At 38.7% G+C, this 72,089-nt stretch overlaps 1 protein-coding gene across 1 annotated transcript; it reads left to right on the top strand.

Annotated features, from left to right (window-relative positions):
- The first annotated feature begins 63,223 nt into the window (after positions 1–63,223).
- LOC149257943 (putative germin-like protein 2-1) lies at positions 63,224–64,299 on the top strand. Its single transcript, XM_089370428.1, has 2 exons — positions 63,224–63,430; positions 63,529–64,299. Exons 1-2 carry the CDS (start codon positions 63,301–63,303, stop codon positions 64,071–64,073), a joined length of 675 nt encoding a protein of 224 aa, XP_089226554.1. The 5' UTR covers positions 63,224–63,300; the 3' UTR covers positions 64,074–64,299.
- Positions 64,300–72,089: the final 7,790 nt, after the last annotated feature.

Genomic DNA, 72,089 nt, shown 5'->3' with positions numbered 1-72,089 from the left:
TCCAAACGGAAAAGGAGCTGTACTAAGGTTCGGACCGGGTGGTTATCCCCCAATGTTGTTGCAGCGATTTTCGAGGCATCAACACTACCTCAGATCCATTCATTCAGAACCTGAACTCCCAGCTGATAGTACATTTTTAAGTTACTTCAGTCTTGGTAAAACCCACCATTCCAAATCCTCTTGCTTCATAAGTCCAAGTAACCCATCTGGTTCAACTGATGGTCGCGATTCATGTCTCTATTAGTTATTCAATCCCTCCACTAAGTGGATAGGTTGTGCCACTGCTTGGGGGGAATGTATGAATGTTTCTATGATGTTTGGTACAGCCAATGTGAGTGGCTCATAAGCTCATATGGTTGGAATGAACCAGCCCTCTTTGGGTGCCATTCTAAACCCTGTTGGTCCTGCTGGATTGAGTAATGTCCAGTACCAACAGCTGAACCCTATTGGTCCGTCTGGGTCAAGTAACATTCAATACCAGCAACATAATATGGCTCAGGTTTAGTACCAACCTCCTCATGTTCCATATGATTAACAAGTGATGGTTAATCCACCCTACATCCCTCAACCTGGACCATATGTCCAGCCTGGTCCATCTATTGTGCCTGGTGGGTATGGCCAGATATAGTTAGGGAACTTTCAAGGTGTCATTCCGAGAACTGTTCAAGTACCTTTGCAGCAGCAAGGACAACTTCTGCAGCAGCAAGGACAACTTCTACAGCAGCAAGGGAAACCTTTTTTGCAGCAAGGGCCATCCATGCAGCAATAAGTGCAGCTGATTTTGTAGCAAGGACAACTGCAACAACCGCAGGGGCAACCCTCGTAACCATTGCAGAAAACCATGCAGCCGCAAGTGCAGTATGTGCCACAATCCTCCCAGCCTATGCCTTTGCAAGGTCAACCTCTGTAGCTGCAAGGACAACCTTCACAACCGCAAGGTCAGCCCTTGCAGCAACAAGGTCAACTCGGGCATCAACAACCCTTATACTCATATCAACAGGGTCAATCTTTGCAAGGGAAATGTTAGGGTCAAGTCCTGCAACAGTAGGCGCAAAATCCTTATGTCCAAGGGCAACAGGTTCAACCTCCTTTTATCCAAGGAAAGCAGGTCCAAAATCCTTATGCCAAGGGCAACAGGTTCAACCTCCTTTTATCCAAGGAAAGCAGGTCCAAAATCCTTATGCCCAAGGGAAACAGGTTCAACACCATTATGCTTAGGTACATCAGGTGCAAAATATGTATGTCCAAGGCTAGTAGGCTCAACAGTCTTTTAACCTGTATGTTGCTTATCAGCAGCCTATGGCTTAACAATTTCAAGGCTTTTAAGGTCAAAATCCTCCCTACGGGCAAGGTAACTTACATTGGGGGAAAAATCAAATGCCATATGGAAAACATCCTCCACTATGGGGACAAAATCCTTACCAGCAGGGATGGGCCCCACTAGTTGGGCCCCCTTATTGACCTCAAATGCCTTTCAATACCCAATTGTCATTCTTGGCTGCACTGGAATTGCAAGATGTGTCTAAACTCACGAATGACCCGATTCTTCATTCGCCATACTGGCTTCTAGTTCCATCCAAGATCCCAAGTGATTGTCCGAAGTTTGAAGGAAAAGTGAAAGAGGATCCACAAGCCCACGTGATGACATATCACCTTTGGTGCTCCTTGAATTCTTACATTGATGATTCCATTCATGTTCCACTTTTCCAATGAACGCTTACAGGTGTTGCAGCCAAATGGTATATCGAGTTGCCTTGAAATACCTATCATGACTTTAATACTCTCACCATGGCCTTTCTCACACATTTCTAGTTGTCGGTTCACTATGAAACTGACACCCATTTTCTAACATCGGTAAAGCAAGACACTGCGACCCACATCTCCGATCACATCCATGAATGGAGACGTAGACGTCGCCTGATTGAGTTTGAGATTGTTGATCAGTTTTTGACCAAGTGGTTCACCAAATCATTTGTCAGCAAAATTACTAAAGACATTGCTATGGGTGGATGCGTCACTGAGGAACAATCACAATCTGGCACGTTATATTATGTGTTACCTGATGCACTGAGACCATCATCTGATATGACGACATCTAAGTCTCCGACTACACCTCATGTTGATGGAGTAATTGGTTCAGTGACTCAGACCCCTTCAAAATCTTCTTCCAAACAAAAATCAGCCTCCAACACTACTCCCAATGATTCCTCTCGCAATTCATCAGGCTCTAGTAAAACTTCAGAGGTTTACATTGTCTCATCTACTGTGGCGAACAAATCCTCTAAAGGTAAGAAGAAAGGAAAAGGAAAGGGTAAACCCGATGCCCCAAAACAGGGCCCTCCTAAGTCAGCTATTGGTGATGCTTCCCAACAGAAGCCCAAATATCCATGCCTCATCTGTGAGGTGGATCACTATACTAAGGATGTTCCTAGACAATCTGAAGTTAATAGTTTGCTCAAAGGGACCCTAGCTATCTTGAAAGAGCCCTTTCCGTCCCAGCAGACCCAAATGGTATACCAGACTCAATCATTCACTTCCACAGGTTCACAAGTGTTCATGATGAGTACACCGATTAACGTGGCTACCAGGTCAAAATATTATCAGACTCCTACCCCAACATCAGTGAATGAGAAAGAAGGTACCCGTTCTTCTTCTTCCCCATTAAGTTCTGTTACTCTCCATATAGAGTGACCTAATCCTGATTCTGCCATTCGACCGCCTTCTCGAGGTGTGCTATGAAAGTCCTCGTACAATCCCAACGCTCGAGCCACTCAACACTATAACATTGTTGAAGATTTGGCCTAAGCACCATCAGCTATGTATGCTCTCAAGGTCCTTCAAAGTTGTCCTTCTCAGCAGAAATCACTACTGTCGGCTATTGGGGGTATTGATCCAGCTGACTCTAATCTCATTTGTTTTGACCTCAGAAATAACATTCCGCATTTACCTCATTAGATTTCCTTTCTCATTCAGGTGATCATAAACGAGAAAACCATTCATAGGACCATCATCGATGAAGGTGCTTCCACTTGCATCATGTCAGTCACTTGTTGGAAGGCGATTGGTTCTCCTACTCTAAACCAGTCCCCTAACACTTTGGAAGCTTTTGACGAATGCGATTCGCGACCATTCGGTGTCCTTCCCAACCTTGCCATTACTTTGGAGGGCAAGATAGTACACGTCGAAGTAGAGATTGTTGACGCTAATATTAACTACAATATTCTACTCGGACGAAGCTGGACCCATGCCATGCATGTTGTAGCCTCCTCCCTTTTCCGTGTGATTTGTTTTCTCCATTAAGGGAAGATAGTCATAGTTGACCAATAATCCTTCTTTGCCTCTTCCTCCTCGAATGGAAATGTTCCTTATGCCAAGCACACAAGTGCTCCTTATGGGAGTGTGGGGGTGGGACTCTTTAAAGATCCTGCCTTGATGGGTATTTTTCCGCTCCCACCTCCTCATGTTGCCTCTATCAACATAATTTAGGTCAAGTTTGATCCTCGGGCCATTCCCTCCCTGTATCTTGTTGATAAATGGGGCGAGGTTATGCCATTAAGTCCTGCCGAAATTAATTATGTGGGAATTGTTTTGGCTTCGCCTTCGGTATCCTCTGATCATCCTATTTCGAGAACATCTCTCGATGTGTATTCTAAATCCCCGTGGCTTGGTTCTTCAGAATCTCCCGATTCCTTAGCTGAGACTTTTCTTTCTGACGAGAGTATCATGGAAGTAATGTCTCTAGAGAAAGTACCTTGGAATGACACTCATCATCATTCCTCGTACTTACCTGGCTCGGCAGTCATGTCTACTTGTCTCGAGAAGTTCTCTTCTCAGTTCTCGACCCTACCACTTCAGACGCCGATCATGACTCATGAATTTTGGTCAGAAGGTAACATGGGTAACATTACCCAAATGATGCCAATTGATATTTCTGTCAAGCCTGGTGTCGTTGAAAATGCCCATATCGGGGTAACTTGTTCTCCATAAGAGATTAATCTCTATACTCGTCTGTTCGAAGAGTTCCAGGATGTTTTTGTGTGGTCATATGAAGAAATTCCTGGCATTGACCCAAGTGTAGGCATGCACAAGTTTCCAATGTATCGTCATGCGAAGTCTGTTTGCCAACGGCTTCATCCAGTGCACACTAGGAAAGCGGCCACCATCAAAGGATGAAGTTGAAAAAATTCGGAAAGCTGGATTTATTTATCCAATCCCTCTTACTAATTGGGCGTCGAATATTGTACCGGTGATAAAGAAACAAGGCACTATTCACATTTGCATCAATTACTGTGATCTCAATCATGCCTATCCTAAGGATAATTACCCCACCCCCTTCATTGACCAGATCATTGATGAATGTGCTGGGAGTGAATTACTTTCCTTTATGGATGGTTTTTATGGTTACAACCAAATAAACATTGCACCTGCTGATCAAGATAAGAGATCCTTTATTTGTCCATGGGGGACCTTCGCGTATAAAAAGCTCCCTTTTTGCCTTAAGAATGTTGGGGCCACATTTCAGAGAGTGACGTCTTATGCATTCCATGACATTCGAAACATCGTTCAACCTTACTTGGATGATCTCCCAGCTCATTCTTGTAAATGCCATGATCACCCTCATCATATCTGGCAAATTTTTCTTCACTATAGACACTACAACATTTGGCCGAATCCGCATAAATGTGTCTTCTACATTGAATCCAGATGACTCCTTGGCTTTATCATTTTGGAAGAAGGAATTCGCCTTGATCCTCTTCAAGTCGAGGCCATAGTTAATTTACCCCATCCATCTTCATTGCATCAACTACAGAGTCTACAGGGAAAAGAAAATTTCCTCTGTCGTTTCGCACTGAACTATGCTGAGCTACCTTCAAGGTTCACCCGATTTCTCAAGCAAGGAACCCAGTTTGTTTGTGATAAGGCTGCCCAAAAGTCTTTCGATAGCCTAAAGGTTGTCCTCATCAATGCTCCTTTGCCGCACCTTGTTGGGTTGTGTTATATTCTTTCCATGACTAGCCCACGTAGTTAACTGAGGGGTTAAAATGGGGCGGAGCCCCCCCTTCATTGCACCAATTGCATAGCGGGGGGAGTCACAGGGGGTTTGAGGGGTGCAAGTAACCCCCCTCTATAAAATTTTGGTTTTCTACCCTATATTAGGTTGGGCAGACCTACCTATGGTTTTGTGCATGATTTTCGCACATGGTTTTGAACGCGATGGTTTTCGGTCCATGGTATTGGATGCTTCGGCATGTATAAATATGTATTGTAACATTGAAAGGAACATAATGAAAAATCAAGCTGGTAGTCCCAGTTTTGGGATCCAGGTGAAAATCTTTGTGTATATGTGTTTTATGTGTTATGCTCTCGCATTGTTTATTTTCTATGTTCTAGAATCGTATGCAGGTATTTTATGTATGGGGTTAAAACCTACATTTGGTATCAGAGCTATTTTGGCTTCAAGGGGACACCTTTGTTGCTGAGAGGTTTTGCTTGGGCCTGTGGTAGACCCTATTCAATGGGAGATATACGAGATCGATTCTGCTGGTGAAAGAAGATGACGAACAGTGGAAAGATAGAGATCGAGAAATTTAATGGTTGGAGTTTTGAGTTATGGAAACTCAATATGGAGGATATGTTGGTGGATAAAGATCAGTGGATCGCGGTAGATCCAAGTACTAAACTAACAGGAGTGTCCGATGAAGAATGGAAGAAGTTAGATCAAAAGGAAAAGAGCACAATACAATTGTGTGTCTCAGATTCAGTATTGTTGAATGTATTAGACGAAGCTACGGCAAAGGCTTTGTGGGACAAGTTAGGGACTTTGTACCAATCTATGTCTCTGGTGAATAAACTATTCGTGCAGAAAAAGTTGTATGACCTAAGGATGAAAGATGGAGACTCGGTGACAAAGAATCTGAATGCATTTAATAATATGGTAAGTCAGTTATTATATGTTGATATTAAAATTTCATATGAAGATAAGTGCATTAGTTTGTTGTGTTCTCTACCAAATTCGTGGGATAGTCTGGTTATTGCAATAGGTAGCAATACAACTACCTTGTAGTTTGATGAAATAGTCTCATCCTTGCTGATGGAAGAGAAGAGACGAAAAAATATGGAGAGCCAGAATGGTGATGCCTTTTCTATACGAGGATGGTCCCAGAACATAAACAAAAATAAGTGATCGAGTGGGAGATATAAATCTAGAGGGAGATCTAAATCTCCAGGAAAACCTATAAGGGTGGTGTGCTAGAAATGCGGAAAGGAAGGGAACTACAAAAGGGACTGTAAATCTAAAGCTCCTGATAAAGCAAAGGGACCTGATGATGCTCCTTCTACAGAGGCGAAAACCACCTCAGATGATGGTGGGGATGTGTACTTGGCTTCTTCAAGTACACATGTAGCTCAGAGGCATGGTTGATAGAATCAAGTGCATCCTTTCACTTCACTCCCCATAGAGAGTGGTTCTGCAAGTATGAGAAATATGATGGTGGTGATTTCTTCTTGGGGGATGACAGGAAGGCTAGAATCATTGGTCACGGAAAGGTAAAGTTGAAGTTGCAAGGTGGAAGGGTTAGAACACTTCTGAGTGTTCTGCATATTGCTGCATTAGCCAGAAATCTGATTTTTGTAAGCAAGCTGGATGATGTAGGTGTAAAAATAGTGTTCAAGAAGGATACCTGCAAGATGGTTTAGAGGGAACTAGTATTGATGCAGGGAATTCGGATTGGAACTCTATACAAGCTGCAAGGTAGCACTGTTTTTAATGGGTGCAACAACTCTATGGTTCCTGAAAGTGGGGAAAAAAATCTAGTGGTCTCTAGAGAGAAGACCATGCTGTGGCATCAAAGGTTTGGACATATTGGAGAGAAGGGCCTTCGAATACTTCATGGTAAAGGTATGGTAGAAGGTATGAATAATAGCTCTCTGGATTTTGATTTCTGTGAAAATTGTGTATATGGGAAGCAGAATCGGGTGAGCTTCCCCTCTGGTGGTAAGAGGGCGAAACATACATTAGATCTTGTGCACAGTGATGTGTTTGGACCTGTGAAGGTTCCATCACTAGGTAAGTTTGTGTACTATGCATCATTTATAGATGACTTCTCAAGGAATACATGGATATATTTCCTTAAGAAGAAATTTGAAGTCTTTAACAAGTTTAAAGAATTTAAGGCTTTGGTGGAAAACCAGACAGAGAAGAAGATAAAGGTGCTAAGGACAGATAATGGTGGAGAGTTTTGCAGTAAGGAATTTGAAGAATTCTATAAGAAGTGTGGTATAGCACGGAAGAAGACTACTCCATATACACCTCAACAAAATGGAGTTGCAGAAAGAATGAACAAGACATTGATGGAAAGGGCAAGAAGCATGCTTAGTGGTGCTAGGTTAGGATAGGAATTCTGGGCAGAGGCGGTGGAGACAGCATGTTACCTAGTCAATAGATCGCCTTCATCAGCGTTGGAGGATAAGACTACACAAGATGTATGGACTGGTAAGAAACCCTCTCTTTCACATCTGAGGGTATTTGGATGTGATGCATATGTACATGTTCCAAAGGCGAAACGAACCAAGTCTGATAGAAAATCTGAAAAGTGAATCTTTATTGGGTATAAATATGGTTTAAACGGTTATAAGATTTGGAACCTAGTAACAAGAAGGTTGTGTACAGCTAAGATGTGGTGTTTAGAGAGGTGAAAGATGTTATTAAACATGAAGTCCAACCAAAGGAACTTGAGAAGATAGAGTTTGATCTTAAGGAGGAAGAATCAGACTCTACAACAGAGGAGGAATCAGAAGATGAAGAGCCACAAACTCTGGGTGTGAGAAGATCAGTTCAAGAAAGAAGGCAGCTGGAAAGGTACAGTTCATCTACTTTTTGTTCAAATTTTTCTTTATCCGTTATTGATGATGTTGCCAAAACTGTGAAGGAAACAGTAGATTCAAAGGATGGAAAACTCTGGAAAGAGGCCATTGTTGATGAAATGGCATATTTGGACAAAAATGAGGCTTGGGATCTGGTGGAGTTGCCAACTGGAAGGAAACCCATTGGGAGCAAATGCATGTTCAAGAAGAAGACAAATGCAAAAGGAAAGGTGGAGAAATACAAAGCTCGGTTCGTTCATCAGACACACCCGTTGGTTTAGTACCTAGATCTACTATGATCCGCTGATCTTTATCCACCAACAGATCCTCCATCTTGAGTTTCCACAACTCAAAACTCTGATCATTAAATTTCCCTATCTCTATCTTTCCACTGCTCGCCATATTCTTTCACCACCAAAATCGATCCCGCAGATCTCCCACTGAATAGGGTCTACCACAGGCCCGAGTGAAACCCCTCAGCAGCAAAGGTGTCCCCTTGAAGCCAAAATAGCTCTGATACCAAATGTGGGTTTTAACCTCGTACATAAATTACTTGCATGCGAATTCTAAAATACAGAAAATAAAAATGTGAGAACATAAAACATAAAACACATATACATAGAGATTTTCCCTTGGATCCCAAAACTGGGACTACTAGCATGATTTTTCATTATGTTCCTTTCAATGTTACAATACATATTTATACATGACGAAGCATCCAATACCATGGACCGAAAACCATCGCGTCCAAAACCATGTGCGAAAAACATGCACAAAACCATAGGTAGGTTCGCCCAACCTAATATAGGGTCCAAAACCAAAATTTTCCAGGGCGCTGCCCCCCATAGAGTGGGGTTACCTGCACCCTTCAAACCCCCTATGGCTCCCCCCGCTACACAATCAGCGCAACGAAGGGGGGGCTCCACCCCCCTTCTAACCCCGTGGTTAACTATGTGGGTTAGTCGTGGAACGAATATAACACAACCCAACAATTTGAAAAGTGCATCTTTATTGGGTATAAAGATGGTTTAAAGGGTTATAAGATTTGGAACCCAATAACAAGGAAGGTTGTGTACAACCAAGATGTGGTGTTCAGAGAGGTGAAAGATGTTATTAAACATGAAGTCTAACCAAAGGAACCTAAGAAGATAGAGTTTGAGCTTAAGGAGGAAAAATCAGACTCTACAACAGATGAGGAATCAGAAGATGAAGAGCCACAAACTCCGGGTGTGAGAAGATCGGTTTGAGAAAGAAGGTAGCCGAAAAGGTACAGTCCATCTAATTTCTGTTCAAATTTTTCTTTATCTGTTACTAATGATGATCCCAGAACTGTGAAGGAAGCAGTAGATTCAGAGGATGGCAAACTCTGGAAAGAGGCCATGGTTGTGAAATGGCATCTTTGCACAAAAATGAGGCTTGGGATCTGGTGGAGTTGCCTGCTGGAAGGAAACCCATTGGCACCAAATGGGTGTTCAAGAAGAAGACAAATGCAGAAGGAAAGGTGGAGAAATGCAAAGCTCGGTTGGTAGCAAAAGGTTATTCCCAGGTGCCAGGAATTGATTTTGGTGATATTGTTTCTCCTATTTCCAAGGTAGCTTCTATTAGATTACTTTTATCTGTTGCTGCTACTTTTGATTTTGAGGTAGAACACATGGATGTGAAGACAAATTTCTTCATGGGGATATAGAAGAGTAGATCTACATGAAGCAGCCTGAAGGCTTTGCGGTGAAGGGTAAGAAAGAACTGTTATGCAAGTTAAAGAAGTCTCTGTATGGGTTAAAATAGTCACCACGGATGTGGTATCAGAAATTTGATACATTTATATGGGGACTTGGCTTCACCAGAAGCAAATCAGATCACTGTGTGTATTTTAAATTAATTGGTGACCATGTTATTTATCTGGTCTTGTATGTGGATGATATGTTGCTAGTTGGAAGTGACAAAGAAATTATCCAAGATTTTAAGACCCATTTGTCCTCCAAATTCGAAATGAAAGATATTGGTGCTACAAACTACATTTTGGGCATGGAAATTAAAAGAGAAAGGACAAAGAGGAAGCTCCGGTTAAACCATAGGAAGTATGTTGAGACAATATTGCAGAGGTTTAATATGTAGGATAGTAAACCAGTGAAGGTTCATATTCCTGTAGGTGTAAAGTTATCTACTAATGAGTGTCCCAAGACACAAGAAGAGGAAGAGGACATGTCCCGTGTTCCGTATGCAAGTGCAGTCAGTAGCCTGATGTATGTGATGGTCTGTACTAAACCAGACATTGCACATGTAGTGGCAGTATTGAGAAGGTTTATGTCAAAACCACGGAAGGAGCATTGGACATCAGTGAAGCGGGTTTTCAGGTATTTGCATGGCACCAGTGCTTATGTTTTGTGCTACCAATGAAGAGGATCATTTGCCTTGATCCTCTTAAAGTCGAGGCAATAGTTAATTTACCCCATCCATCTTTGTTGCATCAACTACAGAGTCTATAGGGAAAAGAAAATTTCCTCCGTCATTTCGCACCAAACTATGCTGAGCTAGCTTCAAGGTTCACCTGGTTGCTCAAGAAAGGAACCTGGTTTGTTTGCGATGAGGCTACCCAAAAGTCTTTCGATAACCTAAAGGCTATCCTCATCAATGATCCTTTGCCGCACCCCCTGAACTATCATCGTGATTACTTCCTTTATCTAGCTGCAGCCTCGTACCATCACTATGGTGTTGGTACAGAATGATGACAAGGCAATGAACATGTTATTTATTACCTCATTCGCAACTTCCTTGACACTGAAATGCATTATGCCCATGTCGAGAAGTTGGCTTTGGCTGCCGTACAGGATGCTCAGTGTTTTTGGCATTACATTCTCCTTCACACTACCATTGTGATTTCTAAATGCAACCCCATGACCTACATCCTGACTCGTCAGTTGCTGGGGGGCAAGTATTCGAAGTGGATTGTCATCCTCCAAGAATTTGATTTGGTTTTCACTACTGCCAAATCTAAGAAATCATTGGTCTTCCCTGAGTTGATTTTCTCCCTTCCCTCCGCTTCTCTACCTGCTAGCGTCGATGAGCAGCTCCCGAATGAGACTCTTTTCTTGATTAGCACTCTCAATCCCTGGTACGGTGATATCATCGTGTATCTACAGACATCCACTTTCCAGTCTGCATTGACCAAGGATGATCACGGATGCATTTGGCATCAGTCTCAACCTTACCCTATCATTGGAGATACTTTATACTGCATCGGTGTCAATTCAAATCTTCGCCACTGTCTCCCTCTCGAGGAGGTTGAGAGAGTCTTGAATGACTGCCATTCTGGTGCATGTGGCGATCACCTGTCTGGATATGGTACTGCTCAAAAAATCCTTCATGCTGGTTATTTTTGGCCCTCTCTCTTTAAGGATTGCATCCTTGTTGTTCTTAAGTGTCATGAGTGCCAAATTTATTAGCAAAAAATGTACGCCCACCCGCTCGCCTACACCCCGTTATTACCGTTGGTCCTGTTAGCGCTTGAAATTTCACCTCAGGCCAAGAAAGGTAAACCTCAAGGCAACATCAAACCATTTAGCCTCGTAGCTAGCCCTACGGGGAAGGAGAAGGCTCTCTCTGGTATATCTCGGTAAAATCTTCAATAGATGAGATGACCAACAAGGTAACACTGATATTAGGCTAGTAAATTGATCAAAAGGGTTGATTTGGGGTTTTTTGGGTTTTTGGTGGCAAATTGAGGAGAGGGCAATTTTGGGTGTGGGGATTGGACACAGTTTCTGCAGGGGTTTCCTTGGGGCGAGGTAGGAGACAGTGTTGATGCCTTTAACTGAGGTGGATGGTCAGGAATGAAAGATGAAGAGCTAAAGAGAGCAAACAATAACTTTGAATTCTCTTTAGACAGAAGAAAACATTGAAATTAAACAAACTTAAAAGCAGAGCATGGCAGGGATGAATTCTTACTTTATCACTTCATTTGTTTAATGTGCAGAAGTAAAAGAAAGGAAATGAATCACATAAAAATCTTACAAGTACATTGAGAAACACACCATCAACACATGAGTCCACAAGAATCCCAAAGAGGACTGCAAAACCCTGGTGTTCCTTAGCCAAAAATTGCAGAGATACAGTCAATAATACAATGATAGCTTCTCCCTCAAGAGTCCAACCATGAAAATGAGCAAGAAAGTACATAATATAGATGATCTAACCTCTTTCCCTGCATCCATGGGTCGAGCTCACTATCCTAGGAGCTGTTTCAACCACTTCTAAACTAAGCACTACAAACTAGGCAGTCAAAACAACTTGCCTCTATAAGCTACGAAACCAATTCATTCATTTAATATTTACCCTTTTCATGAATGAATCTTATAGAAATGTTACATAAGAGTAAAATTGTCTAAAAAGTACAATAATTACATCAAAGAGGATCACAATCCATCCCAAAAAGTCAAATTGAGTCAAATCTGCGTTTTCTGAGCTGTACAGTGCATTTTTGAAAAAACTGCCTGACGGGTCGCGCGCCTTTGGCACCATCTTTGGGGCACTTTCAGGTGGCCAAATTTGGCAAGCGTAGGCTTGTTGGAAAGGTCTATGAGTCTACTTTCCAACCCAACTGGAATGTTTGAATTTGGAGTTCATTTTCCCTGTCAAAAATCAAATCTCCCAAGACTGCTTTCTGCAGTTCAAAAAAGTGGCAGAAAGTCAATTTTTGCAAGTTTTTTGACTTTATGGAGGCCCAAAACTTCACCAAATCTCAAGTCCATCCATGAGCATGTGTAAATTTGCATGAAAAATCTGGAAATGCTGAGTTTTTGTCAAAAGGAGTTGCCATGATGAAGGGTCGCGTGGGGGGTGAGACCCGTTAATGGAGAAAACCTGTAAATGGCACAAAACATTCACAATTGACAAAATTTTCTCCAAATTTCTTGAAATTTGGGCTGAGAGTCCCCAATAAAGTACCATGCTCAATCAAAGAGGCTTTTTCCAAAATTTGGAGTGGATCGGGCCTTTTCCGTCGTTTTAGTGCCTTGGCCAACCTCTTTGGATCCGGCGATTGTAATTTTGGCATTTCTCTAAAACCATGACACCTGTGCAAAAAGTGAAGGAGGTTTTTCTTCTTTGGCATATTGTGGACAAAAATGTCTCTCAGTTTTCCAAAATTCATCTTTGATTGCTCTAGAACATCATTTGAGTGCGACTTGTCCTGATGTGTGAAACAAGGAATTTTGTCGAAATGGAGCGAAATGAAGGGGCTAAGAGGCTTCTAAATTCTTGGGGAAATTTTTGGGAGTGGGGAGGGATGTTAGGAAGCGGGGGAAAGTGGAATCGCGGAGATCGAGTGAGGGGAAGGGGTCCAAAAGGGAAAAACACAGGCCAAACCTAGAAAATTGTCAGGTTGTAGCTAGAAACTAGGGTTTGAGCAAAAATGAGGAATTTGGCGGATCTAAGGGATGGGAAGTGTTTGATAAGGTACTTTAAGGATAGGGGAAGGTGTATGAACATCTGGAAACAAGTTTTTCCGATGATTTGACCGTCCAAGAGAAATTGCCTTCAAAACCCTAGGAGAGGGAAATGACCTTGCCTGGGCGCAACCGAAGCATGAACAAGGTGTCAAATAACTCATTAGACACTGACATGATAATGACAACCCTATGAATGATGATAGACTTAGCTGAATGATGACATGGACTGACATTTGGACAACTTTAGAAGGAGTGAAAGCAAACCCTAGACCTAATGACTAGTGACCAAATTTTGCTTGAAGACTCACTGAAATGACAAAATTTGACCTTGACACTTCAAAATCACTTTGTAAGAGCATATTTGATCACTGGAGGAAGGCTAGAAAGACTGACACTAATAGGTCCTTTTTCCAAATGGGGCATCGACTATATGACCTGTAACCGTCATTCAGCCTGGGGGCATGGGTATATTATTGTTGTTGTGAATCATTTCACCAAATGGGCTGCAACGATGCCTGCATACTCTGCGAACGGTAAAATGACAACTCAATTTCTATTCAATCACGTTATTTCCAGGTTTGGAATGCCTCAAGCCATTGTCACCAACCATGGCTCCCATTTTTGAGATTACATGATGGCTGAGTTGACTTCTATGTTGGGTTTGCACCATGATGACTCAACCCCTTATTACCCTCAGGCCAATGGCGAAGTTAAAGCTGTGAACAACGTCTTGGTTACAATGCTTCAGCACACCATTGGGATGCACAAATCAAATTGGCATCTCATGCTCTTTTCAGCTCTGTAGGCTTACTGAACCTTGACCTAGGATGCAAATGGATTCACGCCATTCCAGCTAGTCTACTATATGGAAGCAACTTTACCGATTGAGTGCAAAATTCCATCCCTCAAGCTAGCTGTCGAACTTCTCCCCGAGACCTCACCTCAGGAAGAGCGCCTCTTGTATTTAGAACGACTGGATGAGACTCGCCGTCTTGCTTCTTTGGTCATCGAAGCATAGAAAAAGCGGGTCAAGTCCCATTTTGATCAGTCTATCTCTCCTCGAGCTTTTTCTGAGGGTGATTTGGTTCTTCTGTATGATCAGGCTAATGATAAGCTGGGGGCAGGCAAGTTCGAACCCATGTGGCATGGGCCCTACATTGTTAAATGTGTGTTATAGAAAGGGGCCTATGAGCTTATTGACTATGAGGGCAATCCCTTAGACAAGCCTCGTAATGGGATTTATCTCAAAAAGTACTATGCTTAGGTCATCTTGCATGGCTACTTTTGTACAATAGTGTGTTATTCATTTTTGTGCAGTGTGGTTTGGTGTGTTGTTTTGCAAGCAACTTTCCTGCTTATTATGTTTCTTCCTGCTTTGTAGATGTTGGTGTATCCTCACATCAATTTTGCTGATGGTGCCTGCCGTAGTACCCAGAATATATCATCCGCGACATGGGCCATTTATGACCCCCATGGTGAGTTGATTAATCTTCAAGGTATTTGTCTAGGTCGAACAACTAATAACATTGTTGAGTATAGTGCAGTTATCGAATTGTTGTCAGAAGCTATCGCCCTTGACATACGGGAATTGGTTTTCAACCTTGATTCACAACTTGTTGTTCTCCAATTCAATGGGAAATATTCCATTAGAAACCCTCAAATATTGAGAATGTATCTACGTATTCGTCTATTGGAGAGAAATTTTGATTACATTACATATCATCATATTCCTATGAACATGAATACATTAACAGATGCATTAGCTAATTATGTGTTGGATAGACATTTGAGAAACATGTGAAAATAAAAAAATAAAAAACATTTTTACCATATTAAGCAAGGAAATATATATATATATATATATATATATATATATATATATATATATGTCAATAATGTTTGTCATACATCAAAACCCCAAAAAAATAATATGTGTGTTCAAATACATCCGTGGCTCACAAGCCTTATACATTTGTGGCTCCCAAGCCTAAAAAATGTGGAATTATAGACCTATGAACTAATCAGCATGATGGTCATGGTAGAATGTAACTTCTCGTACTACACGATTTAGTAGTCGATGGATCCGATCTGATACCCTCACTGTGTGCCTCTGATACTGGTGTGGGATGTCACCCAGCCTGACATACTTTGGGATACCGTTGGTCAATGCCTTGAGGTTCTGTGTGATCTCCTCCTCATTATCGCTTCCTTCCTGATAAGGAGTGACATCAAACTACCAAGCAATGTGCCTAACAATCGGGGACATCCCGGCAGGATGTTTTGGTCCAAGATCTGCATTTATAAAATTGAAATGTCATGAATGCATATATGTCAAAAACAATAAAAAATCAAAAATTAAAATTGTTTTTTTTACCTCCATTATCATAATCCTCCCCCTCTGGGAGCGGAATATCTGGATCACTGTGGAAGTTGGTACCGCTATAGGTCCAATACTATACTGCGATCAGTTGTCGTCATAGCCATGAGAAGAAGGTGGGCTTATAGGACATCTGTTGGCCCTCGGTAATCCTAGGCATCAATGCACTCCAACGGACCATCCATGGGTCTCGTGGCAATGGTGGTTCCACCTCAGCAAGCTGGTAATGAAATAGCAGGACCCGCTCCAGAAATAAGGTCACTAGAATGGACCCATATCATAACTGCTTCAGGTTTCCCGCCTTGGCTTTAGATAGCTGGTGCTTCATGTTTACCTTCATGGATTCTACCCAGTTGAATATAGTCAATGTCATATAGTCGATAGCATACTGAAACTTGGATTTTTTGTTTTCATGCTATGCTTGAGCCCCAACCACTCTATTTATGGTCAACAACAGCACTCTCAACACAAGATCCTGAATAGTCATGATCTCTGTCTTACCGCTATTTGATTTTAGTGCTTCTAGGCAGTGTTCTGCAAGTAACATGGTCAAACTTGCCCTAGTAGGCCTTGACCCATACAGTTCAACTGGTTCCCCTCTTCAGGACAATCCTGTGATGAAATAAATGTAGGAAGTTTCCAACTCCAGTTCTTGGTCCAGGATCATAAAAACTTCCCTATTGACATCCCAGAGACTGATCAGATATCGTAGCAATTCGGGGTCAGCCCGCAAACCTGGCGTGAGGAAGAATTTGAGGACCCCACAAGTTCCTCAAAGCATTCAAGCAATTTGGGTTTGCCATTGCTTGTGTGTCAATGTCCTCATGATAGCATTCCTTCCAATCAACCATTTTCTTCCCTACAAAAACCATACAATCAAGTCAATACACATCCTTGGCTAGAAAAATTTGGATCCAATCAGCAAAATTAGGAAAAAACTTGGAAATTCAATGTTCATGGCACTGGCCAACTATTTTAAAAATAGTAGCATCGACGGCGCGTTTGACAGTGTTCATAACCCCCGATCGACATGATTCCATGCCTAAAAATCGCACTGACTGAGGGCAATTTTTTTTGCTAAAACCCTCTCAAGAAATCCGAAAAATGGTTAAAAACAGGTAAAACAAGCATGAAAATGGAGTTAAAGGTCTTGGCTCTTTCTTGTAACTGAGGGATCGTCGAATGACCTCCCGTATCTATCGCAATCTACTCATCAAAATCTAGGGCGCAAATGGGTGAAAAATGCTCCACACAAGGTAAAATGGTAAAATGGTAAAAAATAATTACTTTTTCCTCCTTTTATTCATTTTTCATGAAATCTTAGGGTTTTTGAAGTATTTTTGACCTATTTTTACCTTAGAAACTAGATAATGCATTTACCTTTTGTGTAGTGATAGGTAACAGATTGCTGATGGTGGTACTAGAGTCACGGTTAAGCTCTTTTCTTGACTCGTAAAACTCAAATGAAAATATCGCCGAGTAATTTTCCCTTTTTGACTCGTAAAAGAGAATAAAAATGGGGGTTTGCTTTCAAGCTCTTTTCCGAATATTTAAACACAAAAATATTGTCGAGCTCTTGTTATTTTGAACTCGTTAAAGGTTGCAAAATGTTGTTTTCCCAGTATATGTTTACCCCTTTTTCTGGCTAGGATAAACTATTTATGAAAAAGGTACTCCTTGACTGAAATGGTCAAGCAGTTCTCTCAAGTCTCATTTTCTACCTTTTCGGACTTGAGAGACACAAATGTATGAAAAGGGACCATGTGGAGTTTTATTTTTTGTGTCTTTTTAAAACTCTCTAAACATGAAAAAGATATCGAGTTACACCTTTATTGGACTCGTTAAATCATTAAACGACATTGGATTCATCACCATGATGAACATGAGCTTCTCCTTCCTATGGCTAATTAAACTTACTAGGTCAGATTCATTCAAAGGATGAACTTACAGTGCAAGAACATGCTATCCCCTTCAAGCTTGTGATAAAAAATAATTGGGGTACCTGCCAGAAATGGTGGGGGAAAATTGGAAATTCTATCAGTGGTGGTGGAAGCTCACTCTTGAACATGCCACTTTCTGCTTCGTGTCGGATCGAGATATCCTCCTTTTCATCATTGACCTTCCTAGGTTGGGCCATTCATTTTTTCCTTCCATTTGATCTCTGCCACTTCATCATGCCCACTGATCCTGTGGATCCAGAAGCTGCCAAACTCAAGAGTTAGTCCATCTTCAGTTACACTTACTCTTGATTCTCTGTATCATCTGAAATCATTCGCATCCCTTTGTCTCATGTCGATGATGTGGGACACATCATGGCCCTCCTTCGACACGGTCGCTTCGTATTGACTTCAGTTCATTATTCAGAAAGATGGCTGAGAGACTCCCTTCTAGTACCTTAGAGATTGCATGCCCTAATGGCAGGTTCTTAGCACTCGATGACAAGTTCACATCATTGGCTTTCGATCAGGTGATTTCATAGGTGTTTGACGTTAGTTCCTTTATTCACATTCTGTGAATTGTGCTGCTAGTACCTTGAGATCCTTTGTCATTATTGGTGGTTTCTCTCGTGCTTGTTAACGGTTCACATCATTGACCAGTAATCAAGTGACTTTCTAGCATGTTCAAATTCAACAAATTCATTCACATGTTAGGATTTGTACTTTGATCAGGCCGTTTGGAGCACAAGACCCTAGGCTTAGATTACACCAGTCCAGGTTACGAGGCAATGTGACATGATCATGTTGACATACATGTCTCTTTTAGATGGATGGTTGTGACCATACCATGAGTTGTTATATGTGATCCTTCTCATTTTTGGATGGCTACGACCATACCTTGGTTTCGATTGATCCTCTCTATTGGATGGCTACGCCCATGCCTTCAATCCATTGATATGATCATTCTCTGGATGGTTGCATCCATACCACGATTCATGTATCATTTGTCAGAGTTTTCATTGATGTATATGTATCTATGCTTGCTTATAGGTTTTCTGATGATGAACTGTGGTTCTCTGCATCCATTTGTAAAACATTTGACCCCTCACTCTAGTTTAGCCTTCATGCTTTAGGGGGCATCTATTACACAACGTTTTGTCACTGTCCCTGTACTCCCCATCCACAATCCTGGAGGACCTCTAGTGAACCCTACATTCTTTCCCATCATGAAGAAACTCTAAGTATGTCCCTCTTCATGAGCAGAATAATTCCCTTTTGCGTCATTTCCCAAGAATCTTCCTTTTACCTGAGTTTACAAGATTGGCACTACTAACCAGTTTCCTCCTCGCACCACTTTGCAGAGATTAAAACTAGCACTAGCACTGTACGACCGATTGAGCCCTTTTTCAGTCACGTCGATCCTCTTTTGGTAAGTTTTTAAATATGGAGTCAAAGCTTCCAGGTCTAGAAGCTTCGTAATGGAATTTTGGTAGATGATTGGGCTGGATGGAGCCGAGGAAGTTAGTTTGGGCTCCTTTCCCCTATTAGGATGGAACAAAACCAAGAGATAAGGCCTTCTCCCATGATGAGAGGAACCATATCCCCTCCATCCAAGCTATATAAACCTCTCTTTTCCCAAGCTAAACTAGTTTTAGAGTGAGTTTGAATGATCAACAAGACATCTATAGCATGTAGATTTCTAGTGTATGTTTGAGGGAGAATACTGTGTTTTTTTTGGTTTGAGACTAAAGGGAAGAGGCCTTAAAAATTCCATTGTTGGGGCTATCCATGAGATGCTAGCAAAAGTATGGGAACCTAGATATGTCGTAGGAGACTAGCAACATCAAAGCATTGGTTGTAATCTCTTTCTGAATTTATATGAATACAACTATTGATTGATTTCCTACATGCAGTGTTATCTTACATCTTTATGGCTTAATGTTCCTTGACCTGTTAAGTAGGTTGAATACAATATCGTATGTTATCACGTTTGTTGTTGTTATTTGTTTGCTTGTTTAAGGTATTTGAAGGAAATAAATGAAAGATAGCTAGAGTAAGGAACAATGATCATCACCAAGCAGAATATCATTCTAAGAGGTAGGCCCTCTTATTTGATTCTAGCTTAAGGAGATTTTCCATAGATTGTTTGTTTGTGGCTAGACCCGCTCTCTCGCGCTAGAGGAATTTTTTGTATCCGCACTAAGAATTTACTTGCACCACAGGGGGCAAGTAATCCAAGTTTATTTTCATCCTCCAGGAGTTCAATTTGGAGTTCATCAAATCTAAGTCGAAGAAATCCTTATTTTTTACTGAACTAATTTATGACCTTCCCATTGCTGAAACTGAAACAACGTGTATTTATTCTATTACATATGATTCATTGTTCCTGATCACGTCATTTGACCTGTGGTATGGAGACATTATCATATATCTCCAAACCCAGACTTTCTGGTCTTATACTGCTCGTTCTGACTAGTGAAGTATCCAATATCAAGCTAAAAACTATATTATAATCGGCGACACCCTCTATCATCATGGTATCGATACAATTTTTTGAAGGTTCCTCACACATGAGGAGACTGAGAAAGTATTGAATGAATTCCATTATGGGGCATGTGATGGTCATATGTTTAGTCATGCCACCAGACAGAATATTTTACATTATGGCTACTTTTCCCCTACTATGTTTCGAGAATGCATTTTCGTGGTTCAAAAGTGTCATGCCTACTAGATATATGATCATAAAACCCATGTTCCAACTACTCCTTTACACCTTGTTAGTGTTGTTGGACCATTTTCTAAATGGGGCATTGATTTCATGACATATAACCCTCACTTGGCTGGGGGGCATGGCTATAGAATTGTAGTGGTCGACTATTTTACTAAGTGGTCTGAGGCGATGCCTACATACAATAACAATGATGAAACAACTGCTCTATTTTTCTTCAATCATGTCATTATAAGATTTGGTGTACCATAGTATATAGTTACAGACTATGGTAAACATTTTTGTAACCACATGATGTATGAACTAAGTGCTAAGTTGGGTCTCTCCCATGATAGTTCGACTCCCTACTACCCTAAGGTGAATGGGAAAGTTGAGGCCATCAACAAAGTTTGAAAATAATTCTTCAACGTATGATAGGGGTCCATAAATCAGACTGGAATCTTATCCTTTATGCAACCTTGTGGGCATATCAAACTTCCATTTGGGCTGCTATCGGGTTTACACCATTTCAATTGGTATACAGCCTGGAATCAATCCTTCCTATTCAATACGAAATTTTGTCTTTGAGACTTATTTTCGAGCTCCTCCCTACCACTTCTACAAAAGAAGAGTGCATCTTACATCTAACACGCTTAGATGAAAGTCGATGAGATGTCGTAATGGCTAATGAAGCTCATAAGAAACACATTAAGGCACAATGTGACAAGAGTGTCAAGCCTTGTATCTTCTTAGAAGGTGATATTGTCTTGCTATATGATCGAGTCTAAAAGTTGGGATCGGGGAAGTTTGAGACAATGTGGCTAGACCCATATACTGTGAAGTGCGTTCTTGCTAAAGGGGCCTACTAGCTTGTGGATTTTGGTGGGGTTCCATTCGCGCAGACTAGAAATGGATTTTACCTTAAAAGATACTATGAATGAGTGATTTTGCATAGTTCTCTGTGTACATGTTGTGTATATGTGTGTTGAGTGTGTTTGCACTGTGATTCCCTTCAGATTTTCTTACAGTTATATTAATCCTATTTACATTTGGCTTACAGATGTCGGAATCCCTTCAACCATATGTTGGCTATGTTGATGGCACTAGTCATAGTACTCAAAACCCTTCTTATGTAACATGGGCTATATGTGCTATGAACTGTGGGTTAGTGAGTTTACAAGGGATTTGTATTGTTCACTCTACAAATAATATCATTGAGTATAGCACAATGATTGAATTTTCATCTGATGCTATTTCGCATGGTATCCACTGTATAGTTATCAGACTTGACACACAACTTGTAGTACTACAATTGACTAATTTTTATTTAGTTATGAGTCCAACTTTGCTTCATATGTTCTTAAGGGCTCACCTTCTGGAAATATATTTTGATTTATCCAATATCAACACATTTCTAGAATATAAAAACATTGACAGATGCATTACCAAATCGTGTTTTCGATAGACGTTTGCGACACATGTAATTCAATACACATCACATACATTGAAAAAGAGATAATAGAACCATAAGAAACACTGAAGATATATATATATATATATTTCCACACAACCTGTCATATCAAAAGCTATACATGTAGTGAAAATATGCCTATATATAAGCCTCCTAGTAAACTGATCATGGTGGCCATGATAGAAAGCCACTGCACGAGCCATCTTGCAAATTAGTTAGCTAATATGACTAGGGATGCCAATAGTATTACACTACACTCCCATAGGAATTTGGTCGATCATAATCTCGACTATACCCTAGGTCAACCCCTCCATGTTTCGCTCGACCTCTGCAAGAGTCTCGGCCACATTGAGATCATGTAAGACCTCTTGTCCCCCTATAGAAACTTTACTCTTATTGGTGCCTATTGTGGTTCTCTCGCACGTTGAAGATAGGAGGAACTCATAGGTCGAATGGATCCATATTTTAGTCTCAGATACATCAAAAATCACAATTTTTTTTATAAAACTTGAAAAATCTAAAAATCATCAAAATGTTTCTTTTTTTATCTATTGCTCCCCATCGCTCGCCATCAGGAAGCACGAGCTCCAGGTCTCCATGAAAACCCATCCCTCCATATGGATAGTCTTCAATCATAATGAGTTGCATGTGCAACCATCGACAAAAGAGTGGTGTGAAGCTCATCGATGACGAACCTGCATGTCTGGACATGAGATCCACCCACCTACTCATCCATGGGACTCTCGGATCTGCGGGCTCGAGTGAAATATATTGTGTCCTGAGAAATGGAATCCGATCTAAGGTAAATGAAATCAATATTGAGCCATAACCAAAGTTCTTGTTGGGCCTTAGTTTTTGATCTTATTTTGCTTTGAGAAACTTACCTAACCATCTATTTATCATCCATTTTCACTCCATTCATCTCATTTTAATGAATATTTGATGTCCAATCAGGTATTTAGCTTTAATTTATCAATTTCTAAAGTTTTTATAAAAGTTTGATTTTAAGTGCAATTTTGGCAATTCTAGAAATTCCCGTAATCACTTCATGATTGATATGGATCCAGGCCACTTCAGCACAAATGGGATACATGAATGGAAAGCTTGGGAACTAGGACCAAGCCACCTATGCTTGGTTCCAATAGAACGAGCTTTATTATGCCTATTTGGAGCTAGTCAATCATGACTAGTCATCCAGAAATCCCATCTAAATAGGGCAGTTTTGAGATTCCATGATATTAGTCATATTTCTTGGGATGAGGGTAGTGAATTCGACTTGGATAGGTGGATTAGAGTAGCTTGGTTTGTTAGAGTGAATGTAGATCAGTTTTTTTCATGAGACTCCTTATTTAAGAGCCACAACTTTGATGGCTCATACATTGACTTATGATACTTTTATGCTGTAATATTTTTGGTTTGAAGACTTAATTTGAAGACTTGTGCTATTCTCATTTTGCTGCTCAATGCTATGGATGTGTGACTGATCTAAGCTTCTGAAATCATCTTTCAAAGTGTGCAAGTCAAGGGTGGAGGGCCCCCACTCCAAGCTAAGTGCACTTCCATGTTAAACTAGCTTCATTTCATTGCAATTTGGTTGATTGTAGTCTTAGTTTTTCAAAGTCTTATTTCAGATTGCCTTATGGATATGCATAGTGATTGATTTCATTTGTTAATGGCTTATTCATCATTCTATTGAATTGGAAAACACATGTTCAAGTTGGGCATCCCTTCTATTAAATGATGAATCAAAACTAGTTTCTCTTGTTTACATGCAAGCAGTTTTATTTCCATTTAGATTTAGAAATTGAGATGAATGAATTATGATGGAATATCTTATGTGTCTCTTAATTTAAGAGCTTCTTTCATTTATAATTTATGCATCTTGAGTTTTAGTTTCAATCTCTAATTCATTAAGTACTGATTGAGGTGAAAGAGGACTTCTTGAGTTCAAGAACCCTTTCAATTGTTTCTCTTTTAAGCTGATTGAATTAGAGTGATAAGATGTATTTTCTTTAGATTTTAATCATTTATCTTTCAAGGTTTGGTTATATTAGATCTTCACAAATAGTGGATTTTCCTCAAAGAATAAACAACCCGGATTGATAATAAATAATTGTGTTAGTTTAGGAACATAAATTAGCTCAACATTTTGGCGCCGTTGCCGGGGAGGCAAATATCGGCATAGTCAATAGAGAGATAAAATCCAAAATAAAAAAAAACATTAGTTACATTTCATTTCTTTAATTATGTTTCTTTATGCCTAGATTTAGAGATCCTCAAGGTAGATTTATCAAAAACCCCCCACAAGTAGAGATAGGATCATCACATACACCTGTTACTGGTAATCCAATCATTGAAGAGCTGATAGAAAAGCAAAGAAGTGGCCAAAGATTAACTTTGATTGAAAGGCAAACTTTGTTAGCTTGGGAAGCAAAGCAAAAATTCTCCACTCCCGGAAAACCAAAAGAGAAGGGAAAACAAATTGTTTTTCCATCCATCGATCCTCCTATCTTCCCACAACTTGAACCTCCACCTGAAATTGAAACAACTCAACCAATGGCAGAAGAGGGACATGGATCCATTCATCTTACTCCTGAAGAACAAAGAGCTAAAAATGAAAGACAACAAAGAGAATGGAGAAGGAAGTTAGAGGAGGAGATGAAACAAGAAAATGATAGGAAATTAGAAAACGACCGGAAAAGACAAGAAGATGGACTTGACCAAGAATCTACTTTCGGTTTTCCAATAATAGATACAAGTGCAATACTAGGAGAAGAAGTAAAAATGAAAAACATTCCACCTTCTGTGTTGCCAAACTTCTATGGAATGTCTACAGAAGATCCTGATTCATTCATGTTTGAATTTGATATCTTATATAGAACATATGGCTATACTGATGATGTTCATAAGCTTCGTCTTTTTCCTGCAACATTAAAAGTAGCAGCTTTAAAATGGTTTATGGGTTTAGGAGAACAAACAATAGCCTCCTGGGATGATATGCGAACCGTCTTCCTTAAAAAATATCAACCTTATTGTAGATCTAGAGATTCAAAGGAAGATGTGTTTAGAATGACACAACAAGAAGATGAAAATCTAGAAGAATATTTAGAGAGATTCGCATATAATCTTCAAAAGTCTAAACAACATTCTCTAAATCAAGAAACTGTTCGCACAATCTTCCTCAAAGGCATAAGAGATGAATACCTTGACATCTTGAATGTGATGGGTAAAGGAGATATTTCAAACCTTCCATTCGATGAAATAGTCGAGTTATGTCAGAAATATTCTAGAGGAAGATCAAAAACCGGAAGAAGGGAAGTAAGTTCCAAGGCAACTAAATCAGCTGCAGGAGGGATAACAAGGGCTGAAATAGGAAGTCTATTGGAAAATTTTAAAACAGATCTTTTGAGTACATTAGGGACACAAGTAGATGTGCTAAAGGCAAACAAGAAGAAAGAAGAACAAGAACAAGCCTTAGCAATATTTTGTTCAAAATGTAAAAAGAAACATCCTTTGAGAGACTGTCCTTTAGATAGCATTCAAGTGTGTGGTCTTTGTATAGGCAATCACTCCACAGAAAATTGTGTAACATTGAAAGACTTACAAATGAATTCAATGGAAGAAGTGCAAGGAACAGAAGGTTTCTATTATGTTGCACCAAGAAGACCATGGCCACCTAGAATGCCTCAACCGAATTAGCCACAATTCCCTCAGCAAAATTATGCTTATCCATCTTATAATCCTTGGACCCCTCCAATGCCATGGCAAGCTTGGCCTCCACAACAATATCCACAACAACCTGCACAAGGTTGGAGGGGATATGATTATGGAAACCAACAACCTCAACAGTATCAGCAGTATCAACAACATTACCAGCAACAACAACCATTTTCATACCCATCATATCCTCCATCCATGCCATTTCCGCAACAAAATTCTGCATATCCATTCCAACAGCAGAATCCACCACCATTGTTAACACAACCACAACAGTTACAGTTACCTTCAAATCAACCCAGACCAACACAATTGCCATCCCAACCGGTGGCCAATCCAAATAACAAAGTGGACAAATCTGCATATACTGTAGAGGAAGCAGCATATTACCCTACTTATTCCATTGTTCCTCTTGATGATGTCCATCTAAGGTCTGGAAAAATACTTAAGAAGGATTCTCCTCCAATTATAGAAGAACCAACTGAACAAGGAGAATCATCTGAAACGCCACAAACTAAGGTACAAAATCAGAAAGGAACAAATATTACAACACAAACACCACCTTATCCTGAAAGGTTGGTAGAACAACAAACTCAAAATCAAATAACCCTTCCTGAATTTGATATCTTAGATGAGTTAAAAAATGCATATGTTAAGATTCCTTTGCTAAAAGCTATTAAAGAAATACCGATATATGCAAAAACAATAAAGGAATTGTGCATTAGGAAAGAAAGAAAGAAAAAGGATCCTACAACAATCCAAGTCATTGGTAAATTAGCAAGTCTCATGTCTACTCAAACTATAGTAGAAAAATATATTGATCCTGGTATCCCAATGGTTACCATATCAATAAATAATTTCTCTGTACCAAACACATTAATAGACTTGGGAGCAGTTATAAACATAATGACAATGGAGACAATGAAAACTTTGCAATTAAACAACATTAGGTCAACAACAACAGTTTTGGAATTAGCAGACAGATCTAAAGTTGTTCCTGAAGGAATGTTAGAAGATATCATAGTCTCCTTGGATTCATGGGAATATCCTGTTGACTTCTTGATCTTGCAACCAAAGACAAACTTGGGAGGACACCCTCTGATATTAGGCAGACCATGGTTAGCCACTGCTGATGCCTTCATAGGATGCAGATCTGGAAGTATGATAATTTCACATGGAGATGAAAGGAAACATATCACTCTTTATTCACTTGCACAAGCCACTTCTTTAGAATCAATACTTGAAACTCAGGAAAAGCAACAGACAAAAGCAGTTTTAAGTATCAATCAATTCTTTGATTTTAGAGAAGAAGAAGAGAATGAAGATTTGATGGACCTTTTTATCTCAGAACCAAGTATTTCAGAGTAGCTTAGGAAGTTCAATATGAAGCTGCAAATGAACTTCTGAATCAATGTTTTCAGGAAACATGTACTATTCGAACCTTGCAGAATTCTTTGGTAGACATCTTTCCTGTAAACACAGTTATCAACCCAACAATCAAAACAATTGAGGTACATCCTGGAAAACATTTAAATATTGGAAACCAGCTGCAATTAAAACAAGAACAAGAGATAATTGCATTACTACAGAAATACTCAAAAGCATTTGCCTGGGATTATACTGATATGCAAGGAATTCATCCTAACACATGTATCCACCACATCTACACAAATGATAAACTTAAACCTGTTAGACAACCCCAAAGAAGAATGAATCCTATGATGAAAGAAATATTAAAAGAGGAACTGCAAAAACTGTTGAATTTTGGATTCATCTATCCTATTTCAGATAGTCAATGGGTTTCACCACTGGTTGTAGTACCAAAGAAAAATGGAAAGTGGAGGGTATGTATAGATTATCGAGAGCTAAACAAGGCTACATTAAAAGATCATTTTCCTCTACCATTCATTGACCAGGTGTTAGACTCTTTGGCTGGAAAGAAATATTTCTCTTTCTTGGATGGGTTTAGCGGGTACAACCAGATTAGAATAGCAATAGAAGACCAAGACAAGACTACATTTACTTGCCCATGGGGAACCTATGCATATAATGTTTTGCCATTTGGTTTATGCAATGCACCTGCAACTTTTCAAAGGGCAGTGCTTGCGATATTTGCTGATCTAGTCCATGAGTGTGTGGAAGTTTATATGGATGACTTCACTGTCTATGGAAATACATATGAGGATTGTCTCAACAATCTCGAAAAAGTCTTGAAGAGATGTATCGAAACAAATCTGTCATTAAGTAACGAAAAATGCTATATGATGTTGACAGAGGGTATAGTTCTGGGACACCATATTTCCGGTTCCGGAATTAAGGTAGATCCAACCAAAATCCAAGTCTTAGTTAACTTGATGCCACCTACAACACAAAAGGAGGTAAGAAGTTTCTTAGGCTATGCAAGCTATTATAGACGATTTATTGAAAATTTTAGTAAAATAGCTCAACCTCTTTTTAAACTGTTAGCACGAGATGTTGAATTTCAATGGACAAATAGCTGTCAAAATGCTTTTCAAATTCTAAAGGATAAACTGTCAGTAGCACCCATACTTCGAGGGCCAAATTGGTCTTTGCCATTCCATATTTCCATTGATGCATCAGATACTGCGATTGGTGCCTCTCTTGGACAGAAAGAAAACCTGTACAACTATGCAATATACTTTATAAGTAAGAATCTAACACCTGCAGAAACAAACTACACAGTCACAGAAAAAGAAATGTTAGCCGTCATACATGCAGTAAATAAATTCAGGCATTATATAACAGGATATCAAGTTTTTATTCACACAGATCACTCAGCAATAAAATACTTGATGAACAAACCCATCACCAATGGACGAATAACAAGATGGCTCCGGTTATTGCAAGAATTTAATATCACAATACAAGATCGGCCAGGTAAAGAGAATCAAGTGGCTGACTTTCTGTCCCACATACAATCACCTGATGACCCAAATCCAGTTATAGACAACTTTCCAGATGAACATTTGTTTGCCATAACAGTAAAGACACCTTGGTTTGCAGATATTGCAAATTATTTGTCATCTGGAAAATTTCCAACTCAATTCACTAGCAAGCAAAGAAAGAAAATTGTTAGAGAAAGTTCTAGGTATAGCTGGGTAAATGGTGATTTATTCTATACTGGTTCAGATCTAATGATTAGAAAATGTGTGCATGAAGATGAAATAATAGATATTCTTAGGGCATGTCATGACGAACCATGTGGTGGCCATTTTGCAGATAAACGAACAGCATATAAGGTGCTACAATTGGGCTATTACTGGCCATCCATCTTCCGAGATTCTAAGGCATATGTCAAGCAATGTGACAGTTGCCAAAGAATAGGGAGACCAATCATGTCAGATGAGATGCCGCTCAAGCCACAGGTTCTTATTGAGCCATTTGAGCAGTGGGCACTTGACTTTGTTGGACCCATTAATCCACCATCAAATGGGAAAAGGTACATTCTAGTGTGCACGGATTATGTAACCAAATGGGCAGAAGCCAAAGCAGTGAGCAGAGCAACCGAAGACACAGTGGTCACCTTCCTCTTTGAAGAAATTTTTGTGAGATATGGAGTACCTAGACAAATTGTAACAGATCAAGGAACACAGTTTACATCAAAGTTAGTACGGGATCTGACAGAGAAATACAAGATTAAACATAGGAAGTCTACTCCATATCACCCTCAAGCAAATGGTCAGGTAGAATCCACAAATAAGGTCTTAGAAAATATCATGACGAAGACAGTGCAGCTGAATAGAAAAGATTGGTCTGAAAAGTTAAAGGATGCATTGTGGGCCTACAGAATCACATGGAAAAACACAACTGGTTTTAGTCCATACCAGTTGGTCTATGGGAAAGAAGCCTTATTTCCTATTGAATTTCAGATACAAACATATAGACTAGCAGCAGAACTGGGCATGGACCTGACTGAAGCACAACAACAGAGGATCATGGAACTGAATCAACTGGATGAGCATCATCAACAAGCTATAGAACATACTACACTGGTGCAACAACAAAGAATGAAATGGCACGACAGATACATTAAAACAAAGACATTTCACAAGGGAGACTGGGCCTTGCTTTTCGACTCCAAATTCAAAGACTTCAAAGCAAAGTTTACAACACACTGGCTAGGCCCATATGAAATTGAAGAACTTTTTGACAATGGAGCAGTAAAGATCAAGACAATTGACCAGGACCCCACCTCATTTGTTGTAAACGAACATAGGCTGAAAGTTTATCATCAGCCTATCAGTAAAGAGGAATTCATGAAACAACTGGTAGAAGAAACCGGACTGGAAATTATGGCTCAGCCATCTTCCAGTTTGGAAAACGAATGAAAATAAAAAAAAAAATGAATGAAAAAAAATAAAAAAATAAAAAAAAATTGTATATAAAAAAAAAAACAAAACATAAAAAAAAAAAAAATTGTTTGCTGGTGAAAACCAGGCAACTGGCACCATGCAAACATGAATTCATAGGGGAAAACCAGGGTAACCTAGACTCTATGAATTCTATATTCTTGTTCTACTATTCTCACACAATTTCAATGCAGGACCTTTCTACAATTGACTTGAGGACAAGTCAAACATTCAGCAAGGGAGAGTCTTGTAGCAAACTTTTAGCTGGAACAGCTAAAGTATTGTATTGTCCACAGGGGAACCTGAAGCAAACTTGTTGCAGCGGAACCTGAAGGGACCTGAGCTGAAACATTATTACAGAGGGACCTGAAGCAAACTTGTTGCAGCAGAACCAGATTAAAGCAAACACAACATTCTAGAAGCATTGCAGAGGGACCTGAGATGAAAACATTGTTACAAAGGGACCTGAATAATTCGAGAGCATGGTGAACAAGGAGCAGTAATAAAAGTCTACTTTTCATCCATCTACAACATTTTGGATTCCATTCCACCTGTACAAACAACATTTAAGGGAGTATATTCATAGCCATTTTGTGCTTGAAATTCAAATTTTTTTTAGAAACTTTTAGTTTTGATCTAATTGAAGCTAGTATCTGCGAATATTCATTAACATTCATTCCCAATATATATCCCAAATTCCCTATTCATATTCCATTTCATTCACATACATTTCCTATACATCTTCTTATAACCCTAGGTATTTTCCTTAAAAGCAAAAAGATCAAGCTAGGACAACTCTTTTCACCTGCACATAAACTCAGAGCATTAGAAATGATTATAATTTTAAAAATGACCCCAATGGTCATTTTAAAATTATAAAACTATGTTATAAAGATTATGCGTTATATGGAAGTCAAAAATCATTAACGTATATATCATAAGTTTATAAATGCGATAAAGTCATTCCCAAATGCGCATAAGCCAATGGTATAAGTTATATATGTTACAAAGAGAATATAATATACGCATATATCAAATGCATTGAGGTATAAGGTAATACGCATAATGCATTGAGGTATAAGGTAATGCGCATATAACATTGAGGTATAAGGAATATACACAAATCAAATGCGCATATCCAAAAGAATATAGCATAGTTATGAAGGGCCGCGGGTTATGATAGCAAAGTTCATAGGTTGCAATGGAATGATACATGGTGGAGGCCGTAAACATGGTATTCAAACAAACATTATGGCATATAAATTTCCAAAGCGCAAAACTATGGTGCAAAGGTTAAAGTTTGGGCGCATATCATATGGAATATAAGTGATATTATTTGGCACATTTACGTAACCAGCCATATGATAATAATCAAATAGCATTACGGCGGCCAGGTAATGAAATATTGCATGCCAATATCATTGAAAAAAAGGCGCACGACGGTGGCCATAATCAACAAACGTTGCAGCAATGAATAAAACGATAGACCATAAGCGCCACGCAGGCCAACATACAGGTACGGGTTTGACACAGTGTTATGGCAGCGTATGGCCATTGGACGGTGTAGCGGTGGAAGAGTTATGCATATGAAACAATAATTCGGCCATCCTCATGACTCAGTCGGGTGACTGCTCAATGAGGACGGCCATGTAACTACGCATAGCAACACCAATGAATGAAAGGCGTGGTACAGCAGTGAAACGGTCATAAACCAACCTCCCCTGCGCTGTTTAAACCACAAATCCTCATTGCCATAGCTCAGAAAATCATGTTTGAAGCCGCAGCATATTAAAAGGAGAAAGGAATGAATTGAGGCGATTTTAAAGAAGAAATCCGAGTTTGATGAACAGAGGAAGCCGAGTTTTGGGATCGAGCAAGGTAAGACTGGAGTTTATTTCGCTCGGCGACTGTGGATATGTATGATTCCTCGCCATTAAACTGACGGATTTTCTGCTTTGCCACCAGTTTGACTGCCCGAAGAAAAAGGGATTTGAAGTGCTCAGTTACATTCCACGCGCCCATTGACAGTCAGGTAACACTACAAAACCGGGATAACTCCAAGTTTGCAGCACTTATGGATAGCTTAACGGATTCTCATGCATAGTCAACTAGGCAGCATTTAAATTCTAAACATTGCATGCATAACACGATAGAAGATTTTGGATTAAATGTGGAATATGAAGCTGTAAACCCGGAGAGGTAGTTTGAATGGAGAAGCAGAAAGCGCCAAAGGCTATTTATATGCGCACTGCTTGTTTACTGTTGTTTCATATTCCTTTTTGCTGCGCGCAATTAGTTATGCATAAATACTGTCATTGGCTGCCAACAGAGGGACGCATTGTTATTGTTGATTGCATTGACTGCCAAACAGAGGAACGCATTATTATATGCCAAAAGAGGTTGGATTGTTAAATAAGGGAATGCTGTAGATTGCGCAGATTTAAAAACAAATGACATACATTCATGTCTTTGCTACGCACTGTGATTTCAATTTATTTGTGCCATGAACATCTGAGCAGAGGATTGAAATGCGTAGGGATTTGTTGCATATATGTTGTGTTGATTGAAAAAATTAGTTGAATGCCAAGAATTTGCATTGTTCTGTGTCTTGAGGCCGAGAGCCTTTTTCAAAATTTTGAAGCCAAGGATTGAGAATTATACTCTGCATTTAAAAAAAAAAAAAATTGACATTTGTTTATAAGCAGTGAGCATAATGAGGCTGAGCGCATGTGAATAGTCCTCTAAGCTTATAACTCTGTTAATTAAGGACATGTGCAGTATTTTGCTACGATACACAGTCAATTTTTTTGAGAAAAATGATAAATTGGGATTAGGCCGAGAGTGTTCTTGAGCATCTGTTCTTAAGACCGAAAGCCAAATTCTTCAAGTTTTTTTATTTTAATACACAGTAGCTCATGTTTTTTTGAGCTGAGTAAACATGGTTATTGCTGCATGTGTGTTTGATTTTCAAAACAAATAGAGATCAGTTTATTGACAGAGGATATTCAGGTATTGTTTGCATTAAACAGGGGATTAACACAGAGCTTGTGCACAGGGAATATAACAGAGGCAGAGTCAAACAGAGTTAAGTTGAGTCAGAGGAGGAAGGTAAGCCTCATTGCTTCCAGAATTTCATTTAAAAAAAAAACAATAGTCATAATTTTTGTTAAAATGAAGTTAGTAACAACAGAGGCCTACATTGATTGGTTTACAGAAATCATGACAAACCGGGTAGAACCAAGGTTTCAAATAGAAAGCTGGGGAAAAGACACTGTAGAAAAACTATATCAGTCAGGGATGATAGGGTTTTTACAGAAGTTTAATGGCCATTCTGAGCAGATAACTAAGGAGTTTATAAATAATTTCGGTCAAGACCAGACTCGAATAGGAGAAATCATTGTCCCGGTCACCCAAGAATACTTGTCCAAAGCCTTAGATTTGCCACTGATAGGGGAAAAGTATCATAAAGGTTTACACTTCAAGGAGAAAGCGTGGACTTTCTTCCTTGAGAAAAACCGAAAGGGAACATTTGATAGGACAAAAGGTATTCCCAGGGAGTGGTTTAATGAACCATGGGGAGAATTGGTCTTGGTCATCCAAAAATTCCTGACTTGTGATCGTGGATACAGTATTGCTCACTTATATCATGTTAGATTACTACAGCACATCAAAGGGGATGATAGGATTAATCTACCATATTTCCTATACAAGAGTCTTGTGAAAATGATTGAAACAGTAAAACAGGAGCATAGGCCTAAGGCAGCACAAATATACCATCAAGGGTTAATCAAGATTCTAGTGGAACACCAGGTGAAATCACAGGGTATAATGTGGAAAGAATTTATGAATAAAAATCATTTCACTGAGCAGATTATTGAGGTACAGGACAAAGTAGAATAGGAAAATAGGAGCTTGATGACTTCTCCCTTATATCCAAGAACAAGAGCTAGAAATATGGCCATGCATGAGACTGAAATATCTGTCATGTCTGTTCCTAGGAATAGGAATTCTATTGACTTGGAAAAAGAAGTAGAGGCATATTCTCCCAGAAAACCAGAAGAACATGATATGGCACAAGAACCCCTTGAAAGGGATTCCACATATGATAATGATGCAGCAGCATCATTAATGAAAACAACCCAGGACTTTGAAAAGGAAATCAATTTGGCCAAAATCCAAGACTTAACTGATCAAATAGAAATAAGTAAAATCTTGGAAAAGCAATTAAAAAGGGAGAATAAGGCACATAAAAAGGACAATGCTAAGCTGATCAAAACAAATGAAAAGTTAAAGGAAGAAGTAGGCAGATTGAAAAGAAGAAATGAATTACTTTCCAAGCAGGCATTCAAATGGTTAAAGGATAAAAATATGTGGCAGGCCAAATATGAGAAACAAAAGGTTAAAGCAGCAATGTTCAGGGCAAAGCATGAATCAGGATTTGATTGTTTGGACAGGGAAACAGCTACAGGTACAGCATCCACTTCAGAAGGCAGAGGATCCAAGAGGAGCAAGCAAGCATGGGGACATGCTTGAGAATAAGCAAGGGAGAGATGTTGGGCCTTAGTTTTTGATCTTATTTTGCTTTGAGAAACTTACCTAACCATCTATTTATCATCCATTTTCACTCCATTCATCTCATTTTAATGAATATTTGATGTCCAATCAGGTATTTAGCTTTAATTTATCAATTTCTAAAGTTTTTATAAAAGTTTGATTTTAAGTGCAATTTTGGCAATTCTAGAAATTCCCGTAATCACTTCATGATTGATATGGATGCAGGCCACTTCAGCATGAATGGGATACATGAATGGAAAGCTTGGGAACTAGGACCAAGCCACCTATGCTTGGTTCCAACAGAACGAGCTTTATTATGCCTATTTGGAGCTAGTCAATCATGACTAGTCATCCAGAAATCCCATCTAAATAGGGCAGTTTTGAGATTCCATGATATTAGTCATATTTCTTGGGATGAGGGTAGTGAATTCGACTTGGATAGGTGGATTAGAGTAGCTTGGTTTGTTAGAGTGAATGTAGATCAGTTTGTTTCATGAGACTCCTTATTGAAGAGCCACAACTTTGATGGCTCATACATTGACTTATGATATTTTTATGCTGTAATATTTTTGGTTTGAATACTTAATTTGAAGACTTGTGCTATTCTCATTTTTCTGCTCAATGCTATGGATGTGTGACTGATCTAAGCTTCTGAAATCATCTTTCAAAGTGTGCAAGGCAAGGGTGGAGGGCCCCCACTCCAAGCTAAGTGCACTTCCATGTTAAACTAGCTTCATTTCATTGCAATTTGGTTGATTGTAGTCTTAGTTTTTCAAAGTCTTATTTCAGATTGCCTTATGGATATGCATAGTGATTGATTTCATTTGTTAATGGCTTATTCATCATTCTATTGAATTGGAAAACACATGTTCAAGTTGGGCATCCCTTCTATTAAATGATGAATCAAAACTAGTTTCTCTTGTTTACATGCAAGCAGTTTTATTTCCATTTAGATTTAGAAATTGAGATGAATGAATTATGATGGAATATCTTATGTGTCTCTTAAGTTAAGAGCTTCTTTCATTTATAATTTATGCATCTTGAGTTTTAGTTTCAATCTCTAATTCATTAAGTACTGATTGAGGTGAAAGAGGACTTCTTGAGTTCAAGAACCCTTTCAATGTTTTCTCTTTTAAGCTGATTGAATTAGAGTGATAAGATGTATTTTCTTTAGCTTTTAATCATTTATCTTTCAAGGTTTGGTTATATTAGATCTTCACAAATAGTGGATTTGCCTCAAAGAATAAACAACCCAGATTGATAATAAATAATTGTGTTAGTTTAGGAACATAAATTAGCTCAACAGTTCTTCAACCGTCCATCCTTTTCCTTGGTTAGTTTTTCCTTCATGTTTTCTAGTACTCCCTCACTCTAGTTGAATATTGTAAGCTCCATATATTCTAGAGCTTACTTCACATGATACATATTTTCCAAATGTAGAGTAGCACTACTAAACAACCTGGAAATGATAAAAAAGATCATCCTCAGAGGAAAATTGACTACATCCTTGATCTAGATCTTCCCATCCTTGATCAGTTGGGATCTCAGTCTACACTGTGCACTGATGTAATCCTTGACTATGTCTCCACCCCTTCTCACATTAGATAAAGAGATGGGGGCACCTCACCTCGATAGACCTATCAAGAAGAATATATATTCTACTTGTATCTCAAGCACATGTGCACCCAATCTGAATGCTTGTGCCTGAACATCCCATGCTCGGACAAGATACGCCAACTTCTCCATTTGTTGCCTCATTTCAGGAAGACAAAAAGATTTCAAGAGCCTACAATCTCTCAAATACTAGAAGTGGAAGGATCACTAGCTGCATTTAAATATTCTTCCTCATGTTTTCTTTCCCACCATTATAAAGCCATTTTGTTCTAATGAAGACCTGAAACACAACAAGAAGAAACATTAGTGTAACTTTGACGCAAAAAATTAGCATATTTTCTAGAGGAACAAACAAAACAAGTTTTGGAATTGCACTCAAAGCACCAATCTAAGGGGATATAGTGTGTTGCAACACCCTCCTAAGTGTATTTGTTGTTTGTTCAACACTCCTTTCAACTTGCTAGGGGTGTGGTTGACCTATGCGAGAAATTAGAGCCCTAGGGCCCTTAAAAACTGAAAACAATTTCATGAAGTGATAAAAAGGAAGAATGAAAAGAAAGAGGAAGGTTATAGCTCCCACTTAAAAGTGAAGACACTTGAAATGGTCCATCGGATCGGTCACAATCAAATGTAGAAGATTAGGGTAAAAAGCACTCAAAACTCACTCACCAAGAGGTAAAATGCGTAATGGTAAAAATGATTTACTTTTTTCCTATTTATGGTCATTTTCATAATTATTTTATTAATATTTTAATGTTTTGACCTAAATGTGACTCAATTTTATCATGGATCAGGTACTTTTAATCCTCTTCCATGTACTTTTAATCCTCTTGTGGTGTTTTGAGCAAGTTGACAATTGTTTAACAAATTTGATGATGTTTGAATTGAAACAAATCATTTTGACCAGAGAGCATCCTTTAATCGCTTTTTTGGGATCTATAAACTTACGAAAAAGGAAACCCCTAGAGTACTCTTTCAATTATTTTCAAACTCCCAAAATATGAAAAGATCACCGAGCACTTTTCTTTTTGAACTCATTAAAGTAAATTAAAAGGCATCTACTCAACTGTATAAGTTTAACCCCTTTCTGGACTGAGATATAATATTTACGAAAAATGAATACCTTAGTCGAACATGGATAAGAGGTTTTCCTGAGTATTGTTTTCTTCCTTTTCGAACTGAAGACACTATTTACGAAAAGGAACCTTTGGAGTTTTCTTTTTCGCCTCTTTCTTAAAATCTCTAAACATGAAAAAGGAGTCGAGTTAGACATTTGTTGGACTCATAAAATCATCAAACAGTGATGGACTCATCGAACATAATGGGATCGAGCCACTCCTTCTTAGGGTTCGTTAAAAATACTCAAGAGGGATTCATTCTAGGGATGAACTTATAGATCAAGAATATGTTATCCTCCTCAAGCTTGTTAAAAAAATAAAGAGTTACTGACCAAAAATGGTTGGGGAAGTTGCGAAAATAGGGTAAGCCACATATTAATGGTAGTGAGTCGCTCTTGAACATGAAACTCTTCCACTTCATCTCTCTAATTGTTGGATTGGGAAATCCACTTGTCTTTTGGTTCATCAAACCATATGAAAGCCTCCACTTTTGGTTTTTGGTCAATGTTGCCAACTACATTCATTGTCGTTGATATGTTCAAGAGAAGTCCCTTAGTTAATATCTGCTACGATACTCTTAAGCCTTCATTCCATGTTTGTCGTTCCTGAACCAGTTCCATATGAACATCATTTTGTCTCAAATCATGATACCTGTTTCATGTCATTTATGGGGGATACATCAAGGCCTTCCTACGATGGGTTGCTTCCTATCGACATCAACTCATTATCCAGAAAGTTGACTTAGAAACTCTTCCTTTAGTACCTTGGGACTTATATATATCAATGACAAGTTCCTCATTCTCAGTGATGGGTTTTCATTATCAGCCTTCAACCAAATATTATGTGTGGTATTCAAATTAAACTCATTCCTTGACACCATACAAATTGTATTTTTGTACCGTGAGATCCATTAACATCATCGCTAGTTCCTCTCACGTCTGTTAACGACTTACATCATTGGCCGGTAATCATATGGTGTTTTCCATGTTAGACTCGGATTCCCTTATTCGCATGGTTAGACTCGTACATTAAATGGTCAAGTAAATAATATAGAAGACCTTGGATCTAGTTCCTTCCATCTGGGTTGCTCTTTCAAGATTAATACAAGATTACAAAGCATGATGGATATGATCATACAAGCAGTCATCCAATCATGGATCCACACCTTCACATTAGTGGATGCGACTTCTTGATCATTCTACATGTAATTTTAGCTTATGTGTTGAGCATGGGTATGCGTCCCTTAGTAAAGAAACCATGATGAAAATGTATTGTAACAAATAATGAACTTGACAAGTTTTACTTGATCCGAACTTGTAACAAGGTAAATCACTTTAGTCATCAACTATCGTTTCTGACATTGCGCTTTAGGGGGACACTCCGTTATAGGCCATTTTATCGAATTTGGTCAATAGGAATGCAAATTAGATCAATCACTGTATGTGACCATGTTGTCATCATTCCTACACAAATCCCTAAGCATGACCTTTCCAAATCCCTAAGTCTCTGGATCTAACTACCAAAAATCAATTCTTTTAAGGCCCAATGCACCCTGCCCCTTTAGAGACCTGCGCTCAACAACATTTTTCTTCTTTTTGCACCAATGTTGATCAGCAACAACTTGTCCCTTGATGGGGTTGCGCTAATTCTATAACTTCAAGAAAATTAAAAAGGATCTTGAAGCTTCCTCTTCTAAGGGCTTTCTGGAGTTATTTTAACCATTTTCCTTGGATAAGAAGCCTGAATCCTATCTGATCCTACCTTAGAGACTTCACCTCTTATACCTTGAGTTCATGTTCCCATCTTAAGTGGATCTCGAGCCTAGATTGGTAAATGAATAAGAATTCCTAAACTACCATCCCTCTCCATTAAATTTACAGCCATCTACAACATCAGGGTTGGATTTTGGATACCGATCATGCCCTCATGTTGTTGCCTTCAATCTAATAGAGTCATCATCTTCATGATTAGGGTGACATTGAGGTGTGCTTTATGACAAGGAAGGACAAGTCAACTTGTGGAGATATCTATAAGTTCAACTACTATTCTTAGTTGTATACTCTCTCTTATTCATAATAATACAAAGAGTATACCATTTTCCTATATGTGTTATGTTAATTTTACATTCATGTATTTAAATGCTTTGCTGATCCATTTAATAGAGTAATTGAATTATGCTACATAGATGTTGTGGATCCTTGGCTTGTTTTGAATATATGTGTAGGTTCTAGTTATAGAAATTGAAGCTACGATTGGAGCTTACAAGCCGGGAGGAAAGTAAAGCTTGTGACGAATTCCAAGTAAGCCTATTTACCATTATTCAATTTATCTAAGGGACACTATATATTCTTTGCTTTCTATTGTTCTCAACCAGACTACTAGGTCTATAGAAGATTCTTTTGTCAGCAATCATAAATTTTTCATAACATGTGTAACCCACAAATAGCCCCAATTATGTCATTGGCTCTAGCTTCTTCCTTGATTGTTTAGAGACACGGTAGTAAATAGAGGCTCCGAAAATCTTGAAGTGTGACACATTCGACTTCCTCCCCGAGAAAGCCTCCATTGGTGTAATAATGCCTAGAATCCAATGAGGAATCTGGTTCTGCAAATAGACTGTTATGTTGCATGCCTTGGCCCACAAATGCAGAGGTAGGCCTTGGTTATGCAATGTCGCTCTCTCGGCTCTGAAAATGTTATGGTTCTTCATCCTAGCCACCGCATTCTAGTGTGGGTTGTGGGGTGCTATCAACTCTTGCCGGGTGTCTTTCTTTGCATAGAAATTTTTAAATTCATTCGACATGTATGCACCTCACAGTAGAACCTTTCTAGGCCTGAATGTGTTTTTTTGTCTCAGTCATGGAATGCTGAATTTTTGTACTTCCCCAAAGTACATCCTTTGCATACATCCTACTGCTCAAGTGCTCCTTTGGGAAGGCATGTGGTTATCTACAACAAAATTCTCAAGGCCCCATGATGAAAATGGGCAAGTCTTCTATGCCAAAGTTCACCGACATCGCATCTTTGCACCTTCTTCACCTTAATGCTTAATGCAACACAATACTCCACATATAGCTTATATAGGTTCTTCACATGAACCCTTATCTTATTCACATGTCCCGTGGCTCAATGAGCTTCACATGAAGATCATTGAGCTAACACACTTTCATGCATATGTCGTAAATGTTGTAAGACTATTATTTGAATGTTTGTGATATATGTCATTTTCATCTATACTAAAGAAATTGAACTATTTCAGTGGCTTTGGTGCGTATCTTGTTGAAGGTGTGTTGTGCTTGCTTTAATGAACATTACTTCTATGTGAACTATTTTGCTAGTTGGTTAAAAATTCTTTCATATATATATATATATATATATATATATATATATATATATATATATATATATATATATATATATATATATATATATATATATATATATATATATATATATATATATATATATATATATATATATATATATATATATATATATATATATATATATATATATATATATATATATATATATATATATATATATATATATATATATATATATATATATATAGATATATATATAGATATATATATATATATATATATATATATATATATATATATATATATATATATGCTCATATGTCTTTATTAGAATCATGTGTCTTTATTAGATCAATACTATTGCTCTTTTCTTAACGATTCACTTTTATTACCCCTCGAGTGAAATAACCTTGATACATTCTGCAACTAAACATTCCACAAGGCATGCTCACTTGTTCATTCAAAAGTACATGTACATTACTCTCTTGTGTTGACCATTGCAGCCAAGGAAAATCTCTAAGAAAAATGGTGCAAAGTCTAATTGGGAATTTTCACTAGGGAGAGCCCCTTGCATGTTGGTAGGATCGGGCACTCTCAACACATTCCTTCACCACAATTCTTGTGGTCGTAGTTTCTATCAGTCAAAGTTCTAGATCGATGACCCAATACAAAAGTTAGGTTAATAAATATTCTAACAATTCGAGTTATAAGGGTTTTAGATAAGGAATAACAAGAACATAAAATTAAACATATCAAGAAGGTTTTATTAAATAATGGATCAATTGAAAAAATATATTTTGAATCAATTCAAGAAGAACTATACTTTAAGAACTCTATCCAACATGAACTGCAACCTACAATAGCTATAACCAATGGGAATTATTCACACGGTGACTCTAAATGGAAAGAACTTTGATCAATGAGTGAATATATGATTATAGGTCATTGGCCAAAATACTTCCCTAATCAAGGTTCTCGATCACAAAAATTCTTATAACTATAACTAAAAAACATTTTTCATAGTTCATGTGAGTCAAGGTTCCCGAGAGACAAAGGAATTATTCCATAGAACTATGATTGAAAAAAAATGACAAAGTTCATATGACAGTCAAAGTTCCTAAGTGACAAGGGAACTATGACCTAGGGATCTATGGACAACAAAGGAACTCTAACCGACATAGTTCCTGAGTTCATAGCTCATGAGGATCAAAGTTGTCAAGGTCATAATTATTATGCATCATAGTTCATAAGGATCAAAGTTCCCACATTGATAGTTCTTGTGTGTCAAATTTACTATAGCCATAGTTCTCCTAGGTCATATTTTCTATCTGTTAGAGATTTGGAGCATCATTATTCTGTTTAAAAAGCCACGACTCACAAAAATTAACATGTTCAAGTTTTCACATTCTATTAAAGTGTGAGTGTAAACAACATAAAAGATGTAAGTCATAGTTTTTGGTTTGAAATTAAATTCTCCAATTGTGAGGAAATGTTTTAACATTGTTTGTTTGTTGATTGGATTAGTGTTGTTCTATTATCAGGGCCATCATTCTTATTAATGAATTATTTCCTCTAAAAGAAAATAGCTTTCCCCATTTGGAATGTTGTGGCTTGGATTTTGGTATCAACTATATTGAGTTATTTTTATTTTCCTTTATATTTTAAATATTTTATTATATAGAAATTTGAAGGTGTTTGGGATGATAAAATTTTGGAAAACAAAGTACGAAGATAATTCTAGATTCTACTATATTTAGAATTTAGTTTACAAAACTATTTGAAACCTAATATTGCTATGAGTTGATGCCTTACACTGCTATAAGTCCCCTTTGCGTGAGTGCTTTAAATAATATACCTAACCCCTTCAAATGGTAGGGAGATAAAAAAAAATTGATTAGGTTTGAATCTTCCACTCTTTGTTCATAGTTCTTGTGAGTGAAGGTTCTTGTTAGACAAAGGAATTATTCCATAGGACTATGATTGACAAACAAAGGCCATAATTCATATGACAATTCGAGTTCCTAATTGACAAGGAAACTATGACCCTAGGAACATGAACAACAAAGGAACTCTGGTCGGGTTAGTTTCTGAGTTCATAGTTCACGAGGATGAAATTTCTCAAGGTCATAGTTATTATGCATAGTAGTTTCGAAGGGTCAAAGTTCCCACATTCATAGTTCTTTTGTGTCATAGTTACTATAGTCATAGTTCTCCTAACTCATATTTTCTACTTCTGAGAGCTCTCAAGCATCATAATTATTTTTAAAAGCCTTGGCTCATAAAAATTAACATGCTCAAGTTTTTAGATCCTCCTAAAGTGTGAGTGCAAAGAACATAAAAAATGTAAGTCATGTTTTTGGTTTGACAATTAAATGCTCTAATTGTGAGGAAATGTTTTAACATTGTTTGTTTGTCGATTGGATTAGTGTTGTTCTATTATCTATGCCATCATTCTTGTTAATGAATTCTTTCCTCTAAAAGAAAATAGATTGTCCCATTTGGAACAATGTGGCTTGGCTTTTGGTATTAACTATATTGACCAATTTTGATGTCCCTTTACATTTTAAATATTTTATTATGTAGAAATTTGAAGGTGTTTGGGATGATACAATGTTTGAAAACAAAGTAGCAAGATAATTCTAGATTCTACTATATTTAGAATTTAGTTTACCAAACTATATTGAAATCTAATATTGTTATGAGTTGATGGCTTCCACTACTATAAGTCCACTTTGTGTCAGCACTTTCAATAATATACCTAACCCCTTCAAATGGTAGCGAGTTAATTTTTTTTATTAGGTTTAAATTTTCCACTATTACATTCTCGTGCTTGAAATGTGCTTATAAACATAAATCTAGATAATTACGTAAAGATTTGTTCCCAGGGAACAAATAATAATTTACCAAGATTATTGATTGACCATAGAGTTAATAATTACAACAATCATGTACACTAAAAATTAGAAGAGATGATATTTTTTCAACATTTATTCTACAGCTTAATCCAAATTATAATTCTCAAACTAATATTATCTTTTAAGATTTTTTGTTTCTTTGCCTTTTGAATAAACATATTTTTTCTCATACAAACTATAATAAAAATGTTTTTGGTGAATTTAAAACCTTTGTATTAATCAAGAAAACATAATTACAAAGTTATCCATGAGGACACAGAGGGTGTTCGAGATATGTGATCTTGATTGTTTCCTATATCCATTGAAACTCATTGTATACATACAAAAAATCTTTCCCCTAGCTTTAACGAATCTTGAAACCATTTGAACAGAAGAACAATTAGAAAATAAAATGCATCCACACTGATAGTGGCAACGCTGCCTCTGCGTTGCCTGCATCATGCTCATCCACAAACGGCAATCCATTTGTCACAAAGCGCAAGTATCCTAGGCATCAATTTTGCCACCACACCACTGGAACAAACTCCCTGACGTCAAGCCATGAAACAAACGGCCACCATCAACTAGCCAAAAAGCACCAGAGTTTGGAAAAAAGATCTAATCCCAACCAAAAAATGTAGAGCCACAACCTTGCTATGTTGGTCACTGTAATTGCAATGAAGACAGCCCAACACATGGCCAACCAGAAACTAAACATGGGTGCCCATAGGAGCCAGACCTCATCAAACACCACACAAACTCGCTACTCATTGTCAAATGAGAACACATTTTTTGGGACATGGACATTAGACCTAGGAAGGTCTCCACCATCACCCTCGTTTGCTTTACTTTGTGTATTCAATGATTATAAATACCAAATTTGTATGATGTTTAATATGGTTATGTCTAGTTTACATATTTTTATTATTTAAAAATATAAATGTTAAAAAATAAATTAAATTAAATTTCTTAATTAAAATAATATATTATTTTTGTAATGAGTATTAGTTTTGATTGAAGTAAAATGAGAGAGATATATTTAAAATATTTTTTTAATGTAAACCAATAACTTAACGACTATATAAGGTCAAATAGTTATTAATTTTGAAATAAATAAATACATGAAGGAGCTTCCGGATCCATTGTCGGACCTGAGGAAGAGAATGTTGGAGAAATGCCAAATTGTCAGTGTATCAGTCTGGATGACCATATGTTATGGATTTCCATGATTTCCTTAACCGTGATAGAGTTGGTACCATTTCCTTGTTCTCCCACATCTCCGAAAGTTTTCATCTACAAAAGTTTCGTGTTTTGTGAGCACAAACAGTTAGTGGGGATGGAGGGTGGGCCCAAGCAAGCTACTTAAGTGTTTCTAATAAGAGTAAGAGAAGTTTAACGAGACCACAATTTCATGGAGAAAAATGTCAGTAAATATTTTGATAAAATTTAGTTGAATTTTTTTGAAATTAAAGTTATGGTGATCAAGTTTGAGGACATTCAAACATTTTAATAAAAAAAAATTGAAATTTTAATGCAAAATTCGAACCAAAAATTTACTATCCCAACCAAATTGTAGCCTCGGTATACAATGTCTTTCAAATAACCTGCAATAGAGCTAAACATACCATGTCGTTGTGGAGAGGAATCTAAAAAGTGTGAGTGTTGTGCTAGATTGATTGATGGAGACAGTTATGTCAGATGAAGAGTTGGAGCATTAATAGAATAGATTGCACGAAGTATCTACGTTTCATTGTAATATGATGACTAAATCACTGCACTGTGTGTCATCGGAGGTAAGAAATTTACCTTATTATGATGGTTGGACTGATGTAGATAAATTTTTGTATGCATTTGAAAGGGAAGTACCTGAGAAGCATCACTTCCAAGCGCTGTATTTGGCGCTGCACGCTGCGCCTGCACAGTGGTGGGGTATGCGTAAAGACAGTTTTTATGAATGGCATGAGTACAAAAGAATGATGAGATTGCGGTTTGGTCGCTTGAAAGTTTGGCTAACTGAAAAATATGATGGAAGAAATGATCCACGCGATCATTTAGAAAAATGGACTAAGGTTTATGGAATGGAGCCGCAGCCAGAGTGGGTGCATATTTTCTGTCACACTTTGGACATCATTCCTATGAATTGGTACTTGGAAACAGAGCTCTGCCACGGTACCACAGAGTGGGACATCTTAAGAGAAGGATTTTTGATGACCTTCAGCTTTGAGGATGGGTTCAAAAGCATCGACGAAGTGCTACAGGAGGTTAAGGCAACAATCTTCAGAATACCGCAGGATCCTTTAGAATTGATTCAACTAGATTGGAGCACCCAGCTGTGCCATGTGCTGGAATGCTATAATGTGACTGCTGAAGGAGATGATGAGGATCCAAGGAATATTAACATTCCAGAGGCAGAAGGCCACCACAAAGTTGAAGGACCGTAGATAGAGAATCTAGATATCACCGCGCCACTAAAAAATAGGCAAGTAAACATTGGCATAGAAGTGGAGCGAAAGTTTGCGAAGATTGGGGATTATTAGGATGATGCCATAGTAGGTAAGGTCGTTGAGTTTCTCCACGAATATCAGGATTTGTTCCCTACAAAATTATCAGACCTGAAAGGTATCATAGGAGACCTGGGTGTAATGAAGATGACCTTGAAGCCGGACGCAAAGCCAATCAAGCAGAGGCCATATTGCCTTAATCCCAAATACAAGGAAAAGGTCTGCTTAGAGTTGGATAAGATGCTTAAGGTAGGCATTATTGAACCAGTGGAGGAATCTAACTAGGTGAACCCAATGGTAGTCGAAGAGAAGAAGAAAAAAGGAGAAATACGAATTTGCGTAGATCTCAGGAAGCTTAACGATGCCTGCGTTCATGATCCCTTCTCGACATCGTTTACTGATGAAGTACTAGACAATGTGGTAGGACATGAAGCATATTCCTTCACTGATGGGTTCTCATGGTACCATCAGATTAAGATAGCACCAGAAGATAGGAGTAAGACCACCTTCGCGACAAAGTGGGGATGTTTCCAGTATACAGTGATGCCTTTTGGACTTAAGAATGCGCCAACGATCTTCTTGCACGTAGTCATCGTGGAATTCAAAGAATTTATTCACAAGTTCTTGGGGGTATATTTTGATGATTGGACAATGTTTTGGCTAGTAAAGTGCCATGTAGCCAGTTTGCACTTGATGTTGGAAACATGCCGAAGATATCAAATTGCGCTAAACCTGAAGAAATTCTTGATCTGCGTCCCTTTCAGAATATTGTTGGGTCATGTGGTGTGCAAGAAAGGATTAATGGTGGACCCTGCTAAGATCGTTTTCATAATTAATTTGGAGGCACCAAGAAGTGTCAAACAGATGTGCGCAACACTGGGTCATACTGGATACTATCGGAGGTTCATCAAAAGTTACGCTCAGATTACTGCACCTATGGAAATGCTACTGAAGAAGGATGCTACATTTTGTTGGGATGAAGAATTTCAGTGCAGCCTGGATGTATTGAAGGAGAAAATGGTCACCACGCTAATCCTAGTTTTCCCGGATTGGAAGAAGGACTTTCATGTGCATGTGGATGCTTCATGTATTGTGCTGGGAGCAGTGCTTACACAGGCTGGCGAAGGAGAGATGGATCATCCTATAGCATTTGCAACCAGGAAATTGTGAAAAGCATGAAAGAACTATTCAACGATAGAGCACGAAGGGTTCAAGATGGTGTACGTGCTCAAGAAATTCAGACATCACTTGCTAGGCGGACATTTCAAGATGTACATAGACCATTATGCATTGAAGTATCTAGTCAATAAGCCTATGTTGGGGGGGAAATATGCAGATGGCTGCTGTTGTTTCAAGAATATGATTTTGAGGTGATTTTGAATTCAGGAAGGTTGAACATGGGACTAGACCATTTTTCACGCATTGAAACGGGAGAAGTACCTACTAATTTGGAGGAAGGGCTACCTGACGCGCAACTCTTCGCGATGCGCATATCGGATAATCACTTTGTGGATATTATACACTTTCTGGCTATAGGGACAGATCCAGAAGGATACACCAGTTAGTAGAAGAAAGAATTGGTGGTGCACGTGACAGACTATTCGGTCATTGTGGGCCATTTGTATAAGATGGGATTGACAAAATACTTTGACGTTATGTGCCTAATTTTGAGTGAAATAGTATCCTCACTGAAGCCAATGGAGGAGCTGCAAGAGGGCATTATGCAGGAAAAGCAACAATGTAGAAGATTTTACACGCTAGATTGCAGTGGCCGACATTGCATAAAGACTCTAAAGCATATTGTAGGGCATGCGATGCATGTCAAAAAATGGGCAAGCCATCATGGAGGGATGAACTACCATTGGATCTATAGGTGTAATTGCAGCCATTTGAGAAATACGCAATTGACTTTGTAGGACCAATTCAACCCCCAGGCAAGAAGACGGGTGCATGTTATATCATAACCACAACAGAGTATTTGACAAGATGGGTGGAGGCATAGCCCGTGAAAGACTATACAGGGGCAACAACAGCGAAATTATTGTTTGAATATGTGTTGACCAAGTTTGGTTTCCTAAAGGTTTTAATGAGTGATCGCAGTACACATTTTCTCAATGAAACGATCAACGCACTAATAGAAGAGTTCCAGGTTTACCATCAGAAGAGTACGCCATATCATCCTTAGGCAAATGGAATGGTTGAGGCTTTTAATAAGATATTAGAGAATGCATTGACGAAGGTTTTCAATGTGCAGCGAAATGATTGGGACATGCTCGTACCAACAGTATTATAGGCTTACAGAACTACTTGTAAAAATATTACTGGTCAAACACCATTTAGGTTGGTCTATGGTGTAGAAGCTGTGATGCCTATGGAATACATTGTGCGTATTCTATGCATAGCTGCTTTCATAGGAATGGTAGACCGTGGAGCCTTAGAAGAACAGCTTGCACACCTAATGGAGCTCGAGGAAGATAGGTTTTTGGTTGGATTCCATCAGTAGGTTCAAAAGGAATGCGAAAAAGCTTGGCACATTCAACACATAAAACTACACACCTTCAAGGCAAATGATATGGTCTTATTATATGACAATAATTTTGCTAAGTTCCCAGGAAAATTTCAGATGCACTAGCTAGGACCATATGTTATAAAAGAAATTACAGATGGTGGAGCAGCTCAGCTCGCGAAGTTGAATGGAGATCCATTTCTGGGAAGGGTAAATGGAAGCCAATTGAAGCCATACATGGGGGATCTGGCCCAATGACTACGTGAAGTAGCACAATATTAATGCTCCTGGCAGCTGCAAGGAGGTGCGGGAATATAAACTACATTTCCCGGTTTGTAGAGCTACATGAAAGGGGGGCTGTGTGAAAAAGGGTGATGTCAGAGTACCAGAAGCGATGTGAAGGGAGTTGCGCTACGGAGGGGGAGACCACACAAAATAGCCATAAGGTGAACATTACAGTCACCGTTCATGATTTGACTGCCACGAGACGGTTAAGAGGAGCGGGGGGGTGGAATTTAAGGCAATTAAGGCTGAAATCTTTGGAGATCTGCCGCCAAATCAACATTTTTGAACGGATTTTGGGGGGAATGCTCGAATTTGAATTCGAATTCGCTTATAAATTATGTGTGGCCGTACAGAGAAAAACACTTTGCATCCTTAGAGTTTTTTTCGGGTTGTGTTGTCGATTGTGTATGAATCGCTCTTATTAGGAGGATTTAGTTGCGACCCCTACATTTGCCAAGTTATCAGAGGTAAATCAGACATTCATCCTAGAAAATATGTTAGGACGAAGCCCCGTGGAAACTATGATTACTGGTGTAGGTGTCGCTTCTGAGGGAAAAGTTCTGAAAGTTGTAAGCATGACAACTCCAGCTAATGTGCATACGATGCCGAGGTCACCTAGGCCGAAATCTACACCGATGCGAGAAGTACCCAAGCCCAAGAAAGACAAGCAGAAGAAGCCCATGCCATTGCGCGAGTCACCGAGGAAGCATGGTGCTACCCAGGCTTAGAAGAAGGAAAAACAACCAATGAAGGATAAGGGGAAGTGGTCGATTTGGACGATGAAGAAGGCGTAGAGGATATAGATGCCGAGGGGGTGGAGCCTATCTCCAAACTACCAGATTATATCCCTCCATGTAAGGGAAAAGTGAAGGTCCCTAAGGACCCAGATGCAGGAAAATTCCTCCTCAATACACCCTTGTTACTAGAGAGTATCACTTTTGAAGGTTCGCACTTGGCACAGATTCCACATTTAAAGATGGAAGACTGGGATTTGGCAGACCTTGAGAGGTTCCCCCACCTTGCAACAGAGCACTATATGAACAAAGTATTTTACAAGGAATCATGTGTCACCACATTGGAGCTTATGGAGTGAATCAGGGTTGATGAACCTGTTGTGGGTACCCCACTACCACTGCTCCAACATCAACCTTATTGTTATCAAGTAGTTGCTGACCTTGGTACATGACAGATGCTTGTGGTTGAGCGTGCTAATCCCTATCACTGATATGTTGATCCATCAAATCACACTATTGCCACACTCAAGGTTGAATCCGATCAAGGATTTTGGCAAAAAGACGAGCGAGTGCAACCTCATAGAGAAAATGAAGGACAAATTCAAGCTCATGAAGAAGCCGCGCGGGTACTCTATTACCTTAATCACCGACCCCGTGGTAAAAATTTCTACGCAGATCCTTGCTGGAAAAATCATGAGAAAATGCCGCGCAAACGAGGTTCTAGTGCTAGTTATTTCACTAGCTGCACAGTGCGCGGAGGGTGTGCAGTTCAATTGGTCATGCTACCTTTGTAGTGAGTTCCTTGCAAACTATTGAGAGGCGCAGGATGAGAGTAAAACATTCCACTATTCATGGTTGGTGCTCTCAATTGTGGTCGTCACTTGGGACCTGCTGGAGGATAGTCAGTTTCCTCCTGTGGAGAAATATTTATCGAAGGCTGCATAGTTTGCATCCCTTTGGGAAACAAAGGACATTGCACGCATCACAAAAACCAACGTCTTGTTGGTTTTGATTGAGGCGAGCATTTGCATGGCCATCCACCAGAAGTCGTGGTTCTCCCCAATGGTATTCGAACATCTTTCAGAGTACGCGGAGTTTAATGCTGACTTCCACCGCGTATACATCAGGGCGCAGAAAGATCTGCAACAAGAATGTTTTGACCTGCCTTACCTCACTATAGATGATGTTATTCAGGAGGTCATCAAGTTCTGGCCGATAGATTGGCATACTCCATCTGATCTAGCCGTGAGCACCAGCAAGTCCACGGAGAAGAAAAAGAAGGAAGCAGCCAAGCAGAAGGTCTAGCAGTTGGTTGAGAAGTGCAGAAAACAAGTCGAGGAGAGGGACCAGGTGGAAAAGGAGTGCGTCGCGAAGTAGCAATCCGAACAAGAAGAGCGTGACTCCGTGCACAGTGGTAAGTCTCCTTCACCCCAAACCAAGGAGGAGGAGCAGTCAGAGAAGGGCGGTGGCAATCAGGAGGAACAGAGAACTACGTTCCAAATAAAGAGATATAGGGATCAACAGAAGGAAGGGTCGCGGAAGAAGGAAAAAGTGAAAAATTCATCGCTAGATCTAATCACTCTGATAGAAGGCGACATTTATGAAATTGGAGACAAGTTGTGCGATACCACAGTGGAACTACTGCAGCAGTTCGAACAGCAGCAATAGCAGGCACTAAGTACCATATAGAAGGATCTGCACGAGCTAGATTCAGATGAATAGGATTCAAGTGAACGCAGGGCAGGTAATCGCTCCACAAACAAGCTTGGCATCGGGAACCAGTCAGGCAGCAGAGATGGTTCGATCGTTGGATCTCCGGGCAGTCGTGCTGCCAGATGGATCCTTGAGTGTGGAGGCAGCCAATGACAAGGTCATCGTAAGTTCTCTGAAGAACATTGGCCTCAACCTGGTCGCGCTCCCTAATGAGTTCCTTCACATGCTGCAGGTAGGTGTGACAGCAGAGTTCAGAGCTCGTGAGCAACACGCACTAAGCCTAATTAGTGAATATAGGGTGAACAATGAGCAAATGTTCACCGAAAAGATAGAGGCGTTGTAGGCAAAGGAGAAAATTCAAGTGTAGAGTGCCTAGCTCGCGGCCGTAGTGGCAGAAGCATGCAGAACAGTGTCGGAACTACATATCCTGGAGGAAGCATCGTTGGAGGCAAAGATCAGAAAACTTGTTGTGGGCGTGCGCGATGCCAAGGAAGAAGTGGATAGAGTCCAGTTTGAGCTGAACATGAAGATAACAGAACTGGAGCTCAAGTTGCAGCCTTCAACCCCACTAGAGGTAAGGGAACAAAGCGAAGTGGTTGTTAAAGATGGAGTCACAATGGTGTATGCCACGGTGGCAGACTGCACTGCGTTATTTGAGCAAGCCATGGAAGTAGTCATGGCCCTGTAGGAAGATCCCACCCTGCAAGTATTTAACACAGAAGTTCGCGAGCTCCAGAAAATATATGATGAAGTAAGGACAACGACGCGTACCATTGCTACAGCTCAATGCCTCGCTAAGCTGTAGGAGGCTAAGCAGCTGCTTACACAGGTGGAAACAGTGCAGAAGAAAGAAGTTGTCCTTAAGGCTAGATTGGGGCCTTGGTTGGATGAGGGGTCTAGTTTAGTCAAAAAGTAGGTTAACTTAGGGGTTGGGCACCTGGAGTGGTTGGTTAGCCCCTGGGGTTCTTGTAGCTCCCGAGGAAGGTCACTTTTGGTTTGGTTGTCAATTCCACTTCCTTAACAATAATTGGGGAGTTGAACCATATTTTAGTAAATATTCATCACATATTTAACCCAGTGGAATGATTAGCTTGGGTAAATGTGGGAGGAGGGAATTATAGAGACTTTTTCAGTTACCTGGAGTAAAATGACTTAGAGATGCACATCGAGATGGGGGACAACAGAAGGTATGGTGCGACCGAGATTGGTATAGTCACCTTTCGTAGGGAGTGAGGCTCCCCCTTAGCCTCAAGGATGTCATCTTCATTCTGGGTGTAAAGAAAAATCTCATCTCTGTTGTAGTTTGGGAAGACCGTGGTTATGATGTGATCTTCAGCAAAGGAAAGGAATTCTTGAGACACAGTGATGGGAAAGGTGAAGTAGATCAGGGTTCATGTGAATCACCTGTATAAGTTAGATGTTGAGGATTTTGCTACATTAAGCACTAAGGCAGAGAAGATGCAGAGTTGTGATGTTGGTGAACTTTGGCATAAAAGACTTGTACATTTGCATCATGGGGCCCTGAACCTTTTGCAACAGATAACCACAGGCCTCCCCAAAGGAGCACTTGAGAAGAAAGATGTGTGAAAAGTATGTACTTTGGGGAAGTATACAAAATCCACATTCCATGATCGAGACAACAAAGCACATGTAGTCCTAGAAAGGGTCCACTTTCATGTGTGTGGACCTTTCTCAACAACCTCCACTATGAAGCACAAATATTTTGTCATTTTTTTTATGAATTGTCATGGAAGTGTTGGATCTTCTTCATGTGGAAGAAATATGAGACATTCTCCAATTTCATAGAATTCAAGGCCCTAGTAGAGAAAGAAACTAACAAGAGGGTGAAGGCTCTTAGGAGTGATAATGGAGGTGAGTACGTGTCGAATTAATTAAAAAATTCTTTGAAAAATAAGGCATTTGATGAGAGTTGACAACACCCCACAACCTACAACAAAATCGGGTGGTTGAGATGAAGAACCATAGAATTTTGGGAGAAGTGAGGGATTTGTTGCATGACCAAGGAATATATTTACATTTTTGGGTCGAGGCATGGAACTCAATAGTCTATTTGCAGAACTAGATTCCTCATCAAATTCTGGGCATGATAGAATCCGATGATTACGCTAGAGGATGTTTTCTCGAGGCGGAAGAGAGATGTGTCACACTTCAGGATTTTTTGGGCCTCTATTTATTGCCATATCTCCAAACAATTAAGTTAGAAGCTAGAGTTGACGTCGTAATTGGGGGCATTTGTGGGTTACACAGAAACTCCCCACAACTACTGTGTGTACTTCCCATCCCTCATAATGAAAGTTATACCAAGGGATGTAAAATTTGATGATGAGAAAGTGATGTGTTGCTCTCTTGAAAGGGAGATTTAAATCACACCAAAGGAGGAGCCTCAGGAAGTTGTGGAGCAACCACAAATTGAGGAGCAAAGAGTGGATACAACCACTCAAGCATAATTATCTAGAGAAGGAAGAAAAAGAATCAAGGAATATGAGAGACTTGTGCAATATGTTACTGAGAATGTGGGTGCTCCTTGAAATTTGTGCAGGAAGAGAAGGTCAACAGAATGGTACACTGGCTACATGGCTGTAATGAATGAGCTTGTAGATATTAAGCCAACCTATTTCAAGGAAGTAGTAGATAAACATATATGGTTTAATGAAATGGTGGATGACTATGAATCCATTGTAAAGAAAATTGTTTGGGATGTGGTCCCAAGACAAACAGATAAATTAGTTGTGGGTTCATGATGGATCTTCAAGGTAAAGCGGGGAGCAGGTGGAAGCATAAAAAGGTAAAAAGCCAAATTTTTGGCCAATGGGTACTGTCAAGTTGAAGGGATTGACTATGAGGAGACATTTTCTCCTATAGCAAGGTACTCATCCATTAGATCAATTCTTGCTCTAGCTGCATAGATGGGAGAGGGAGAAGGAGAGAGGGAGAGCGAGAAGGAGAGAGGGAGGGAGATAATGATAGAGTTGTACGGTGGAGAGGTGAGAGTGTGTGATGTGGGGGAGAGATAGAGGGAGGTGGGAGAGAAAGGGAGAGAGAGGAAGGAAGAGAGAGAGGACTTAAGAGAGAGGAGAGAGAGGGGATATAGATGGAGTTGGAAGGGGAAGAAAGACATAGAGAGAGAAAGTTGGAGAGGCAGAGGGAGTGGAAAGGGAGAGATGGAGAGACGTTGAGGGAGAGAGGAGAGAAAGAGGGGAGAGAGGGGGGGGGGGAAAGGAGAAGAGAGGGAGAGAGATAAGGGGAATAGAGAGAGGGATAGGAAGATGGAGGAAGAGAGAGATGGATAGATATGGAGAGAGAGAGAGAGAGAGAGAAAGGAGGGGGTGGAAGAGATAGAGATGGAGAGGAAGAGGGAGTGATAGATAGATAAATAGATATGGAGAGAGTGAGTGTATGCTTGTAGGATGATATAGAGAGATAAAGAAGGATAGACAGAGGGAGACAAAGATATATATGGAGGGGGCGAGAGGGAAGAAGAGGGAGACAAAGAGAGAGAGGGAGGAAGAGATATAGATATGGAGAGGGAGAGAGAGAGCATGACATGTGTTTAGGGGGCTAAGATAGAGAGACAAATAAGGAGAGATGGAGGGAGGTATAGATATAGATGGAAGGGAAGAGAGGGAATAAGATCAAGATAGAGAAAGGGAGGGAGAGGTAGAGAGAGAGAGAGACAGGGGAGAGAGGGAGGTAGAGAGAGAGAAAAGGAGAGAGGGAGGGAGATAGACACAAAATGGAAGGTGGAGAGAGAGGGAAGAAGAAAGAGACACACAGAGAAAAATATCAACATAGAAGATAGATCTACAAAGTCATTAATATTTTTGTTTTTCACTAAAATAGATGTATTGATTTCAGTGTAGTTGTTGATTTCTAATCCTATTTGATCCATATCTCTTCAGCTACTCAAATTAACAAATATCTTTTACTTTGTGATGTTAGAAAAAGTTCATATGAAAGAGTATGAAAAGCCACATGTTCATACTTTAAAGAAGATGAAAACATAATGATGATAATCAAATCAAAGGACACAAACACATTAATAATGGAGCTCGACCAATGTGGATTACGTCTCTAGGCCCTAGTGTCAAGAGTGGGGAGATCGCTTCATTGAATTCTACAAATGATGATGATGTACATGGTCTATTCTTTTCCATTACAAGGGTGAATACCCTCAACTAGAGTGGCATGTCTCTCCATGAGACGCTCTCAGGGACTCTCACTCATATGGGCAATTTCCTCAACAAGAGTGGCATGTCTGTCCATGAGACATACTCCTATAGGAACTATCGCTCAAATGGGAATTCCTTTAGCATGATTAGCTAATAAAATCTCACATGATGTGGCATACAAGTATCCCTCAACATAATGGTAATCAGTGATCTCAACAACAAAGACACCATCTCAACAAAACAAAAGAAAAACATGGCATAACTGCACCATATAACTCCACTTTCAGGGATGGCCGAAAACTACAAAGCTCAGCTATTGAAATGAATATCACTATTAAATTCATGGTGTGAAATCGTGTCAAATGACTATAAAATTTGCCCCTTTCTGACACCGTCTAATTCTAGACCCTTCATAATCTTCAAGATTCCCCTAAAGATTCTTACCTAAATATGGCTAAAAAATTAGCTGCTCGGATGAAGATTCTGAGCACACCACTGTACTCCCTGCAAAATTATGTGAAAATTGCTATAAAGTCGGAATCATTCTGTCTCGGTCAAAAATAAATCTCTAAGGGAATATTTTAGATTCCTGAAGATTCTTCCAAGATTCCTTGTTGTTGGATGCCTAAGTTTATGTTGCTCAAATGGGGAAACAAATTTCATGGTTGGAGTCCTAGCGAGAAAACATGCAAAAAATACTATGAACTTATCAATTTCTGACACTGGCACCTTTGGCCCTCTAAGGGAATCTTTTTAGCATCTTGGCATATTCCCCCGCTCATGGTTCTGTTGCATCTAGTTTTCTTGTGGTTCCACGGGTCCACCCTCTGCCAGTCCCTTGTTGAGCAACTAAAATGGGTTTATAAAAATTGAGGCAGGCATACAATTCAATATGGGCCGTTTGGCCTATTGGCAAAGGCGCTATGTTTAGCGTGGGGTGGTAGGGGGTTCCAAGCCCACCGGACCCCAAAATGGTATGAGCATTGTATTTTTTTAACCATGTATTTGGTTAGCATTTAGTGATCCACTGGTGGTATTTAACTGTTGGAATAGTTATTAACCATGGCGTTTTTTGAATATTTGTTGGCACCGCATTATATTTGAATGGTTATGGTTGGAGTTTGTTCTGTTGGCAAACCGATTGGCTATTAAGTCGAGTGGGTTTGAGACCAACCAGAACACGTATATATATGGTATGTTGTATGGTTCCACTGATGGTTTAACTGTTTACGTATATGTGTGTTGTTGATCATTGGGTGTGGCGGTGATGGCGGCCCGCCACCCTGATTTTTGGATTTTTATATTATATATAATAAAATGCGGCAAGGATGGCAGCCCACCACCCTAATTATAATTTTTTTTTAATAAAGAAAATATGTCATTTTTAATCTGCCGAAGAATAAGGGTCATTGGGAAAATTAAAGAATCAACGATTTCTCCCTCTTCGGAAGCCAAATTTTGTGCACTGGGATTCTGCCAATTTGTTGCCTCGTTAAGGTTGCCACTTGGCCAAGTTTAACCTGAACTTTGACCGTGAATATCTTGAGCATACGAACTTGGATTTGAGTACTATTTGCATCATTGGAATTAGGGAGATGAGCATTATGATTTGATCCCGTTTTCACTTCAATATAAGGACTTTGATGTTTGAGCTTTCCATAGCCACTGTTGAATTCTACTCATGTCTACGGCCACTTGGATCATTCCTCCCCACTGAGGAGATTTTGTTCCTCTAAAAGCATGAACATAATCTGCAACTTCTATATTACATTGTCTACACCACAAGTGACCTAACAGGTCACACTTCCTTCTCTTTCATCCTTGTCCTTCGGAGCCATAAGTGATGAACCGACACCTGCATTACAAGCTTGTATTACAATATTTGCAAATTAGATGCTCAATTACATGACCAAACATGACCCAAGCAACCCCATACTTGCCAATAGTTTATAACACACACTCTTTGGTCAATTTTACATCATAATAGAAAACAATACCCCAACTATCAATACAAGGCCAAAACATCATCATTACTTTAATAAGCGATGGAAAACACATCATCACTTTTACAATTTAAATTGCAACAAATGATTTACAAAATGTGTCCATGACAAGCTAACATATCTAGAAAACCCATCTCTCACTCATGAAAGTAATTGCGTCATCATCTCCCTATGGTGGATTTTCTTGTTGAACAACTCTTCCAACTGATTCCCGCACGAATGCTTCATCCTTGAGACGTTGCTCTAGATGGAGCCTCCAACACGTGGCTCTTTGATGACCACCTCTGTTGCAATGACTACAAAAATCTTCTTCCTCCATATCTTCTCAACCTACTTCCTTCCCTGACGTGGAGAAGGCCTTTCACGTCTCATCCTTTTTCTTGCTGCCATTTTCTTCCAACACTCAACCACATCGTTATGTAAACCATAAAAACTACATGATTTTCTATGCCATGATTTATGTTCATCATTAACATGCTTGTAATAAAAAGGAACCTTAGAATACTGAGACAATTTATACCTCTCTTGACTATCTTTGGTGCGATTCGAGCGATGGGAGCTTGCCTTAACTCTCCCTTTATGATGTGCACTATCTTGGGAGGACGGTGATGTGTTCCCATCATTCTCTTTCCTAAAAAAATTCAACAATGTCTTGGAATCTTCTAACACCTTTTATCTTTCTCTTTCAATGTATCCCAAACTTGCAAAATGAGGTATCTGTATAACTTCCAATGGTTAAGTCATTCCTTTCCCATTAACACCAAGTCATCCTCCTTTATAGCCCATCTTGGTAAGGAGTCTCATGCCAGTTCCGTAAATGGGTACCTCCATGTTTCCAGCAAAAATAGTGTCATGTGAAAAATAAATTGAAGAATGATTAACATTGTTTACCTCAGTTTTTGATTCAGAAATAGGTGATGATGGCTTCGTTAAGCCATCATTGCACTTGAATTTTTCCAATGCCTCTTCTATGGCTCGTACCAGAAGTTGTAATATCTGCTTCTCCTCTTTCTCTTCTCATAGAAGTATCCTCAATTCAACATTTTCTACTTGAAGGCTTTGATTGATATCCTCATCTGAATGATGAGAAGACAATGATGAAGATGAATGTCAACTCAAGGGGTAGATGGAGCATCGTCATTTTCTCTTTCTTTCTCCTATTCCTCTCTTTCCATATTCTCCTCATAATTTGCATACATTAAGTCCACCATGTGTGCCATCTTGAGGAGGTCCTCATATAGATCTTTGTTGTTCTCCATTTCCCTTATTGTTGCACGTCCAATCATTCAAACTCACAATTCACATTAGCGAGGACTGATCTGATACCAAACTTGATCTGGATCTCTTCAGCGACCAGGATTAACTAAGATATTTTATTTCTGTTATGTTAGTAGAATTTCATATGAAAGAGTATGAAAAGCCACATGTGCATACTGTAAAGAAGATGAACACATAATGATGATCATCAAATAAAAGGACACAAACACATTGATAACAGAGTTCACCTAGTGTGGGTTATGTCTCCAGGCCCTAGTGTCAAGAGTGGGGAGTCTGCTACATTGAGTGCTACAAATGATGATGATGTACATGGTATATTATTTATCATTACAAGTATGAATACCCTCAACTAGAATGGAATGTCTCTCCATGAGATGTTCTCAGGAAGTCTCACTCATATGGTCAATTCCCTAAACAAGAGTGGCATGTATTTCCACGAGACGTCCTCCTATAGGATCTCTCACACAAATGGGTATTCCTTCAGCATGAAAAGCTAATAAAATCTCACATGATGTGGCATACAAGTATCCCTCAACCTAATGGTAATCATGGATCTCAATGACAAAGACATCATTTAAGAAAAACAGAACAAAAACATGACATAATTGCATCATATACCTCCACTTTTAGGGATGGCCAAAAAATGCAAAGCTCAACTATTGAAACATACATCACTGCTGAATTCGTGGTGCGAAATTGTGTCAAATGACTATAAAATTTTCCCCTTTCTGACACCGTCAAATTCCGGACCCTCGGGAATCTTGAAGATTTCCTTAAAGATTCCTTCCTAAAGATGGCTAAAAAATTTGTTTCTTAGATGAATATTCTAAGCAAACCATTGCACTATGGCTATAAAGTCATCATCATTTTGTCTCGGTCAAAAATCAGCCTCCAAGGGAATCTTTTAGATTTCTCAAGATTCTACCAAGATTCCTTTCTGCTAGACACCTGAATTTATGTTGCTCAGATGAGAAAATAGACTACACGGTTTGACCCCTCATCAGAAAACATGCAAAAATGACTATGCACTTGTCAATTTCTGACATAAGCACCCGTGGCCCTCTAAAGGAATCTTCTCATCATCTTGGCATATTCCCTCATTCATGGTTCCACTGCATCTGGTTCACTTGTGGTTTCATAGGATTGCCCTTTGCTAGTCCCCCATTGAGAAATTGAAATGGGTTTATATAAATTGAGGCGGGCGGGCAATTATGACATTCGCGGGCTCAGGCCACTTCATTATTGCCTCTACCATAGAGGTATCTATCCTTACTTTCCCATTACTGACAATATGGCCTAAATAAATCATAGAAGTCTTTCCAAACTCACACTTTGATAGTTTCAAATATAATTTCTCTTTCTTCAAAACATCAAGCACTTTCTTTATGTGGGACGTGTTCCTCCCATGTCCTACTATACATAATAATATCGTCCAGATACACAAGAATAAAATGACTAAGAAATGGCCTAAATAAGTCACTCATTACCCTCATAAACGTGGATGAAGAGTTGCACAGTCCGAATGGAATCACCATCCATTCAAACAACCCCTGCTTGGTTTTGAACGCAGTTTTCTAGACATCCTGCTCTGCAATTCTAACATGGTGATAACCACTACGCAAATCTAGCTTGGAAAAATTAACAACATTTTCTAATTGATCTAACAATTCATCAATGTGAGGGAGAGGGTATTGATTCTTCACGGTGATCTTGTTCAGTGCCCTGTAATCCACGCACATTCTCCATGTGCCGTCTTTCTTGGGCACCAACACGATTGGTGAGTCGCAAGGAGAACAACTTGGTCTGATGACTCCCTGATTTAACAGTTCCCGCACCTGTTTCTTGATCTCCTCCATCTCGATAGAATCCATCCTGTACATGCAAAAATTTGGTAAAGGGGCATCGTGTTGCAAATGGATCTCATGTTGGATTTCCCTTTTAGGGGGAAATCCTCTCGGTTCCTGAAACAATTCACCATAGTCAGAAACAATTTCAAATAATTCCTTTTTATGATTAGGATGACAACCTCTGAAAGCGTCAGCCGTCTCGACTTATTTCACCCTCACTACCATGAGCATGCACCCTTTACGGGAACTAACCAGTGTTTTAATTTGTCCTGCATTGACAAGGCTAACACTAACTTTTGCATGATGAGCTCTGACTATATACTCTAACCCATCCTTTGTGAGGTAGTATTTGTTTTCATGTCGAAAGAAAACGACCTTTCTGTCATATAAATGTGGTCTTCCCAAGATGATTCCACATATGTCCAAAGGTACTACATCTAACTGTACCTCATCAATTAATTTAGAAGGAATTAAAAATCCCTCCCTACAGTGCTTGGTGACCTGCAATTTGGCTTTATCGCTAACCCAAACAAGTGGGTATGGACTCGCATGAGGTTTAGTTTCAAGGCCTAACCTTTTCACTAAGGACTCTGAGATTAAGTTTGCTTGGGAACCTGAATCGAATAGAGTTTCCACCTTTGTATGCTTTATGACAACTCTAATGTGGAACAACTCAATTCTCTTTCGCTCACGACTCACAGGGACATTCAAGTAACTTGTGCTTGCAACTAAATCATAACTACCATTAATAGAAAGATTACCTCTTGCACCCACGACTGTGATCAATGTTTCATCGTTCCAAGTTCATGCCCTTTTGCCACTGTCTTTTGCTTCCCCTTTCCACCGAATCTCTCCGGTCTCAGTTCCTGATGCAGGTTCTAGCAGTGGTCCTCGTCATGCCCATCCTTCACGCAGTGAGTACATGACGGTGTTGCTCTGTCCCCCTTCTTGGCAGCAACGATCTTCTCATCCTTCTCTTTCCTTTTCTTTTAGAATTTATCACGCTGAGGTTTTAATGGAATCTCCCTGGTTTGGTCATCTCGATCATTCTTGCCTTAGCTTTCAAGATGCATAGATTTAACGCTGGCCGTATCAATTGAAGTAGGTTCGAACAGTAATAACGAGTGTCTGATGTAGCTATGTAGCGCAACTATGTACTTAGTTACAGTTTCGAGCACATCTAACGAGATGCCAAGATTCAGAGCTTGTTTCCGAAATTCCCCCGTGAAGCTTTGTACATTCTGGCCCTTACATTACGTTAAATATTGGCAGTACATAAGTGCCTTTTGCTTATAACCCAGAGGGTGGAACTAGTCCTTTAATGTAGAAATAAAATTAGACCAAGAGGACAGAAGGTTACCTGACTTTGTGCTGCCCTTCTGTAAATTTCACTCCCACCAAACGAGAGCAGTGTCGCTCAGCGGAAGAGATGCTAATTGAACTTTAACCTCGTCTTCTTCGATCTGCTGGATTCGAAAACCTCTATCTGTCTGATCCAGTTATTGAGTTTTTCTGCACTACATTTTCTATATATTTAAACATAATATAACGTAATAGATTATATAATATCTTATATAGTATTCTTTTTATATTTGAACATAAATGAGCGTCATTCAACCTTGCCTTAAAGCAACAGAGGCTCGAGGAAGCCGAGGCTTTACCACAAACTATATATAATATTTTCTATATATTTAAACATAATATAACGTAATAGATTATATAATATCTTATATAATAGTTTTTTTTATATTTGAACATAAATCCATTATTTAAGGCCAATCTTCCTTTAGTTTCCTTTTTATTTACATTAAAGAAATAAAGTTATGTAATTCAAATTTTAAACTTTAGTAATAAGTTAATTATTTTGGAGACTCAATTAATATAAATAGTTTTCTAAATCAATTTTACAATAATTTTTTTAATTTCTTAAATATGTTTCTTTTTTCTAATATCTTGGTAATCAGTGAACAACTATTTAAAATTTATTGTCAAGAGCTTTAATATTTTAGATGCTTCAGACATTTTTGATGATGATAAATCGAGATAAACATACCATGCCATGACAGAAATCGATAAATCGAGATAAACATACCATGCCATGACAGAAATCTAAAAAGTGTGGTGCTAGATTTGTTGATGGATACAGTTATGTATTATTATATGTTTCCCAAGAAACTTGTACAGTTATGTATTATTATAGGTTTCCCAAGAAACTTCTGCTACGCTCGCACGGAATTATAGGTTTGCCAAGAAGCTTCTGCTACGCTCGCAGGGAATTTTAGTGGTGGGTAGGTAAGTTAGTTGATTCAATGTCCTCAAATCATTTTCTATACTAAGGGGGCATTTGAATTTTTGTCATCGAAAGTGAACCTTTGATCTTTTCTCCCCAAGGGGGAATGAGGATGCCGCAAAGGCGGTGAAAACAAAGAATACCAAAAATTCTGACACGGTCATATGCGGTAGAGGGGCGTTGGTGACTAATGATCCGCGTAATCTCCTGTTTCACACAATTTTAATCTGAGGCGGCCGGCCGCGTCGTGAAGAGTGCGTGACTCAGTACTGTTGCTTCGACGGAGACTGAAATTAAAAGTTGGAAAATTAAGATCAGCATATGGCTTCTTAATGTCAATACAGGCGGCATTCATGACTGGGTCATTCACTCTTGGCTTGGCTTGGGTGGGGAGACTTGTATTAAAATCGGAAATGGCATATGGCCGCTACGTTATAAAAGGAAAAGGAAGAACGTTCAAAATTCATTCTTCATCGAACTACTCAGTGCAGCATCATCATCTATCATTTAAGCATCGAATTATCGTAAGGAAGAAAAGAAAAGAAAAGAGTTGCAGGCATGGAATCCTTTCCGGCGTTAGCCCTTGCAGTACTGGTGATCTTGTCATACGCGAATAGTGTTGTTATTGTGCGCGCAGGTGATCCAGATCCTTTACAAGACATTTGCGTCGCTGATTTAAAGAGCAAAGGTAATTTGCATTTGATGATTGTGTATTTCTATTTCTGATGCGTTTGCCATCAATACTGCGATCATCTAAATGTTGTTTTAATTTGATTTATGATGCAGTTATTGTGAACGGATTCCCGTGCAAGGATGCGGCCATGGTTACAGCAAAGGACTTCTTGTTGAGCGGCCTAGATAAAGCGGGAGATACAAGTAACATGTTGGGATTTAACGTAACGCCAGCCTCTGTCATGGAGCTACCAGGCCTGAACACCTTAGGAATCTCCATGGTTCGGATTGATTTCGCTACTCCTCTCGGCCTCGTTCCCCCTCACATACATCCGCGGGCCACCGAAATCTTGGTGGTCATCGAGGGTACTCTTTCAGTTGGTTTCATCACCACTAACAACACATTGATCGCCACAAAGCTTGAGAAGGGAGACGTGTTCGTGTTCCCCAAAGGCCTTGTGCACTTCCAACTCAACATTGGCTCTGTCAACGCAGTGGCCATCTCTGGACTGAGCAGCCAGAATCCAGGAACTCAGCTGGTGGCCAACGCACTGTTCGGGGCCTCTCCCCCTGTTGATGCCTCCGTTCTTGCCAGAGCTTTCCAGATCGATACCAAGCTCGTCCACCGTCTCCAAAACAAATTCAAGTCCACCTCCTGATCTCATGACGACGTCACTTCTCGTTTGCATGAATCATAATAGAACAGATTTGGTCTTTCGTTGATATTTATATAAAAAAATAAAACCCCTCTCCTACTCTCAGGGTGACGGAGTAATAGGTAGTCATTCTTATCTAATAATATGTATGGTACCCCATAAATGGAGGGTCAATATTGCAAATCCGCGGTGTTTGTTTGGATTAATAAATTTCACAGCTTTAATTTCATATCCTGTAGACTTCCTTGCAATTTGGTGGTTATATTATATAATAAAAAGGATAATGAAATTCATTCCATTCCACCGTCATTCATATTTTCTCCACTTATTTTTGTTCTCCTATGCATGAATTAGACATTCCATATAATTCTCTACCACGGACAAGACGTCGTTCAATCTCGTTTATCTGGCATTACAATTACAATGGCATGGCATCAACTAAATGTTATTCACGAATATCATGTACACTTCCTGCAATTTGGTGGTTAATATATATATAATAAAAAGGATAATGAAATTCATTCCATTTGGACACCCTCTCTTCATCGTCGTTCATATTTTCTCCACTTATTTTTGTTTGGATTAATAAATTGCAAATCCGCGGTGTCTTATAGATCGCAAGTTTATATGTCAATAAATAAAATGCTTTTCTATTTGCTTTCAGAAATTTATGTACAACTACATATTTAGATCGTATAGAAAATGATTAGCCAAATACATCTCGAAACAATATGCATGCATGGTCTACAGCTAGATTTCAATGATGATGAAGATGATGCAGGTAAAGATGAGGATGATGATAATATTAACTACTTGAAAGATCATATGAACATTGATTGACAATGATACACTAGATGACATTGTTGCAAACAATTATGTTAATGACCAATACTTCTAAATTTTCAGAATTATTTGGAATCCGTGTTTAAAAAATGACGTTTCTTATGGCCTAAACTTTGAAATGATTCAGTATTATGTGACAATACAAATTACCTATTGCAATATCATTAAAGTGTTCAAGATATGATATGAATCATTGGAAGAAAATATTAGGACTACTTGTATGCCTCTTCCATTTGTTTTGTATCAATAGAGATTGTGATGAAAACAGAGCATCAAAGGTGAATTTTGAATCCTTTGATTACATTCAAACATTGAAGATAATACATCAAATGAAATACTGAAAGGAAACAATCACTAAAGAACATAGACTAGAAAATACCAACACATGAATCTCTAGTTTCAAATTCTCAAGTACTTCTGATCTTGACAAACTTTAATTCATTTTAGAAAAAAGTATTTACATACACACAATAGTCCTTATTTTCTCAAAATACAAACCTTTTCCTCATCGAGATGAGAGAATTTATACAAAATTTACAAAACATTTAGTTTTGCAATCTTTGGGAAAAAAACCTCACTATTAGCAAAAATGTAAGATAAATTTGCAATATGTTGTAGGAAAGCCTAAGATTGTGTATGAGACATCATGATCAGTTGAAGTAGAAGATTCCTCCAATGCAATCCATTCTCACTAAATGAAGTTATCCTTTGTCGGATGGTTGTTGATGGGAATGATGTTGTTATCATCTCTTTATAGATAGTATCCAATTATGTGTGAAAAACATATGAGATCGGTGGTAAATCATTGACGACTCTTCTTATTTGATTAAGAAGATTAATTTTTTTCTTCTTAAAGGTCGAAAATATTTTGACCCGTTATATTAGAAGAAGTCTGGTTGAATTATGACGTGTCATTCCTCTTTTCTTGAAACTTGACCTGATACTCTTCATCTGGGATAAGCACTCCTTGATCATTCGAGAAGCTTGGTAAATCCTGCACAAAAATATCCTAGAAGATATCTTTAAAATATGATACTCTTCCTAACATATAATTTTCTTTTCCTATCAACCCTTTATTAAGTCGTCATTCACAATATACTTTCTAGCTTGAAATACAAGGTTAGCCCTGTTCTGTATTCCTGAAAAAACCAATTTAGTTTTGGTCTGGCTTGCGTTGAGATGTAACAACCCCTCGTTAAAAGTTCATCTAATAAAAGTTAATAAAGGAAAAACAAGACCACAGTTAAGGGACACTTGTTCCAATCTGGATGTTGGGAAAATATATCCTAGTGGGAATCACTGGATGTGTTTATGGCTAAAGGAAATTAGCAAAGGCAATCGCTAAAGCATTAAAAAGGAAAAAAGATATTTTGGCACATTTATTTATGAAAATAAAGGAAAATAGGAGAAAAGAAGGTGAAAGGTCACAGGTTGCATCTCAGGAGGAAATTGAAGGAAAATAATGGAAAATGAAGAAAAAAGAGGCCTCATTGATAAAAAGCCTTATGAGGAACAATTCATGGCTTTTTGTCAGTTCAATTTTGGAGATCTCTCATTATTCTGTCTCTCTCTCTCTCACCCTTGGACACTTAGAGTTTTCTTGGAGCATTCTAGATTTGGAGCAAGGAAGGGAAAATTAAGCAGAGGAAGGACAAGGAAAGGAATGGAAATCAAAGATCAAGCAAGGAGGATCAAGATCAAGCAAGGAGGATCAAGATCAAGCAAGGAGGCATTCCAATCTTGGTTTGGTTTTGTGATCTCGGTGTCGATTTTGGTGAACTCACAATTTGGTGAGGGTGGAGGTGGTCTAACCTCTAGATTATCTTGGTTGTTTTTGGTTTGGTTTATCCATGAGATCCCACATTCATGCTCGGAATATGGCGCAGAGGTGACTAGCTGGAAAAATAAATAAATAAATAAATATAATAATAATAATAATAATAATAAAATTGGTTCAACCATGTCTATGGTCAGGTGGTACGTGGAAGTCCCAACCCTGGTTGGCTCTTGCCTATGTTTAATAAAAACTAAGTTCTCTTTCTTTTTTACTTACTATTATGTGGCCTTAATGGTTGTTATCCCATTTTTATTTACAAGGTTTAATGTTGGTTATAAGCATTGTTAGAGGACTGGTTATAGTCATGGTTATTTCATGTATTTACTTATAATTGAAAGGATAGTGGGTGCAAGACCTAATTGCTGTCAAAACAGTTAAGGGAAGAGGGTGGTGATCCTTCTTGTCAAGTCTCATATGAGTTATCAGTCATTTATGATATGTATTCTATTTATGTCCTGTAGATTGCATTGATGCCAAGTGTTTCATAGAATGTCAGTCCTGGTTGGGGATGGTCAGGCCTAGTCTCGGAGCCAGTTTTTGGCTGGTAAGTCCTGTTCTCATGTAAATTATGGATTCTGAAAGCTACAGGGGTGTTTGGGCAGTGACCTAGATTCTGGGCTTGAAAGTGGCACAAATCTCGAAGTTGCATGCATACGTCTGAGGAGAAAAGTCCCCATACGCACTCATGCCTTGCTGTGGGAGCGTCTAGAGCTTAGAGCGTATTTGATTTTTAAAGGAAATGATATGTCTTATCAAATTAATTTTCTTATATAGAGCTTATAAATTGATATTCTATGATTTGTCTCTCTCTCTCTCTCTCTCTCTCTCTCTCTCTATATATATATATATATATAGATTTTTTAGCAAAAAAAATGATTAATTATTATATCAAAGTTTATAGAGTTCATTGTCCACAAACAAAATTCATTGTTATCTAAAATTCCATGCTTCCACATAGATACAACTAGAATAAAAATAGAACAAAAAGAAAAACACATGCAATGTGTGCAATATTTAAGGATCCATATTTGGGCAAACTTTTATAGCCTAAATTTAAGGATCCATATTTGGGCAAAATTTTACAGCCTAAATTTTGCAAATGTGCTAATTTTTTGTGCTTTTTCCCAAGAAAAATGATTTTTCCTTTTTTCTTAAAAGATTAGCCAAATTGTCAAGGACAAAAGTATTTTTCCTCAAAAACTACCAAAATTTTATAGGAGACTATATAAAATTATTGCAAAAAAATCACCAAGCATTTTACATTTAGCATATCACGGGATTAGCCATGGTGTTTACACTCTTGAGAAAGAATTCCATCTTCATATTTTCCATACCATATTTATGTTACCGTCCCAAGCATTAATTTCTTATCATAACTTCTTTAGTTTCTTGATAAACATTTGAAAATTTGAACTAATTGGGAACCTTATGTTTCTTAAATGTCAACCACAAATTTTTGGGTATACTTTTGTTAAAATATCTAACTTCATAATGATTAGAAATTATTTTTAGAAATTTCGGTTCCTATACAAACTAAAATAAATTTATACAATAGGATTTGGGCCAATCATCTTAGAAAAATGGACATTGGTATTATTTTTGGAAAATATAATGGAATTAGCCCATTGGCGAATTTCCTCAAGTTCTTGTGATCGTCATTCATTGTGTTATTATCATTCTATCCTCAAGGGGTGATGTTTATCTAGTTGACGTTCAATTTGTTTATCGGATTGTTATGTTTGAGCACATTATGAAAAGTTAACTAAACCTCATTTCGAGGAACAAATATCTTGCAAGTGTTCGTGGCCATGTCTTCCCTAGGTCATCATTTGGATTAATAAATTATTGTGTTTGTGGATCATGTGTTTGTGGTTGTTATGTTTGAGCACATTATGAAAAGTTAACTAAACCTCAATTCGAGGAACAAATATCTTGCAAGTGTTCGTGGTCATGTCTCATTTCGAGCAACAAATATCTTGCAAATATCTTGCAAGTGTTCGTGGTCATGTCTTCCATCCTTTTGCCGAGGGAAAATGATTTTTCAGTTTTTTTTACTTAGGGAAAATGATTGTTCAGTTTTTGTTAAAACAATTAGCCAAATTTTACAAATTACATAAAATCATTATAAAAAAATCACCAAACATTTTACAAATTACATATTAGGGGATTAGCCAATGTGTTTACATTCTAACAAAAAATTCCATCTTTCATATTTTCCATACTATATTTATCTTAGAGTCCAAAACATTTATTTCTTATCATAATTTCTCGAATTTGGTGATAAAAATGGGAAAGTTGAAGAAACTAAACACACATGAAATAGAAACTGCAACTACAGTTGCTATCTACTCATGAAAATATGAAAGTCGAGTGGGATGATATCCGCCTCTGTTGATCATTTCTATTTATAGAAAAAGTAGAGTTGGTTACATCAGTTAAACAATTATTTTTCCAAACCGTGTTTGCCTTTCAAATTTGAGAGGCTGAGGCGGCGTGATCGCAGGCGGTGGTAACTGTTGGAAATTTAAGAGTCATGGTGGTGTGCGGGGAGGCGGCGACAGTGGAAGACGACGAATGGTGGAATAATTACTCTTACATTCTCCCCCTTAATTATTTCACCAAAAACAAAAACAAAAAATTGTTATTTCATCAAAATGTCGTTACATCATACATACTCCTATGTTTTCCTTGTGAGTTTCAAACAATTCTTCACCCAAGGGTTTTGTAAATATATCTACAAACTAGTCTTCAAATCTGCAAAACTCCATACATATTTCATTATTTCTTACTAATTCTCGAATGAAGATAGAGTCACAATGGATTTCTTCACTAATGCCCATGAAACTGCACCTGAACCAAAATTGAACACATACCCAGATGTGCTCTTCCTATCATAAATATTGCCTGCAAAATCACTATCTGTATATCTAGTTAGTTTAAAATATGAATCAGATGTATATAGGATACCATAATTTATTGTTCCAACAACATATCTTAAAATCCCTTTTCCAACTAGCTAATGGGTATTCTTTGGAGACTCCATGAATCTGGAAATTAAACTTACAACAAACATTATATCGGGCCTTGTTGTTGTCAAATACATAAGACTTCCAAACAATTTCTTATACAAGGTTGGGTGTTATGAAACCAGCTCAAGAAAAGATAGAAAAGATAGATCAATGCCTTAGAATTTAGCCTCTTCGAGGGGGCAACCTCCTTTACATTACATAAATGAACAATTCTTGGATCCTTCAAATGACAAAACCTCCTTTCTATATATTGGAATCTAAGGAGTCACAATATAATCGAGCCGACCTAACAATAATAATATAAAGCCACAAAAATAACAATAGAGGGATTCTATGGGGCACAGTAATAATAATATGGGGGAAATAAGGGCACAACAATATTAATAAGCGGTATAACTACAATAGTAATGGGGTAATCACTAGTATTATGGGGACCCAACATGCCCCTCTCCTTCAAAAAAGTGTTGTCCTCAACGCTTGAGTAGTTCTGGATACTTCTGCATAAAATTCTCATCCTCCCATGTGGAATCTTCAGCGGATAAGTTCTCCCACTTGATAAGATACTCTGAAATTGATCGATTTCGTAGCTGTCGAGTTCTTGTTTCTGTGACTGCTTCCGGTTCCAAAATAATTTTTCCCTCCTCGTCAAGTTATGGAAATATTGTTTGAACTGGGAGCTTGTCACCTATAACCTTCTTCAAACATGAAACATGGAAAACTGAGTGCAATCGAGAAGCTGCAGGAAGCTCCAATTTGTATGCCATAGTACCAATCTTTTGCAATACCTTGTACGGACCATAATAATTTGGTGATAATTTATTATCCTTCTTAGCTTGCTTGAGGGACATTTGCTTATATGGTTGTAGCCGTAGGAATACCCAATCACCTACATCAAAACTTCTTTCACTGCGATTTTGATCTGCCTGTTATTTCATTCTATTTTGTGCCAACACGAGGTTATCCTTTAAGAGTTGGAGGACTTGTTGTTGATGTTCAATGTGATGTTCCACTGCCTGAACCTTAGAATTTTCTCTTAAATATGATGTGATGGATGGTGGTTGATACCCTTAAAGTGCCATAAATGAGGTCATTTTTGTTGCTGTATGGAAGGAAGTGTTATACCACCATTCAACCAGAGGCAACCATTTGACCCATTGTGTCTGTTTATGAGATACAAAGCAACGAAGATATCCTTCCAAACATTTGTTTACTATCTCAGTTTGCCCATAAGATTGAGGATGATAAGATGAGCTATGAGCTAACTGAGTACCAAGACAAGAAAATAATTATGTCCAAAAATTTCTAGTGAAAATGGGATCTCTGTCACTTACAATAATCTTTGGGTTTCCATGTAGCTTTTGAATTGCTTCCATAAATGTAGTATAAAGTGTACTGGCTTTAAATGGATGTGATAATGCACAAAAGTGTGCATAATTGGTAAGTCTGTCAACTACCACCATGATGACACTCTTTCCCTCAGACTTGGGTAAACCTGTGATAAAATCCATTGAAACCTCCTCCCAACGTTGGCTTGGAATGGATAAAGGTTGTAATAGACCCGGTGTCTTAATTGTTTCAACTTTATTGTGTTGGCAAACCAAACATTCCGCCACAAACTTTTGAATATCTGATTTAAGGCCATCCCAAAAAAATTCCTTCTTAACCCTGTGGTAAGTTTTTAAAAATCCTGAGTGCCCTCCTAAGGGAGAAGTGTGCAATTCCATAAGAATCTTTTGTTTTAGCTGGGAATTCCTACAGAGGTATAAGCGATCTTTGTACCATAACAAATCATTTTGCCAGCTGAATGTATCAGACGTACTGGAATCTTGTTGTAACTTTCGAATAAGTGCCCACACTTCTTCGTCATTCTTCCACTCCTCCCTTGATTCATTTATCCAATCTGGTTGGATAATAGAAATGGCACAAAACAATGCTTCCACATCCTCATCCTTTCTTGAGAGTGCATCTGCCACCACATTTTGCTTCCCTTTTTTGTAGATGATTTCAAAGTCATAACCCAACATCTTTGTGACCCACTTTTGTTGCTCTTCAGAGGATAATCTTTGTTCTAAAAAGTATTTAAGGCTATCATGATCCGTTTTTACCTTGAAATGTCTTCCCAGTAGGTAGGGTCACCATTTCTTAAGTGCATGGAGTATTGCCAACACGTCTTTCTCATAAATAGCTTTTCTTAAAAACTTTCCCTTGATTAGACGACTTTCAAAAGCAATGGGTCTTTCATCTTGCATTAGAATAGCACCAATTCCATTTCCTGAAGCATCACATTCCACAATAAAGGTTTTTGTGAAG

This window comes from Pinus tabuliformis, chromosome 6, assembly GCF_031772625.1.
Source record: "Pinus tabuliformis cultivar Carrire ecotype Pingquan chromosome 6, CPIR1, whole genome shotgun sequence".
NCBI lineage: Eukaryota > Viridiplantae > Streptophyta > Pinopsida > Pinales > Pinaceae > Pinus > Pinus tabuliformis.
This window is presented reverse-complemented; position numbering and strand designations above follow the sequence as displayed.

Excerpts from the sequence above, each read along its gene's own strand:
- LOC149257943 (XM_089370428.1), top strand. The coding sequence starts at position 63,301 with ATGGAATCCTTTCCGGCGTTAGCCCTTGCAGTACTGGTGATCTTGTCA. Across the intron at positions 63,431-63,528 it reads CGCTGATTTAAAGAGCAAAG|TTATTGTGAACGGATTCCCG; the intron begins GTAATTTGCATT and ends TTTATGATGCAG.